The sequence below is a fragment of the Hemicordylus capensis genome, chromosome 1 (genome assembly GCF_027244095.1).
Source record: "Hemicordylus capensis ecotype Gifberg chromosome 1, rHemCap1.1.pri, whole genome shotgun sequence".
In the NCBI taxonomy this organism is placed as follows: Eukaryota; Metazoa; Chordata; class Lepidosauria; order Squamata; family Cordylidae; genus Hemicordylus; species Hemicordylus capensis.
Window position 1 is genome coordinate 420,554,647 of NC_069657.1, and position 72,089 is coordinate 420,626,735.

The following is a 72,089-nucleotide window of genomic DNA, read 5'->3' on the forward strand; positions in this document are numbered from 1 at the left end:
ATGAAAGGCCAGAACTGAGGTGGTAGCATTATTATATAGGTGTGTGAGTTTCATGCATCAGAGGGTCAAAGGGGTGGCAATCATTGCTATATTAAACAGAAGGCCCAACCATGTGATAACCCATAATAATAGACACAGTTAAGTATCATATTGCATAAGCACAGGGCAGTTCAGCATGTCTTAATGAGATTTTAACCCAATGCTAATGAAATGTCAACGTCTTGGTTTCCTTGGCTGTTTTCCAGGTTGCTGTGCTTGGCCTTTCTTGTTCCTCAGGTATTGTGCAAGATGCCAGTTTGCGTTTGATCGCATTTTCAGCTTTCCTCTTGATCAAAACCACTTCTGATCCATTTTACACCTTCCCAGCAGCCCTCAGATTTTGGCCTGGTTTAATAGCCAGCCATTATTTGTAACAACAGAGGATCTGAGAGAGAGAGGAAGAGTCTCCTGTCATACACTGGTGTATGGAAAAAGTCAAGAAAACAAGTGGAAATATCCCTTGTTGCTTGGGACGCCTACTGTTGTTGGTTTTTTTACTGTAAAACGGCAGTGGAAATAAGACCTCTAGAAATGCCTATGTGATGCCAAGTGCCATAAGCATCAGTATCCATTGAGGTAATAGAGGCTGGATCTTGAGATACTATCTGGGATACCTTTGAGCTTGTTGAGGTTGATGATGTGGACAGGATTCTCACCAACTTGGGCACAGTGACCTCTAGCCTAGACCCTTGTCCCTCTTGGCTCGTTAGGGCTGCAAGGAGGAATGTTCCGCTCTGGCTTTGGGAGACAGTTAATTCCTCTCTTCGAGAGGGGATTGTTGCATCAGCCCTTAAAGAGGTGGTAGTCTACCCTCTTCCAAATAAGCCTTCTCTTGACCCTGATAATCTGGATAACTATAGTCTGATCTCCAATCATCCTTTCCTTGGTAAGATTCTGGAGAAGGTGGTTTGTGCTCAGTTGATGAAAGTCCTGGAGGAAACTGATTTCCTGGATCCTTGCCAGTAAGGTTTTAGGTCAGAGGGGGAGCCACCATTGGGTGAATGGGTTCAAAGAACCCGGGATGCCACTAGTCAGGGGCCACGAGTGTGGCCCCAGAGACACCCCCCCCACGTCTGACGTCAGATGCGGGGGGCGTTATTTTGGTTCCAAATGGACCCAAGCAGCTCCATTTGGAGCTGAAATCGTCCCGTGCTGTGTTGGCAGTGCAGCCGGAGTGACTCTCCCTGCCTTAAAGGCTGATGATACTCAGCTTTATATCTCTACTTCTGGCCAAACAGGTGATGCCATCCATGTGCAGTGCCTAGAGGCTGTCAAGACCTGGATGAGCCAAAGCAAGCTCAGGCTCAATCCCTCCGTGTTCAAATGCTCAAATGTTCTTGTTCAGTCTGCGATCTGGCCAATTGCTGTGTGTGCATTTATCTCTTGATGGGGTTGCACTTCCCTTGAGAGAGATGGTTCGTTATCTGGAGGTCCTTCTGGACTCACAGCTCCTGCTTGAACAGCAGGTGGAGGCCGTGGCCAGGGGTGCCTTTGCCCAGCTTTGGCTGCTTCGCCAATTACGGCCTTTTCTCAACCAGCAGGCCCTGGCAACAGTAACTCATGCCTTTGTTACCTCTCATTTGGATTACTGTAATGCGCTGAACCTAGGGTTGCTTTTGAAAATGATTCGGAAGCTTCAACTAGTCCAGAACGCAGTGGCCTGCCTCCTTGTGGGTGGCTGTAGATTTGATAGTGTCACACCTCTTTTACGATCGCTGCACAGGTTGCCTGTTCACTTCCGGGTCCAATTCAAAGTGCTGGTTCTAACCTACAAAACCCTTATGGGCTTAGCCCCTGTATATCTCCGGTATCGCCTCTCTCGGCTGGTTGTATCCCGTCCCGTGAGGTCTTCTCAGCTGGCCCTCCTTAGTGTCCTGGGCCCTGGTGTAGTGCGAGGTGCCTGGGCCCATAGGAGGGCCTTTTCTGTGGCCACATCTCTTCTTTGGAACACTCTTCCTCCCCACCCCAGAACATTTAGCCCCCTCCCTGGCTGCTTTTAAGGCCCTTCTTAAGACCCACCTGTTTCGCCAGGCATTTACCCGTTAATGATGATGATGATGATATTATTATTATTATCATTATTTTATTATTATCATTATTTTAAATTAATTTTTATTGGTATTGTTGTTGTTCACCAACTAGAGTCTTTGGAGGAGGTGGTATATAAAAAAATTCAAATAAATAAATAAATAAATAAATACATACATACATACATACATACTGGGGGTACTCACCTCTGTGGATCTGGCAAGTGGATTTATAGATGCTTTCTTGCAGCTCACTGTTGACTGATGTCACCTAGAACCTGTTCCTGAGGACTGTTTTTAACTCCTACTCTTCCTGGAATTGAATCTTTCACCACAACATTCACATTTCTTTTGTTGCTAATTTTATTGTATCTTCCTTTGTGGTTGCTGTTGATCTATACAGTGCAACTGGATGGATGATTGTTCTGCACATTATTCCCTGCCAGCCACCAACACACACACACACACACACACACACACACACACACACACACACACACACACCTCCATCTGTCACTTCTCTGCATTTAAGCCAGGCCTTATACATGCTCTGGCTGGTGGAAGGGGTGTTGGTGGATGTGTGAGTAGATAGGAGGAGAGGGGGAAGACCTCATGGTACCAGAACCTCTAGTAGAATCTTAGCAGTTTCTGCTAAAGGAGATTGATTGATTGATTGATTGATTGATTGATTGATTGATATGCTTACAGCTTGTTTCCTTTCCATGGAAACCACCTAAGGAGGTTTACAATGCCGCGTACAATGACATGCAGCATTGTTGTTGTTTAATACAATCAATAGATAACAAAATAAATATCAAAAATACCAATCAATAAATTAAAAAATAAACCAAACAAATAAAGCAAAACCAGTTACACAACAGCAGAAGATAATTCCATTGTCCAAATGTCCACCCACACCACACCCACACCAAAGTCTAAGGGCTTTCCAAAAAAGCCAGGTCTGGACCACATGCTTGAATGGCAGCTGTGAGGTGGGCAGATGTGTGTCCTGGGCGCTGCCATCAAGAAAGCTGTCTCTCTTGTTGTACTTCAGACAGTGTGATCACCATCCACAGGATGTCTGTTGTTGAATGGAGTGCCTGAGAAAGCTCATGCAGGACTAAGATAACCTGGTCCCAGATCACTTAAGGCTTTAAAGAGTAGCACTTTGGCATGGGTTCAAATGCAACTGGTAACCACAGCAGCTGGTGCAACATTGAAGCGATACAATCAGAATGGCTCATGCCAGATAATGATCTGCGGATCTGAACAATTACCGTTTCCAAGTGAAACCAACACCCTTTCCACAAAGGGTGTTGGATGTAACTAGGGCAAGAATAACAATACCCAGCTGTCCTCTTCCCAGTTAAGAAAGGTATGCTGAATGTAAATGGTTTGGAGCCCCACCCATAATTTTTCCCTTTGAAAAAAGGAAACAGTTTTGATGGGGAAATAAGTCAGCAATAAAATCAGTGGTTATGAAATACTCATCATGATCCAAGCCCAGTGTGGCTGTCTCTTAGGGCCGGGTCTAGATTTTAGGGGGCCCTCAGCAATCTGCTCTCTGTGAGCCCCCTTCTGCATAGATGGGCCCCAAGGAAGTTGCTCCACCACCACCACCACCACCACATGAAGGCCATCAGTACCGAAGTGGTCTCAGAAATCAGCACTGAGCCCTCCGAAGGTTCAGTTCAGAATGGGGAGGAGAGCTGTCTTGTGGTAGCAAGCATCAATTGTCCTCCTTGCTGAGCAGTGTCCACCCTAGTTTTCTTTTGGGTGGGAGACGACATGTGTGAGCATTGTAAGATATTCCCCTTAGGGGATGGGGCTGCTCTGGGAAGAGCACTTGCATGCTTGCATGAAGAAGGTTCCAAGTTCCCTCCCTGTGGTCTCCAAGATAGGGCTGAGAGAGACTCCTGCCTGCAACCTTGGAGGTGGCCGCTGCCAGTCTGTGAAGACAAAACTGAACTAGTTGGACCAATGGCTCAGTCAGGCAGCTTCCTATGTTCCTAAGTAGGTTTCCGGCCTTTGGTAACTGTTGTGCAATGCCAACCCCTGATACTGGCCTTGTATCCTTTCATGAATTGCATGCCAAAATCCCTTCGCCAGCACCATCACTGCCAAAATCACTTATTCCCTCACCCCTAAGGCTGGGCATCCCCTACAGCATAAACATCCCTGCCACGCAGGCCTCCCTCTCTGCCAGCCATGGGCCAACGTCACCCATGCCACACCCATCTCCTGTTGTTTGTAAATACTGACAAATTGCCAGCCCCACGCTCCTTGACATCTGCTTGCTAATTTAAATGGAATGGAAGGGATCTGATACTGTAGTAGGCAGGAGCAGCCACTGGCAGGTCACTGATACTGTGCTAGGAAGTAGCAGCCTTTACCCTACTAAGGATATTGCTTCCTAGCCCTGAAGACAGCTCATTGATCTGTGTGATATATGCTAGGGGTTAGGGTATTCACAGCTGGTCCTATGGTGCATGGCTTCCTTAAGCCACATCCCCAGTAGGATTGGGAGAGGCCCAGTTGAAGCCAGGGGCGTAGCAAGGTTGGAGTGGGCCCAGAGACAAGATTTTAAAATGCCCCCCCCCAAGGTCCAGGGCCTCCGCACACCCCAGGCCCCCAAGGATTTAAGTCTGATATTCCAAAATAAGTATGCTGCCTGCAAATACATTTCACTGAATACGCACACACACGTCACAATATATAGTGATATACAATGAGTACTATACATTTGTATTACTTTTAATGCCTAGAACACACTAGAAAGATGAATTATTAAAATGGGCCCCTCGCTGCAGATTAGCAAAGGAGACTTTCAACCATGCAGGGTGAGCCTATGTTTGTTTTCTCAGAATTCTGAACAAATTCAGTCAAGTTTGATTACAGGAGGTTTTTCACAGGAGGCTTTTAAAGCCCTTTAACACACCTCTCCTCTGGAATGGAGGTGCTGCATTCACATGTTGGCCAGATTTACCCTGAAGTCCCTGCAAGTTATTGGGGAGCAGTTCACACACAAGAAAAATAAAATAAAAGCACCACACATGCTTCACAGTTCTCACTCAGACCTTCTGGGTTGCAAAACAACTTGAACATAAGTGCATTTATAAATGAACGAATGAATAAATAAAATTAATAAAATACTGTTCCAGAAGTTTTTGCAATTTTCTGCCATGAAACAAGCCACTTATAGGACTTTTTAGATAGTTTTTTTTAAGTCAGCAAATTTTCCAAGCTGTTTCAAAATAAATATTCAGAGACTTCTCGGTCCCTTCCCCCCCCCCCATATATCCAAGCCCTATGGTAAGCAGATCCCTATATATGCGGGGGGGGGGGGGCGGGAAAGGTAACCACAAAAAGGAGTTCACACTCTACCTGGCAAATGCTGGTCTGGGTTGAGCAGGGCAGCAAGGGGTCTTCTGCTGCAGAGAACACTCTGGCTGCCTCCTCCTTCCTGGCTTGCTTGGGCCCTATTCGAGTTCAGGCTTCACTGCGGCCTACACGGAGGCCTCCGTGGAAGCCCCGCCCACCCGCCGATCAGCTGAGAGGCGGGAGAAAAGCAGCTCTTGGCAGCTGGGCTGCTGCTTTGATTGCAGGCCAGCAGAACAAGCAGGAGAGACGGCGAAGAGGGCAAGTGGCTGAGAGGCTATGGGGCTGGGCAGGGGGCAATGGGGAGTCACATGAGGTGCCTCTGGGGTGCCCCTCCAGGCAGTGGGGCCCCCAGACAACTGTCTCCCCTTGCCCTATCATTGTAACAATGCGCCTGGTTGAAGCATTTGAACTGCTCTCTTTACACCTGGCAGATGTTTCCCTCCAGAAACAGTACATTACTGCACAATTCCTGAGAGGAAGGCTCGGGGGGTATGAGACCCACCTTTTAAGCGTCTGATCTGCAGTTTACAGGAGTCAAAACCTTCATCAGCTTCAACAGAATGGAGCACGTCAGTAAAGTTCTTGGATGCAAATATGTCTAATTTGCACACAGAATTCCAGTCACAGAATTCTGATTACAGGATCTGGAGACCTTTAATCCACCATTCTGAGCTTCTTGGCTGTCTATTTAACATCTCTTGAGTATATATAGTATACTCGGTTCACGCTCACAGTACAAATTTAGCTAACAAAGCCAGTCAGCTAACAGACAAAACTGCTATGTGTTTCAAACTGAGGAAACGGGCTGTTGGCAGGTCCACTTTAAGCTCATCATTGCTAGACGGCTTATAGTAACCAGAGCTGACAGTAAGTAAAGTGATGCTCTTTGGCTCGGGATGACACAGAGCTTTCAAAAAAACCAAAGCCAACACAGATATTTAAAAGAATCTTACACAGGGATTTTAAAAAAATGTGTTTTCTTCACTGATTGTTCTCTTGAGTGACAAAGACAAGCCAGAGTCAGGACTAGGTAGGCAAGGATGTACCTGGGCAGTGAGCACAGTTAATAATCTATAAGTGTAGTCAGACGGCCCTATCAATAAAGCACCTGGGAATCCACACCAAGACAGCAGAAGATAAGGAACAAAGGAACATAGGAAGCTGCCATATACTGAGTCAGACCATTGGTCTACCTAGCTCAGTATTGTCTTCACAGACTGGCAGCAGCTTCTCCAAGGTTGCAGGCAGGAATTTCTCTCAGCCCTATCTTGGAGAAGCCAGGGAGGGAACTTGAAACCTAGATGCTCTTCCCAGAATGGCTCCATCCCCTGAGGGGAATATCTTACAGTGCTCACACTTCTAGTCTCCAATGCATATGCAACTAGGGCGGACCCTGCTTAGCTAAGGGGACAAGTCATGCTTGCTACCAAAAGACCAGCTCTCCTCTCCTAAAGTAAAGTGTGCTGTCAAGTCAATTTTGACTCCTGGTGCCCACAGAGCCCTGTGGTTTTCTTTGGTAGAATACAGGAGGGGTTTACCATTGCCTCCTCCCTCACAGTATGAGATGATGCATTTCAGCATCTTCCTATATCGCTGCTGCCCAATATAATATCAGCAAGGATTTGAACTGGCAACCTTCTGCTTGTTTGTCAAGCGTTTCCCCCAGAGGCGTATCTAGGGAAAATAGTGCCTAGGACAAGCACTGAAATTGCACCCCCTGTCCAAACATCTGACACCCATCTTTCAGATAACTTTACCTTAATGTCAGCTGAAAAATACAAGTCAAGCTCGTTAACCTTTTAATATTTCAAAAACTATTCAGCAGTGGACGCAGCCAGACCAAAAAATGCTGGAAAACTACAAATTTCAGTATGCTGGGGCTCATGAAATACCCAAATACTCTGTGGAGGTGTACTTGGAAAACTAAACAGACGTGCCTGTCTAATTCTCTGCTATGCACTGTAGCATCACTATTACATACGTTTTAAAAATAAATGGAGAATTTGACTTTTCCCAGATACTCTGAAAATAATTAAAGTAAACTGTGTCACTGCTTGGAATATATTCTAGTATTTCAGAAAGACAGTTAAAATGAGAGGAAGAGAGCAAGAAACTCCCAGTGGGCCTTAATACTAAGGATTTCACATGAATTCAAAAACAAACTCACCATTAATAGCCATATTATTAAGACATCACATTTAACTCACTTATCACAAGAAGCAAAGTAAGAGCAAATGAATACAATCCTAGCTCATAAACTTCAGCTCAGTATTCACAAGCCCTGATTCTCTGTACTTAGTGCCCAACTAAATATGTGTACAGTGACATATTATATATTTTTTAAAGAAATTACCTGCAGCCCCTCCAGGGGGGCTTCCTAAAGGCCATGTGTAGGGGGTCTGCAAAGGCCCCCCTCCCCCTGCTGGCCTCTAGGGCCTTGCAGGGACCATTTGAGTATGTGCGGTGGCCTTTTTTTTTTTTTAAATTTAAATGGCCACTGAAAACAAAATGGCCACTGCGCATGCTCAAATGGCCTCTGCAAAGCCTGGCATGGCCTAGGGCCTCACAGAGCCCATTTGAGCATGCATGGTGGCCATTTTGTTTTCAGCAGCCATTTTTATTTTTATTTTATTTTTAAGAATGGCGCACCCCTTCAAGTGGCGCCCGGGGCATGTGCCCTGCCTGCCCCACCCTAGATACGCTCCTGGTCTCCCCGCTGCACCACCTAGCGTGACAGAGGAGGAAGTCAAAGGCAGGCTTTGAAGGAACACACACCAAGACCTGTCTCTGTAGCAAACTAGGTAGCCATAGCATTACTCTGGCATTACTTCCTCTTCCCTCTGCATCCTCATATGCTTAAGCATTGCTGATGATAAGCTAGAAAGGTCATAGGGTGCACACTTGGGCTAAATCCTTTGGACTAAGAGTGGTTTCCTAAGTGTTGCAGCCTAAAAGGTTTTAGAATTTTTGATTATAATCTCTTTTCAACAATGAAAAGTCTCAAAGCAGCTTACAAAGCAAAAGAAAAGAGAAGATGGTTCCTTGTCTCCAAAAGGCTCACAGTCTGGGGGGGGGAACCCCTATAGAAGACAGAAAGGGCACTCCAGCAGCAGCCATTGGGAAGATGCTGTGCTAGGCTGAATAGCGATAGTTGCTCTCCTCATACTAAATAGAAGAGAACTGCTACTTGAAAGGTGCCTCCTTGCCCAGTTAGCAGGGGTATTTAGAATAATTATATATTTTATTCTATTTTATGTTTACATTTATATCCTGGAGAGACCAGAGCAGTGTGTATATTTAACCTATGTTTATCCTCACAACAACTCTGCGAGGTAGATTAGGCCGAGAGAGAAGTGACTGGCCCAAAGTCACCCATTGCATTTCATGACTGAACGGGGAGTTGAACTTGGGTCTCCCTGGCCCTAGTCTAACACTGTCAGGAGCAGAGCTAGGCTGGCGGTGGCCACCCATGTGCGGCCACCGCCGCGGCCCCCTGGCCCTGCCTCCCGCGTCAGATGTCAGACACTAGGCCCAGCTAGCCCCGCTCCCGCATCATGTCAGACATGGGGCGTGGTCTCCCTTCCAAACGGGGCTGCGCGGCCGCATTTGGAAAGGAGATCGGCCCATGCTGCATTGGGCAGCGTGGGCAGGAGCGACTCTCCCTGCCTTAAAGTGACTCCTCCGGGCCACGCGGCCCCATTTGGGAGGGAGATCGATCAGCCTCGCTGCATTGACAGTGAGACCAGGAGCAGCTCTCCCTTCCTTTAAGGGAAGCAGCCCCGTTTGGGACCAAAATAATGCCCCTACATCTGATGTCAGACGCAGGGGTGTGTCTGGAGCTGTGCTCGCAGCCCCTGATTGGTGGCGGCCCGGGTTTTTTGAACCTGTTTGCCCAATGGTGGCTCTGCCCCTGAACACTATATAGCAATGAATAAGAAGATGGTTCTCTGCCCCAAAGCAGCTCACAAATCTAAAAACAAACAAACCATGGGGCAACACCAGTAAACAGCCATTGGGAAGGCCAGTCATGGCTGGTGTGGAGGTCAGCTTTGTTGAGCTACTGCCAGGGCCCTCTGAAGGGCCCATTGTCAATCCCCTCTGTGCACCTCTGTGCCGATAGTCTTCATGTGGTGCTGATGGAGCAGCTCCCTCAGCCAAGAGAGTTGCTCTGTTGATGCCTCCTCTCTCCCATTCTGTCAATTAAGATAAACCCCATCACGAACCATCATTGGGGAGAGGCCCAGGTAGGAAGGGGCCCATGAAAGGCAGTTTGCCATGGACCCTTGAAACTTGGAATCAACTCCAGGGACAGTTGCTCTCCCCCTGTGAACCATAAGAGATTAATTGGGTTGGGTACGGTGTTGACACAACAGGGAACAGACAGGACAGGAGCAAAGCTAGCATGACACTGAGCTGCTGAATGCCAAGTGTCCTTGTTTAAAGGAGAATCCCAAGCCTTCTGGTTAGAAGTCCTGATGCTATAATCCTGAGAAATTATATCAGAATTATTATATAAGAATTCTGATATTATTTACTATGATCAATAATAAATAAAATTTATTCTGCAGTTGTTTTAAAATGTCAGAAGTCTGGGTTTTAACTTCTTTTTCCCTTGCTCTACAGCAGGGGTGCACCACTCAAATAGCCCAGTGTGCCAGCACCAACCATAACTTGGTGTGTGGGGGCCAAGGTAAATGTTCAGCACATTAATGATTACTTTAAAATTAATTATTAAATATAAATGGAAGCAATTCTTAATTACTCATTAAAGATATTAATGGAAGCAATTATTAATTAACTACAGCATGAGGAGAGGAGGCTGCTAGCAACCGTTCCTCCTCCCTGCCCTTCAAGCACTTTCAAAGCTTAATTTTGAAAGGGGGCTGACCACCCCCCCCCACTAGGGCCATGGGGCAAGGCAGCACTTTGCACCTCACCTCAGGCACCTCAAAACTTTGGGCCCACCCCTAGGGCCAGCAAAAAAAAGTCCCCACGGGACAGATCCAGCCCCTGGGCCTTATGTTGTGCAGGCCTGATCTCTAGAATGAAGCCATGAGAGATTCTTTAAACTAGATCCGCTTCTGCATTTCCCTCGGTACTGGAATTGTATTGAAGATGCTTCTCAGCATCTCCCCATGTTCCTATGAGTTTCCTATACAAAACATCTGGATTTAATAGGCATTGCTGGAAGAAGGTGAGGAGGGGCAAGTGCCCTCCCCCAGACCAGTAGCCCTCTCACTGCCCCCATATTGCGGGACCCCTGTAGTAACTTGAAGGAAAGGCACTTTGTACATACTCAAAGTACTTTTCTTTATTATGATCGATCAACATATTTAAAAAGCACCAACATATAAAAAGAGAAATTCCCCATGGGCTCATTTCCATTCATGTTTAGTACGGCTGTATTAATGCGAAATAACATGATAAGCCTAGACACGTGATGATACTAACCCCGGTTAGTGGTGGACTAATCTGGGTTAGCTGGTTATGTAGACAGCGGGTAAGCTCCCAAACCCAAGCTAACCAAGAGTTGTTGACCTTGAAAATAAACCTGGGTTAAGACTCAGGTTAGTGCACAGCAGGGGCCCCCTGGTACCTGGGGTTGGTGGTTGTGTGTCTGCTTCCCATGCTGTTTTAACTTTTCAGGAGCCATCCGCCATGTTTCCCAGAGAGAGCTGCCGCTGCCGGGGTTGTGAGCAGGACATGTGCCACTCTGCACTGCCATCTCTATGATCATCGTCTCGTAATGGCATGAATGGGGATTGCCTCGCCTTCTGCAGGGTAATCATAGATTGGCTGTGATGTAAGGAGGTCTTTTTCTTCTCCTGGCACTGCAGCGTGGTGCATAATGGGAAGCTTCCCCCGATTCCCAGGTGAACTTTTGTGTGCCACACCAGCAGCTGCTGCGAGCGTGTGTACATGGGGCTTGCAGAGCCTGACGGAGGCTCTGTTCCTGTGATCTGCCAGCGCGTTAGCCTGGGTTATCTGCCTAGCCCCAAATGTGTGTCGAGGCTCAATATGACTTATTTTTCAGAAATCATCTTACTTTATCTTTCTTGTTAATGTTGGGCAAGGTTTTTCCACTGCCCACAGAAATGCACTTTGCCCCTTCTGTTCCCTCCCACACCTCCCCCCATATATTTTTTTCTGGTACTGCCATCTCATACTGAGAGGCAATGGTGAACCCCTCCTGTATTCTACCAAAGACAACCACAAGGCTCTGTGGTTGCCAGGAGTTGACACCGACTCAACAGAGCAACTTTACCTTTACTGCTGCTGAAGCTAATCAGTCTGATCCTACTCAAAAGTGAACTATGTTTCTGAAAAAGTATTTTTCTATTCCACAGCTACTACAATCATCGTTGGATTGCCCAAGTGACTCTTTCAGCTAGTTCAAAATAAAAGATTGCTAATCTTTTCTAACATAATCTCTCCCCCACCCTGATCCCATTCTTTTATATTAATTGCCATTTTATAACACAGCTACAATTATAACATAGCTACAATTATCATGAATTTCATAGTCAGTGGAGAGACAGCTATGTCTTAATAATATGGAATAATGTATCCCAGGTATTTGTCTAATAATAACTGTAATTTATAGTAGACGGTAGTTGAGATGAATGCAGATAAACCCAAAATAATGCTGGCCAACTCCTAATGGCCTATAAAGACTGAAATGATAATATGATACACTAACACCTACACAAGATCTAGCCATTATATCAGATTAATTCATGCATGAAACACCCTTCACCAGCAGCGTGGACCGTTCCTCATAAAAACATTTATTTGTTTCTTCTAGATATTTTTGACCACAGTCTCTCACTGCTGGAAAATTAGTTAGGGATTGAAATGTATAGCCACAATGCAATTCCTGGAATCCACATTGTTGACTAGTATACTTTCTAAATACATACTAACAATCTTTTGTCTAGCTATGGTATATTGAGGGGACATCAGCCCCTGCTACCTGGGTAACGAGACAGCTTTGATGATTGTCCTTATATTTAGCAGAGGGAGAGCAACTGACCCTATTCAGCTCCAGCACAGCATCCCTCCAATGGTTGTTGCTGGTGTCTACCGTGTGTGTGTGTGTGTGTGTGTGTGTGTGTAAGATAGTGAGCCCTTTGGGAACAGGTAACCATCTTAGGAACATAGGACGCTGCCATATACTGAGGCGCTTCACACGATCACCGTGAACTGCCGGAGGGGGTTCTGTGAGGAGGGCGGGCTTAGCCTGCTCTCTCTGCAGATGAGCAGCCACTCATAGCTGGGCGGCTGGATCAGCTGCCCACACGACTGCCAGCTCCATCATGGAGCTGACAGGGGAGGCGGGGATCGGGGGCCGCATGGCCCCTGGAAGTTCTAGGATGCTCCATGCAAGCGTGCAGGGCATCCTGGAGAGACCTCTGAACCTGGGAGGCTGCTTGCAGCCTCCTAGCGGTGGTCTCCTCATGTGCTGCCATCAGAAAACCCGGGTTAGAGGAGCGCTCGCTCTGCTAACCTGGGCTAAGGGGAGGGCTACTTCGGCGGGCTAGCCTCCAGAGAACCACCGGGCTCGCCCGCAAGCCCACTGGGTCTCACAATGGGGAAAATCAGGGTTGGGCTTCTTTAGCCTGGTTTCCCCCCATTGTGAGAATAGCTTCACTGAGTCAGACCATTGGTCTATCTAGCTCCGTATTGTCTTCACAGACTGGCAGCAGCTTCTCCAAGGTTGCAGGCAGGAATCTCTCTCAGCCCTATTTTGGAGATGCCAGGGAGGGAACTTGGAACCTTCTGATGCTCTTCCCAGAGTGGCGCCATCCCCTGAGGGGAATATCTTACAGTGCTCACACATGTAGTCTCCCATTCATATGCAACCAGGACAGACCCTGCTTAGCTAAGGGGCCAAGTCATGCTTGCTACCACAAGAGCAGCTCTCCTCTCCAGAATCTTCTTATTCCTTTTTGGACATTATGTTCAAAAGCAATATAATCTCACTCCACCCAGCAGTTTTAGCTGTCCGCAGCTCACAGGAACATGATGTTGCTTCTCACAAGGCATTTATATCTACTCTGAGAGGAAAAGGAACAGAGTAGTTCAGTGAAATTCAGTATTTTTCAAGCAGGGGCCACATTTGCAAGAGGCCTTCAATGTGAGAGCCATTTCCCACTGGCTCTGACCTCTGCACAGTAATGCACATCTCAGTGCTGGGAGGGCTGTCTAAGAGACAGAGCCCTCTCGTAAGAGCTCTGTGGGGAAAGCGCTGGGAAGGGCTATGCTTCCCAGTACTCTGTGCATGCCTTCCAAGATGGTGCAGGGGATCAAGAGGGCTCCATTTCCCTTGAAGGAGCTCCCCAGTGCTGGGCAAAATGCAGCACTGCACAGTGTAAATGGCCAGCGTAAATGGTATTCAGCTTTCGTCAAAGTTTCACACAGGCCCAAAAAACAATGAGTCACGGAGCTGCACTGAAGCTGATATTTGCTGTAGTGTTTGCAAAGAGAGACCAGCAGTCAATTTAGGAGAATATGAACAGAAGAAGCAGCGTCTGAGGGGAAGCAATCCGTTCTTTATTTAACTCCACCTCTTGACATGTTAGAGCCACCTAATGGCACAGCAGGGAAATGACTTGATTAGCAAGCCAGAGGTTGCTGGTTTGAATCTCTGCTAGTATGTTTCCCAGACTATGGAATGATGACGTGTTCACTCCTCTCCCTGGTGGCCCCTCAGAAAGAGGGAGATAAAGAAGAAAATAGAGAGGGGGGAAGTTGGGTGGCCCTCAGGACCCCGGGTTCTTTGAACCCATCCGCTCAATTATAGCTACATCCCTGCTCTGGGGAAACATCTATATTGGGCAACAGCAATATAGGAAGATGCTGAAAGGCATCATCTCATTCTGTGCGGGAGGAGGCAATGGTAAACCCGTCCTGTATTCTACCAAAGACAACCACAGGGCTCTGTGGTCACCAGGAGTCAACACCGACTGGATGGCACACTTTATCTTTAGCATAACATGTTAAAGCTTTAACCTTTTAAATGCTACAGTATATACACTATTGTAACCACATCTCCCCTTCTTCCATCTTTATAAATCTTAAACTGTTTTCAACTTAAACCCCAAAAGTACCCTTTTCATTTAAAATTATCTTTTTATGAAAGTAAATGTTCTCCAACCATTTATTGGGCATTTGTGTCTATCACATTAAGTCTCTGGGGAGGTCTGATATATCTACCTGACCGAATTTGTATTCCCATTCGGATTTCCTCATCATGCTCTCATTCTTGGACTATGGGCTGAACTGGAAGTTTTTCACACCCGGCTTTTAGTTTGTATCTCCTCCAGAATGGAAGAGGTGCATTCACATATTGGCCAAATTTACCCTGAAGTCCCTGCGAGCTATCAGGGAGCACTTCACACACAATTTGTGTTTTTCATCATGCGTTAGAATGTAGCCCGATTTATATCCAGGGTAAAAAAAAATCCACTTTTTGAACTTGATTTTTTTTTTTTTAATCGACTTTGAACTCACAGTAAAGCGTTTCAGTAAACCTGTGGTAAAGCCTACTGTCTGGGAAAGCTCCAGGGGAAAATATATTTTGTGTTTTTGTTGGGTGCATTTGTGAGATAATTTGAGATTATAATTTTATAATTGTTTATATAGATATATACGTTTTATTTCTTTATGCCCTTGAATATATTTGTTTGTTTGTTTGTTTGTTTATTCGATTTCTATACCGCCCTTCCAAAAATGGCTCAGGGCAGTTTACACAGAGAAATAACAAACAAATAAGATGTAACCCTGTCCCTAAAGGGCTCACAATCTAAAAAGAAACATAAGATAGATACCAACAACAGTCGCTGGAGGTACTGTGCTGGGGGTGGATAGGGCCAGTTACTCTCCCCCTGCTAAATAAAGAGAATCACCACATTTAAAAGGTGCCTCTTTGCCCAGTTAGCAGGGGTAACTTGCTTCAGTTATGGAAGCAGCGATATAGGAAGATGCTGAACGGCATGAGCTCATACTGCTCAGGAGATGGCAATGGTAAACCCCTCCCTGTTTTCTACCAAAGACAACCACAGGGTTCCATGGTTGCCAGGAGCTGACACCGACTCGATGGCACACTTTACTATATGGTCCCTGAAGTATGGGTCCTGGCATAAAAAACAGGGAGAAGTTATACTAGCAAAAGACACAGAAGCTCTCCACATGAGCAGTGTGGAGAGCCGGATGGGGTTATGTGGGGAGAGTGGGTCAAGCCCGCTCTCCCTGCACACGAGCGGCTAGCCCATCCTGGGCAGCCAGATCAGCCGCCCGCATGATTACTGGCTCCATCACAGAGCCGGTAGGGGTGATGGGGATCGGGGGCCACCTAGCCCCCGGAAGTTCCAGCATGCCCCACATGAGTCGGCATGCTTGGGACATGCTTGGGGGCACCCCCAACAACGGGGGTGGAGCGCTCACTCTGCTAACCTTGTTTAAGGGTGGGGGGCAGCTAAGGAGCTTTGCTGCCAGGAGCCTCACGGCTTCCGTTGCTGCACACGACCTCCCCAAAGCAATCTGGGCTCCCTCAGCCCGCTTTTGGGAGGTTGTGAGAATAGCCTCACAGTCTGAAAAAAGTGCTCTCTGCCTCCCTGTGTTACTGGTAGCCTTTTGAAAGTTGTTACTCCTAATGGCAGAATATACTATAGGCTTTCTCTACTAATTTACAGTATTAAATACTGAGCTTTTGAAACTTTTGCTTTGGCCAAGGCATGTGGACATGAAGTTTCACATTTTGGATTGTGTTCATTTGGATTACTGTGTACATCCTATGACTTTGCTGTGCTTAATGGCTGAAACAAATGCACTGAAACTGAGAGAGAGAATTACAGTTTTGTTTACTGCTGGTGACCGAATGACCTATTTTTGGACCTCTTGTCTTGTGTCTGAGAATGTAACCCACAAGAAAAAAAAGTACAGATTGTTAATTTGTCACTCACAGGGCAATTATTGCAGTTACAAGAGATGGAAAAAATTGGTGTTTTCCCCCTTCTTCCAGGAATACATCATTCCATAAATAAATAAATAATCCTTCTGCTGAATCATTATTACTTGTTTTCCAGAGAACAGATGATTATGTGGAAGATACACTTTTTTTGCATGATATCAAAAGCCCTTTTCCCTTGCCATCAATATTACTGGAATGCGTTTTTAATTTAGATGTTGAAGTTTCTGTTGTACTATATGTGGCACTTTTGAAGTGTTATTAATGTTCATCAGTGCTCTGACTGAACTTTTCCACACCAGAGTTTAAGGCAGTCCTAGTTTTATCTGCCTGTAATCAAACTCTGCAATTTTGAACAAACTGTTTTAGTTAGTTTTATCTGAAAAATAATGAATTCAAACAGAAGAATTTCGAAGGGTAGTTAAGGTAAAATGCTGAAGAATTGGAACTCTAAAAATCTGTCTGCATTTCTGACAATTGGGGAAAGGATTTATTATGCTTCTCTCATACGAAAAGTAACTGTTCCCTCTCTCTTGTGAATATTTTGACTGACATACAGAGCAAGTAAGCACCAGTGCAGGGAGAAGAGCAGGCTAAAAGCACTGCCCAACTAGCTGCACCAGTGCAGCATGAAAGGAGCAGTTTTTGACCCTCTCTCCTTCCCCAGAAAGTCCTCTAAACTAAACCATCCCAAAATATGTCTCTGAATACTGCACAGCCTTCACGGACATACTTTCAGATGGCACTGAGAGCTTTCTGGGGAAGGGGAGGGTGTCAAAATTGCCCTTTCTTTCTCCACTGCAACAGTGCCATTAGTTGGGATGTGCTGTTAGCCTGTATTCCCTGCACTGTATTGATGCTTCCTCTATGTCAGCCACTATTACGCAATGGAATATAACAAAGTCTACATACATGTACAGGCCATAATCACGCATTCTTCCCCAGCTTCCATTTCCTCTATTGTCTCATATGAATACACGGAATGGCCTTATATTGAGTCAGACCATTGCTCCATCTTAATTAGTATTGCCTACACTTAACTGGCAAAAGCTCTCCAGGTTTTCAGATGGAGTCTTTCTCAGATACACAGCAGATGTTTCTGTGCCATCTACCATCTTCTCAGTTCATTTCATCCATCTGAAGAAGTAGGCTGCTGTCTGTGGAAGCTTACAAATTATTTGTGTGATCTTGGAAGCAGATGTGTTCTGAACATCAGAACCAAGTATTACTTGTGTGCAATCAGAGATGCTCTTCCCTCTGGACTTCTGGGCCGAAGTCCAGGGCCTCCACACCTCCTGGGGCCCCCCAAATCCTCTTTAGGGTGGTGTGGTCACCATGCCACACCACCAGCCTGCACTGTGCCAGGCGGCTGAGCATCTGTGACCTGCGCTGGGAGGCCAAGTGTGACCTCTGCTTTAGACACAAAGGAGAGGAGTGCGGAAAGAAATATGTGGGATGGAAATATATTAAGTTGCATGCCCTGAGCCATTTTTGGAAGGGCAGTATAGAAATCGAATAAACTAAAACAACAACAACAATAGACAAACATCTGCCACACAATACGCCAGATATAACTGTAGTCGAGAAGAAAGGAAAACAAGTCAAAATAATCGACACAGAACTACCAGGGGATAGCAGAATAGAAGAAAAAGAAATAGAAAAAAATGGCAAAATACAAAGATCTACAAACTGAAATCGAAAGGCTGTGGCAGAAGAAGACCAAAGTAATCCCAGTGGTAATTGGCGCCCTGGGTGCAGTTCCAAAAGACCTTGAAGAGCATCTAAGCACCACAGGGGCCACAGAAATCACCATCAGCCAATTACAAAAAGCAACATTACTGGGAACAGCATATATTTTGCGACGATATCTATAATAATAACTGCAACAATATTGATAATAAAATTCAGCCATCCCATGTCCTTGGGAAAGACCTGATGTCTGGATAAAACAAACCAGTCAATAACACCTGTCTGACTGTGTAAACAACAACAATAATAATAATCAAATAAAATGTTTCTACTAATGCATATTTGCATAAATATACCTGTTTTATATCCTTACATTCTTGTGAGTTCAGTTGCTGTTTGTCCTGTTTAAAAATACTCTGTGTGTGGGGGGGGGGGATGATGCTTAACTTTCAGCGGTGGGGGGTGGGCGGGCTCCAAAGGCCTTTTGGTCCAGGCACCTTACCTAGGTGCACCTCTGTGCGCAATTGTCCTGCATGTCCCTTATGATGCTATCTCCAGTCTTCGCATGATAAAGTTGGGGTGAAGATGTATTGGTGATGTACAGAAGACAACTATTCCTGAAAGTGATAGCATTGTTGTTGCCCATCTCTTTTCTTCAAAAGGTGTTGAGGTGGCAGCAGTATGGAACATGCATCTTTCATTTCCTGGCCTCAAGGGAGCTTTGGCAATCTGAATCATCAGCAGATAGGTATGATGAACCTGTCACCCCAGCTCTAAAGCTAGAGGTAGCACAAGTGGCAAAAAGATGAGAGCATGAAGTGAGAGATCTCCCCCCAAGGTACCTGTGCTGCTGCACCTTTGCAGAGGGAAAAGCACAAGAAATAAACAAATATTTCAAACTATTGGTGGCCTGGTTGCAAACTTAGCTTCATGTCAGAAACTGCACATTTCCCACAAACTGGTTTGGTTATTATATTGATAGCATTTTGCTAGAGATAAAAGCCATTAAAGCAACTTACAGTTAAAAGCACATAAAAATAATATAGGCAGATCAAATAACCCAATCTCGTTTAACATCAGCACAGACATCATAGGAGAGAATACAGCAGCCAGATAAACAAGTCTGCTCAGAACTAATGCCTTATAAATAATAAGGCCTTAACACTTCATCAGGAAACTGACAATGTGGAGGCCAAGCAAATCTCTATTGGGAGAGATAAGATTGGAGTATGCAAGATCTGATCCGGGTTAGCTTAAGATCTGATAACTTCACGGAATGTTTTGCTTATAGTTCTTGTCTGCCGAAGGGACTTGTGGACCTGAAATAATTGCAATCTATTTTATCACTCTAATAGCAATATTTTTAAAACATTGTCCTACAGCCCTCAAAGGTGTTGGGCAGCATACTAATCTTGGTCTGTCATTTATATTGAAAAACCCTGTTAATGCTAGTTTTATCTTCATTCCAGTAGAGATTCAAGGAAGAGAGAGATACAAAGTAATTTGAAGAATGAAAGTAATTGAGGCAAGCATGTCTGCATGGTCTATATTGTGACCTGTTTTCTAATTCTGGGTTTATTTAAGAGAAAATTCTGTTTCTATTTTCAACTTGCAGTGGTTAAGAACATAAATGGAGCCCGCCTGGATCAAATCCAAGCAAAGTCCACTGAGTTTAACAACCTTTTCTCAACAGTGTTCAGCCAGGTTTCTCTGGTAAACCCAAAAGGCATTGTCAGAAGCTGCCTGGGTTGGGGCTGGTTCATATGTAACAGGAAACTGGAGGTCCCTTCACCTCCAGTTCCCAAACCTGAACTTATGAACCAGGGAATTACAGGTTTGTTTCTTTTTAGATGGACCCACGGTTTTCCTCCCCAAACCAAACTTTATCTCCTTTGGTTATCTATAAGTTCCTTCTGCTCTCTCTGCCTCTGGTTTGCCTGTGCCACCATTGCATACAAGTGCTGGCACACAGTTTCACCTCTCTAAAACCAGAATTGAAGAAGCTCCTCCTCCCTCACTCTGGCTTGTATTGGCTGTGCAGGCTGTCTTTCAGGAAAGAAGGAAGCCCGCACAGCCAGCTCTTCCACCTCTCGGCAGTCTCACTGACTGCAGAGAGACTGCTCTCTTAAACGTATGAATGTGAACGGGAGAGTGAGGGAAGGGGGCATGGAACCATGGGTCCACTGGACCCACAGTTCCACATTACATATGACCCAGGCCATATACTTTGTGCAGTTCCCCCATGTGGCAGAACTCTGAACTGCAACAGTCTTACCAGAACATAGAACTCTCAGGTCCTGGACTGGCTCCATCCATCCAGACTGACCAGCCACCACTAAGCAGCAACTGAGGGGAGGGTGTCACATCTTCACTGGAGGCATCACTTGGTGGCAGCAGAGACACGAGCAGCTTGTATAAAACATGAAGCTGCCTTCTAAGTCAAATGTTTGGTCTATCTAGGTCTGTATTGTCTTCACTAAAGGTTGGGGAAAGGGGTGGGTGGAATCCATCAAGGACTGGTTCAATAGAATTTGGGATATATTAATTATGGATAAGATTTTTTATGGATAATATGGCCCTTCTGTCGGGCCCTGATTTCTGAGAGGTTCAGGGCGCTAGGACCCATGAAAGGGCCTTTTCGGTTGCTGCCCCACCTCTCTGGAACTCCCTTCCCCTTCAGATTTGTTTAGCCCCTTCCTTACTGATTTTTAAATCTCTATTGAAGACTTTTCTTTTTCGCCAGGCTTTTGCCCTGTAGTTTACCTATTTGTTTTTTTCTTTTTGTTAGTTACTTTAGTTTTTAATTTAGAATGTAATTTTAATGCTGTCTTGCTTTGCATGTTTTTTGTACACCGCCCAGAGTCTTTGGAGTGGGTGATATATTAAATGTTTCAAATAAATAAATAAATAAATAAATAAATGTTTTTTTTTTTTAAAAAATTAAACCCTAATCTAAGGATGACCTTTTACCACATTGGATTCCATTCTTGGATACAAATAACATAGTCTGCCATTGAGCTTTGGTCCCTTCCCAGATACAAATAAAGATTGCAGCCCAAATGCCATCTTTTCCTGCTGGAATGCTATGATGTATTGTAGTGCAGATTTTATTTTATTTTTTAAATGATATTCCACCTTTCTTGCTGAAGCAACCCAAGGCAGCTGAGAATAGAAATAAAAATATAATGAAATAGACAGAATGGTTTCTCTTATCATCTTATGATTCAAGTGCAGAAGTATAGAGCATACTGCAGAAATTCAGAGGGAAAGGATGGAAATAAAAACTAAAAACTAGAAACAAACCTAAATAATCAGTGGATCATAGAGCTAAAGCTCTGTTACTGCCATTCTTGCAACACATTTTGCCACGTGTGCAATTATGAAAATCTTCTTGAATATTTCATTTTTTTCTCAGCTAGTGTCCAATTAATGTCTAATTGCTCATGGGGACTTTCCTCCTCTTGAAACATAGATCAGTTGTGGCAACATGAGGAAATTTTAATAAAACTCTATTCCAATGATACAGTATGTCAGACATTTTTTAAAATAAAGATGGGCAACTGTCTCAAGAAAATGTTAATGTTTTCATGAAAAAAATGCAGGGCTTTTGCATAGCTGTTGGTGTAAAACTATACAAAGTTTTGAAGATAATTATTAATTTATGAAGTAATTAAGGAGAGTTTGGGAGATGGACTCAAATCTATGCCATGGTTATACTATTTTAAATTATCATATAATCTTATATCTTATTTCCAAAGGAGCTGGAAATGTAGTCCTTATGGATGCATAACCAGAGCAGCTGTGGGTGAGAGGGAGGTGCTTGCTTGGTAGGCTTTCCCCACAAAAATCAGAAGAGAAAAACCAAAGGGGGCAAGCAAGCAAGCAAACAAACAAAAACCCAGACCCCAAACTGCTCCAGTGTAATTAAGTGGAGCGGGATGTTTGTAGACTGGGGCAGTTAACAGACAATTAGGTGGGTGGACCTAATGGAACTTAGTGGCAAGGAGTGGGGGGGGAGGGTTTGACAAAAAGAATGGGACATTTCTTAGCTTGCAGAATAGTCCCGCAAGACCAGTACAACCCCTTCTGCTTCTTTAATTTTTATTTGTTTTTCAAATTTGGAGACCACCCCAAATGTCTGTTTCTGGTTGGTCTACAGCAGGCATCCCCAAACTGCGGCCCTCCAGATGTTGCTGAACTACAACTTCCAGCATACCCAGCCACAAAAAATTGTGTCTAGGGATGATGGGAGTTGTAGTTCAGCAACATCTGGAGGGCCGCAGTTTGGGGATGCGTGGTCTACAGCAACATAAAACACATTAAGAATGAAAACTTTAAAACAATTAAAAACCACCGTCAAAAATTTTGGGTGGAAACATAGGTCTTTAGAGACTTTTTTAAAGTTGTCAGAAAAAGGGAAGCTCTTATCTTGTCAGGGAGTGCCCAGAGTCTCAGGGCAGCAACAGAGAAGGCCCATCCCTGTGAAGCCACCAGATAAGCGGAGGGGGAAAGGTGCCTAAAACTTCTACAATGTGGAGGCACAGGCTGAGTTAACACACAGAGGTGCTCTTAGGCCTGGACCTTGGGGTGCCAGTCCATGACTGGACGGCCTCTCTTTGGAGAGCCCCAGTGCACCTGCCTCCTTGCCCTGCAGCTGGTGCGGGCTCTGTGATGCCTCCTCTGTGCCCCGCATGCTGGAAGGCTTGCCTGCCATTGGAAGACTCCCCACATGCTGGGGCAGACTGCCTCTACAGCTCCCCCATGTGATTATCAATGGGTGGGCAGGGCTTCTGGAGGCCTCTCTGCTGGCCTTCCTGAAGCTCTCCAGTGCGGGCTGGCAGGCTGCCTGCAGGTGGCAGTGAAGAAAGAAAGCAGAGTGGCCAGCGCTGGCTCCCCGCCAGAGCACTGGGAACACCCTTTCTGCCCTTTGCCTTCATAAAAAAAAGGGTAAAACGCCCCCGCCTTTTGCTCCATCCTTTAGATCACCTGGAATGACTTGGCATAGGGCTTTGATATTTGATATAGGGCAGGGTTGGGGGGCTCTGTATATTAATTTGAAGCAGGTCAGTCAATCTACTGATTCTGAATTTTTGGATTTTAAAAAAAATCACAAAAAAGTTCTATAGTGGCTTGTTTCATGGCAGAAAATTAGAAAAACTTCCAGAACTGAAGCCTTCCGTTGGACCATCATTCCACCTCCCACGTGGAGGAATCTGCTCTTTGCCTTCATAAAAAAAGGTCAAGCACCGCACTTTTGTCCCAGCCTTAAGATCTCCTGGAATGGCTTGGCACAGGGCTTTGATACTGAGCACAGATGAAGGGCAGAGTGGGAGAGCTCTGTGTATTTAATTTGAAGTAGATCAGTCAATTATTTTATTTTTTATAATTTTTCCCTACTGCACTAAAGCTGTCAGAAAAAGTTATCTCTATCCATGGAGTACTTCACACCTAGTGGAGCTAACTGTAAACCTCCAAATCAATAAACAATATTTTTTAAGTAAATGAATGCACTATGCTCAATTCACTCTGGCCCAGACCTGTGGATTTGTGGTGAATGATCAAGAAGGTGTGTGGATCCTTCAGCTGTTCAGCAGATGGGAGAAACTGGCTCAGGCTGAGCACTCTGTGTGCTGCTGCCTCAGTCTATGTCTGCTTTCCTGCCTGCCCACACCAGTTGGAAGCTGTGTGAAACTCTGTGTGTGTGTGTGGGGGGGTGATTTTTATTTATTTATTTTGCAAAGGGGCCCCCTGTGACCCACTAGGTCCAGGCTCCAAAATTACTTAGCTGCACCTCTGGTAATACATGCACATCAGTGAGATACTGCAATTTTTTGTTGCAAGTCCATCCTTGTAATATTAAATGGCCAGTAAGAAAGTAACATAAGGTTCCCTCCTAACAAAGAGGGGATTTGTTCGCAAAAAATGTTCTATCCCAGTGAATCCTGCAATGACAGAAGAAGTTTTAACAAGTCAGCTGTTCAACCACTCTTTGTTCCTCTATTGCCCTGCTAGAGTCAGTCAGTTGCATAATTCTCACTTCATCTTTTTAAGAAATGCCACATCCACAACTTCCAGCAAAGGAAGGATTTGTAAGAGTAAGAAACATTTTGGCTAATTTATTGCCAGCTTCCATAATCAGGCAATATAGTTTCCTATTAAGTTACATTGATTATGAGATTATGAGTGGTGAGACTTGAGAAATATGGCACTGTAGTCACCAAGTACACAATTGTGTCTAAAATTTGCTTGTTACAGCATAATATGATGTAGAAGATCAGACTGGTTTGGGGGAAAAGTTTTACCATTGTAGTTATCAACCTTATTATTATAGGATTATATTTCTTTTCTAATGCTCATTAAAATATACAGTATTGTGTATAACTGCAGTATCCATGTGTTGTGAAGGTGGAGTAAACCCTATAAAATGGGTATAGAGATATTATAAGGGAAAACAACTGTGATATTGACATCTATAAATGCCTTGTCATTTCTGTTTGTTTAAAATGATGGCATTTTTACATATCTGGACAAGAGTGAAAACAATATTTCACATTGCTTAGCATCAGTATAAACATTTTAGATGCCAATTTCCAACTTTACGGTACCAACCCTGCATAGTGCTGAAGAATATGGAACTTTCCACCTATATAACTTATAGCAGACCTTTGCAAGTTTGCCAGAAGAAAATGTTTGAATAAAAAAGTCCAAGTTCTGTTCATATTTTCTTGGAAGTTCATTCCATAATCCATTGTCTTCAGTGGGGCTTACTCATAGGGCAGGATTACAATCGTATGTTTAATTATATGATAGATTTTTTTATCCCACCTTTGCACAAATATGCAGCACAAGGTGGCTAATGATAACAAAACCAATGAATACAATAACACAGCATTAAAAAGCACAGCATTAAAACCATACCAAGAAGAGCAGAAAAGATCAGCATACATTGACTGACTTCTCGAAGGGATTTCGTTCCACTGGAAAACCCCAATTTACTCCATAACAGCATGAACTTGTTATGTATCTGAGTGAAACGGAAATCAACAGAAGAAATGCAGGACACAAACCTTTAACACGATAGCCTTTGTCTTACATGCCTGTGTAAACATATAAAGTGTGAACATGGGAACATGATAAAATCATTTTGCAAAAAGATTCATTATTCAAGTAAACTAATCAAGGAACTGGAATTGGCTGTAGCTTGCCAGCCGTTGTATACTCACATTTGTTGCTGTGTATTGTGTGAAAAGGTTCTGAGCATGGGTTTCCCACAGCCAAATCCAACACTTTGGTTGCTATAGCACACTGGTGGTGAATGTTATTGATTGATTGATTTTTTACATTTCTATCCCACTGTTCCTCCAAGGAGCCCAGAGCAGTGTTAAGTTTCTCCCCACAACAACCCTGTGAAGTAGGTTAGGCTGAGAGAGAAGTGACTGGCTAAGAGTCACCCAGCAAGTATCATGGTTGGATGGGGATTTGAACTCAGGTCTCCCCGGTCCTAGGCCAGCACTCTAACCACTACACCACGCTGGCTCTTTTATACGTTAACATTCTTATTCAAAGAACAAAGAGCCAGTATGGTGCAGTGGCTAGAGTGCCGGACTAGGACCGGGGAGACCCGAGTTCAAATCCTCATTCAGCCATGAAACTAGCTGGGTGACTCTGGGCCAGTCACTCTCTCTCAGCCTAACCTACTCCACAGGGTTGTTGTTGTGAGGAGAAACCTAAGTATGTAGTACACTGCTCTGGGCTCCTTGGAGGAAGAGCGGGATATAAAATGTAAATTTAAAAAAAACAGCACAATCTAACCAGTCAGAAATAGTTATTGTATCCTTTTGTCTAATGTAGAGTAAATCAAAAAGTTATTTTATTGTTACATATGTAGCCTTGATCAAAGTTATTTTGTTGTTACATACATTGCCTTGAGAGCAAAATAAAAAATAAAAAATCCCAGAACATATTGCTTAGGATCTAACTGCCCCTGTGTAATGATAAACCCTAAAGTGGAAGTCATCATCAAACAACTTAATCCAGGATCTTTCAGTTGAAATCAATTACTACACTACTCAAGAGTAGGATGTTTTAATGGTTGTGCTTATTGTAATGGCCTTTCCCTCTCAACTGCTGCTTTTCCAAACTGTGAATGTTGAGCTTAAGGGATACTCCATTATCAAAAGAACAATTGGAATATCCAAATCAGAAGAGCAACCGTTGGGATTAGGCCACTGGGATTAGGCCACTGAGATTAAAGCCCTAAACGGTTTAGGTCCAGGGGATGTCTTCTTTGCCACAAGCCCCACTGCCCACTGAGATCATCCAAAGAGACTCGTCTGCGCAGTTGCCACCTGCTTGTCTGGTGGCCACACAGGGACAGGCCTGTTGCTGCCTGCTGAAATAAGAGCCTCCCCATATCTGACAACATTTTAAAAGTACTTAAAGATTCATCTGTTCACCCAAGCTTTTAAATTGGACTGAGGTTGTAAATTGTTTCAAGGTTTTTATTTTCTGTGTTTTAACTTGTTTTATATTGTTGTAAACTGCCCAGAGATGAATGTTTGGGGCAGTGAACAAATTAGATAGATAGATAGATAGATAGATAGATAGATAGATAGATAGATAGATAGATAGATAGATAGATAAAATTATATCTGCCACAATCTATCTGTGCATTATCATGTGAGAATATCTGAGTTATTGAGCCTGACTGATAAAAATAGCATTTGGGAAACAGGCAATTTGAAAACATTAATAAAATGAAATGAAACAAGGGGTTGAAGCACCGGTTGCTGAAATGGGAGGATCAGACTTTAATTATTTGCAGAATTTAATTATTAGTTCTGTAATCTGACAATTGTTCTCAGAACAGCCTTCTGGAGGACAAACAGCAGATCCTGTCACTTACTCATTGGGCAAATGTCTACCCCCACATATACCCACAATTGTAGCTTTCTACTCAACAGTCTTTAATCCAGAAGAACTAATCTCCTGGTTCAGTACTCACTTAATCACAAATGTGAACTATGTAACGTAATCGCAAATGTGAACTATGATATGTATCCGTATGTATTTGGAGGGTGGGGAAAGTAAACTCTTTCAAAATCTCATGAGAACAACAGAGTGGTTAAATTTTACCTTAAATTATCTTAATTTATCTAAGCCACTAGTTTATATGGCTTTAAAGGGATCTTAGACAAGTTCATGGAGGACTAGTCTACCAACAGTGGCTACTACTTTTGATGCCTATGATCCCTCTTTGTTCAGGGACAGTATGATTCTAAATACCTGTACAAAAGCAGGAGAGAGGTGTGCCTTAATTTCCCATTTGTGGGGTTCCCAGAGGCATCTTTTGGGCCACTGTGGGAAAAGGGGTGCTGGTCTAGAAAGGCCTTGGCCTGATTCAGCAGGCTCTTCTTATGTTCTTACATATTATATTGATTATATACTATAGATATTATATAATATAGAGATTGAGTCTCTAGTGGATAGGGTGGATGGTTGGTCTATAGCTATATGTCCTGCTAACCTACTTTCCAGTAGGCTAATGAGATCACCTGGCATTCTGTGTGTCTGTGTGTGCCCGCCCATCAACTTTGCAATGCCTGGACCGATATGAACCAAATCAGGTACAGTTGTTGGGACTCCTCAACGGCATAGTTTGTGATGATGTCATCCACCCCAACCCAAGATGGCGGATGTGTAAACCTTTGAGGTGCAAGTGGGATAACTTGTGAACCGCCTAACCAATTTGAACCAAATTTGCTACAGCTGTAGGGCCACATAGGGATGCCCAAATGACATGGCATGTGATGATGTCATCCACTTCAATACAAGATGGTGGCCAAATGAACATCTGAGGCACAAGCAGGCTAATTTGTGGACAGTCTAACCAATTTAAACCAAATTAGGTACAGTTGCAGTGAGTGGCACACAAGGACACCTCAATGGCATAGTTTGTGATGATGTCATCCACACCGATTCAAGATGGTGGACGCATAAGCTTTGGAGGTGCAAGTGGGCTAACTTGTGAACTGTTTAACTGATTTGAACCAAATTTTCTACAGCTGTAGGGACACCTAGGGACACCCCAACAGCATAGATTGTGATAATGTTATCCAACCCAGTTCAAGATGACAGACATGTAAACTTTTGAGGGACAAGTGTACTAACTTGTGGACAGTCTAACCGATTTGAACCAAATTTTCTACAGCTGTTTGTACACATAGGGACACCTCAATGGCATAGATTATGATTATATAATCCACCCTGATCCAAGATGGCGGACGTGTGAACCTTTGAGGTGCAAATGCACTAACTTAATTAATTAATTAATTAATTAAACATATTTTTATACCACCCAAAACACACATCTCTGGACAGTTCACAACAAAGCAAACAAAACAGGAAAAAACCCACCAGTTAAAATAAATGGCAGCAAAAATTAAAACACCAGTTATAACAAAATAAATGATACAGCAAAAGTTAAAACAACAATTCAAACCTTAAAACTACAACAATTCAAACATTAAAAACTATGTTAAAACTATTAAAACAATATTTATTTAAAAGCCTGGGTGAATAGAAGTGTCTTTAAAGACTTTTTAAAAAGTTGTCAGAGATGGGAAGGCTTTTATTTCAGCAGGGAGCATGTTCCAAAGCTTTATGGAAGGAGCGGATTGAGGATTGTCTAACCAATTTCAACCAAGTTTGATACAGTTGTAGTGAGTGACACACAGGGACACCTCAATGGTATAGTTTGTGATGATGTCAACCACCCTGGTCTAAGATGGCAGACACATGAACATTTGAAGTGCAAGAGATCTAACTTGTGGACCTCGATTTGAACCAAATTTAGTCCAGTTGTAGAGACAGTGAAAGGAAAGTAGGCTGACTAGTTCTTACTAGAGCAACTTATTTTTGCTAGGATCAGTGGCTGCATGAAAAGGTATAAGTCAAATGAATGGCTTTGATTATATCTCTCAGTGTTGTTTACTGAGAGATTCATGGTGTCATGAAGGGGAAAGGTAGACCTCCTATAAGCAGCACTTTGCTTTTGAATGAAGATGTGCAATATACACCTAGCTTCTGGCAAAGAGGTGGGTGTGGGTGGCTGCAGATTTTTATTTGTGTGGCAGAGCTGCCACACACTATGTAAGGGTAACAGATATTCAACAAACAAAATTTCATCTGAATTTCCATGCCAGAGAAAGGTGCTCTTGTTCATTTCTCCCTGTCATATAGCTGTGAAAGCACAATATAGAAAGGCTGTGAGTGACACTTTAGTTTAGCTTCTTTATCCATTGCAGTGTATGAGTTCCTCAGTACAGAAGAGGGCAATCAATCCTTGAGTGTAATGGGGTGCAAAAACAGAGATAGACAGATCTCTTGTCCCATGTATTTGCTTTCTTTAGTCTGCTGTCCCAGAGGCTCTGAGTTAGCATAAATTTAAACAACAAAGTATCTTGTTGTAGCACCAAAAGGCAAATAGATTGATTAGTGCCACAAGACCAGTGTGGTGGTAGCCAGATAAGATGTGGAATTGCTGTGGAATTTAAACTCAACAGGAAAATATTTGGAATGAGACCAGGGTTAACAGAGTTCAAGTGTGTGATCATGAAGTGCACTTGGGCCAGTCACTGTCTCTCAGTCCAACCTACCTCAACAGGGTTGGTGTGTGAGGATAAGAGGAGGTAGATGGTGGCCCTGAGGCCCTTGGAGAAGGGCAGAATCAAAGAAGTGGGGTGTGGCTTTAAGAGGAGTTTGGATAACTTCATGGAGGAGAGGTCTATCAATGGCTACTAGTCGGAGGGCTGTGGGCCACCTCCAGCCTTGGGGCAGGGTGCCTCTGGGTACCAGTTGCAGGGCAGTAACAGCAGGAGAGAGGGCATGCCCTCAACTCCTGCCTGTAGGCTTCCAGCAGCATCTGGTGGGCCATTGTGTGATACAGGATGCTGGACTGGATGGGCCTTGGGCCTGATCCAGCAGGGCTGTTCATGTGTGAGAGACAGAGACTGACTATTTTAAAAGCTGCAAACAGAACTCCATACAAGTATGTTCTGCATCCCAGAAGGATGCTGTTAATCAAAATGAACTATATAAATTGATTGTTGATTAACAGAAATATAATATGCAAGACATTTCGGCTTCCACCTTCTTCAGTTGCTCTGATGTTATATGAAGGTATTGAAGCCGAAACGCCTTGCACATTATATTTCTGTTTGTTAATCAACAGTGTGTGTGTGTGTGTGTGTGTGTGTGTGTGTATGACACACGGTGCCCTGCATATACATACAGAACGCATTGTATTTGAGCCATACTGTTGACAGTGCCCACATATATGAACACGTCCTGTCTTGCGGGGGCGGGGGGCGGGGAGGCGCTGCACAGAGTGCCGTGTGCGTGCTGCTGACAGGTCTGCACGCGCCCATGGCCCTTCGCTGCTCCCCCTCCCTCCTCGCTATCAGGGTGCGGCAGCTGGGCGCGGGAGGGGCACCTGTCAGTGTCACTGAGGCGAAAAGGGAAGCTCGGGCCGGGTGTAAAAGAGTGACTGGGAGCAAGAGAGACGCCGCTTCCACAGCTGGGCCGTGTGGAAAGCCAGGGCGAATGGGAGGAGGGGCACAGAACGTTCACTTCGTTCCATGCAACCACCTTTTGCACCAGTCCCGAAAAAACATGACAGTTTCGGGGGCGGCGCCAGATAGGATGCCGCACATCGAGACTGGCGACCTCGCCCAATCGGAACGGTCGCCACGCCTCTTAGGCCGCGCCTCCCAAGAGCCGGAGAGCACCGGGCCAATCGGGAAGCCCCCTGTGGGCGGGTCCCCTCGCTTGTCGTGAGGCTCCCCGGGGGCCAATCGCGCGGGGAGGTGTGAGCGGTCGCCGCCCGGTTGCCGGGGCTGCAGCCAATGAGGAAGCCCTCGGGGGGCGGGGCCGAGCGGAGGGTGGCTCAGGGGTTCCGTGTGGAAAGGAGTGTTGGGGGTTCGGGTGCAAAGTTTAGTTTCAAACCGTCTGCAAAGAGCGGTGGTGCCGCTGCCTTTTGGAGCGGGGAGACGGAGACGAGAAGCAGAGACGGCGCCGCGGCGGCAGCCGAAGGACCGAGCAGAGGGAGAGCCTCCCCAGGAACCGGCAGCCGGCGGACTCCGGGAGAAGAAGAGAGCCGGGAAGCCGCGCGGCCGGCTCCGCCACCCCGTTGGCCGCGCCGGGCACCCCCAGTATAGCTGTTGCTTCCTTGGCGCCTGCCGTCTCCGCCTCCTCCGCCCTTCCCGATCCGCTGCTGAGCCGAGCCGAGCAGGAGGGCTCTCGCTGCTGGGCTCGCTCTAGGAGGATGGGTGTGGAGGATCCCGGCAAGCCGCCGGCCCCGGGTCGGGGTCGGGGTCGGCGGCGGCGGCTGATGTGCATGCTGGCGCTGACCTTCCTCTTCTTCGTGCTGGAGGTGGTGGTGAGCCGCGTGACGGCCTCGCTGGCGATGCTCTCCGACTCCTTCCACATGCTCTCGGACGTGATGGCCCTGGTGGTGGCCCTGGTGGCCGTGCGCTTCGCCCAGCGCACCCGCGCCACCAAGAAGAACACCTTCGGGTGGGTGCGGGCCGAGGTGATGGGCGCCCTGGTCAACGCCGTCTTCCTGACCGCCCTGTGCTTCACCATCCTGCTGGAGGCCATCGAGCGCTTCACCGAGCCCCACGAGATCCAGCAGCCCGCCGTGGTCATCGGCGTCGGGGTGGCCGGGCTGCTGGTCAACCTCCTGGGGCTCTGCCTCTTCCACCAGCACGGCGGCGGCGGCGGCCACGGCCACTCGCACGGAGGGGGCGGGGGCCACCACCGGGGCAAGGCGGAGCGGCCTCCCGCCGGCGACCCGCAGAAGGAGGAGGAGACCAACACCCTGGTGGAGAACTACAGCAGCTCCAACGGAGTGAGCCTGGAGAAGCTAGGTGAGCTGGAGACGGGGCTGGGGGGCGACTGGGATGGCCCAGCAAGCAGCCCCCTCCCTGACCCACGGCTGGCTGGCTTCTGAAGAGGAGGTCCCGGGTTGACCTGCTGTGAGCGCTCCTCTCCAAGGCCAGACGAGGGGCGGGGGGGGGGGGCGCTTGGTGGCTGCTGGTGTTGGGGGTGTCCCCCTTGTTACTTTATTCCACACCGGCCAGGATCCGCTCAGCCCCGGGGTTACAAAGAGGTGCGGAGGTTAAAGCCTTCAGCTCAACCACGCAAATAATGGAGCTGGGGGTGGGGAGAGTAAGAGACTGTAGCTGAGCTCTCCTCTTCTTGTGCTGCTTAGTCTTGACTACTTAATGTTGAGCACGGGGCATACATTGTCTGCAAAGGTCGGTCTTTGACCTGAGATTGTGCCATACAGCCCCTGACTTTTCTGTCCTGGCTATCCTGCCACCTTGGTAACTGTTGCCTCCTCGAGTGTGGCTCCTCTGGGAGGTTACCATCCTATCCATTAAGGGCATGAGCAACACATTACGTGCTGAAATGTGTAGATCTCCTGTGACCCCAAATGCTGCTAGAGGACTTTCAAGGCTTCATTTGGGTCACAGAGGAGAGAAGGTTGCAGTGCTGCACTGTGCCCTAGGGGAGCCCTGAGCTTCCTCAAAAGACTCTCTTGATGGTGCATCAGTGGCAAGGAACTTTCTCCAAGACACTACATGTGCATTACGTCCAATTTCTCCCTATTAACACACAGCCCCCAGGAATCTTGAGTGTGTTCTAGGTTATGCTTTCACTTCACAGCCATGTCCAGTAGGCCTGGTGGTGGTTCTGTATGAGGTGCTTGTGTGTTAGAATAGGCACCTGGGTTCTTGCAGTGTGCTAGGCTTCTATACAGGTAGGGATTTCTCAGCATACACTGTAGAAAAGATTCTCTGAAGGTAGAGAGCATGAAAGCCATTGCTGTAATGCTTCTCCACAATCTGTGAGAACTTTGGCCATCAGCAAATATTGTGTTGAATCACTGATCTTCGCAAGAAAAGCTTTTATCAGTGTGTTTATCTTCAAGTAGATTTTTTCCCCTAGGATACTTCAGGTGCTGTACAAAAATAAGTAAGTTGCTCTTTTAGGGAAGTCCCTTTTTGCACATAATTCAATAAATGGGTGGTTTTCTGCAGCTTTTCTGGAAACTGTTCTCTCCTGCCTTCAACATGACATGCTTCCTGAACAGATGAACTCACTTGACGCACTTGCTCTGATGAGTTCTGTATGACATAGGTTCTAAATACTTGATGCACTTCTTCTTTTATTGTAATTCTAAATGGAACCATGTAGATTAAGTTTATAGGCAGTATTAGTCATAGGTGACAGAATTATCACAAAGTTAGCAGTTTTTGAAATGACAGTTTTTGACTTGCTTATCTCTTTCTGAATGTGTGAAGGATCTTATGCCATTTGCTAAATCTAATGTTTCTGCAGGCTCTCTGTATTGGGGAAACCATTTGTACATTATTGCAGTTAGATAATTTAAGGACCTACTTGACTCAAGACCATGTTTTGGGATCAGATCAAAAGAGTAGTGGTGTTCACATTTTGAATACTGCTGCATTGGTATCTTTACTGCAACCCTTCTGTTTCCGTATTCTTAACTCTTGTCATTTCTATCATACATTGTGTGGAAGTGGCTTTTCAATAAAAGACAGACTTCCTTGGGCAACCATTCCTTAGTTTCAGCCACTGGAATAAAACATAATTGGTCCTTCAAGGTCTAGCAATATCTTAGATGAAGAACTTGTCCTTCACGCTCTAAAAATGAATGAGATCCATGGCAGTTTGCTGTAAATATAGTTTTATGCCCATGAGCTGTTTTGTTTTGTTTACATCGAAGGGAGCTGGACTTCTAGGATAATATTTAGGCATATGACAACTAACAGAATCCTGGCCATCTAGCTTTATGGCAAAGCCAAGTCCTTTTGCCACAGTTACTAGTCCCTTCTCATAACTTGATGGGCTTGATGGCTGGCATCCTGGCCAACCATTGTTCTTAAGGAGCTGTATTTGGCCCTGGGGGGCCACCATTTGCTGATCCCTTCAGCAGAAGGATTAGTAGCTGCCAAAAGCCTATGCAGGTATATTTTCTGGTAGCTGTAAAGGTGTCTGAACTTGTCTACAGGTTTTCAAAGTGTCATGCTACTGTTTCTTCAAAGCTGCAGATCTTAAATTTGCAGGCCTGGCCAGACATGAGATCATTGTGTACACAACCTGTTGTGTAACAAGGATCTTGGCAGCTCAAATCTAGAAAGAACCCATTCTTAATCATTTCATTTCCTGATTTCTCTCTTAGCATCCCAAATCTTGGTGCAACAAATTAAATTAAAATTGCAGATGCTTGTTGGAATGTATGTGTTTCCTATTAACCTTGATTGCTTTGACCTGAATTCTACAGAGTTGCAAGTGGGGCACAGCTTGGCCTGGCAGATTGCTTATGGTGATAGTGTTTAGGCCCAGCTTGCTACTATTAGGGCAACATTGCTATGGGCTGCTCGTTGAATCTTCTTTAATTCTTAGTGCAAAAATCTTTAGTTGTTCCTGTAATGGGCCCTGAGGCCAGAAACCTTTGGATGGAAAAGTTTTGTATTGGAGCATTTGGTGCAGTCTTAAGAATATTGCTGTGATCAGCTGTGGACCCACTACTTTTTAAAAAATGTTTGCTTTTTCAAGCACCCACAAACTTAACTTTTGATCTCCACTGAAGAAATATACTTTACCACCAGGAGTCTTAAAATTCATTACATAGGTGGAGTTTAACCTAGTGAAACAAGTGTGGGAGTTATGATCATTTCAAGTTCTACCAGTTATGTTGGTGAAACCACTGGGCAAGTAGCATTTTGCTCACAATGGATAGCTGTTCATAGATCTCCCCCGAGCCTGTTTACAGAAGGAATAATCTGCCTTGATACAATGGCTGGTCCAAATTGGCAGTCCCTCCAGTACAGCATTTCAGTGCAAGAACAATTGCTCATGTCAAAGCTAGATCAGTGCTTATCAAAACTTTTAATATCACCCCAGTTGCATACTCTATCTAGATAAAAAATGGTAGCACAGCTCATATAGATTTGTAAAGTAGTGTTTGTTTAATAAAATCCAAACATAGAATAGCAACAGTTAAACTCTAATTTTAGCATAACAAAGGCTGTAGACATTGCATTTGATTTCTTATGATAGATGCCACTCATTTTAAAAGAAGCCCCACTGCCATGCCAAATATATGAACTGCTTCAGATGTCTTTGCCATGATTTTTCTATGCAATAATCAGCTTTGACTGATTATACATAGTTGTTCTATAGAGTGAAACTGTATACTGAAGTTTGGTTTTTTAAATTTCTCAGTTCCTTAGCATACAGGCTATATGCGTAGTAGCTAAGGCTCATTGTGAACCTTAAAGTCCTTGGTTCAGACCTTGCCTCTGCTGTAAACTCATTGGCTGGCCATAGGCAAACCACCCTCCCTCATCTGCAGCATGGGAATAACCACTTTACAGGGTGGTTATAAGAAATACTGTGAATGTATGTGAAGTTCTTCAAACACTCTAAAGCAGTGGTTCCCAAACTGGGAGCCTCCAGGTGTTGCTGAATTATAGCTCCAATTATCCCCAGCCACGATATTTTGTAGCTGGGTCTGATGGGAGTTGTAGTTCAGCAACATTTGGAGGCTCCCTGTTTGGGAACCAATGCTCTAAAGTACTGGCCTTCAGCTGGAAAATTGGGGCCCACTCAAGGTGGGTCATGCCAGCATCACCACTATCATTCTCCCACCCCCACCCTGCCATTGGCTTATGGTTTTTTTAAGAGCAGAAAAGAAATGATGGGTGCATATGTATTATAAAGTGATTAAGGTGGGTCTCATGTTAAGGCTGGAGTTAAAGGTAAGTCCTAAATCTGAAGAGGTTGATTCCTTCTGCTCTAAAATAAAGGCTAAATATTTTGTATGGCATAGGCTCTAGAAATCATTTATTTGAGTGCTTTAAGAAGCAATTATATATGATGCAGTATAGTTGGTGTATACCAGAGGCTCCAAAATTCTACACAGGGGATTGCTTTCCCTAATTGGCTTTGGCTTTGTCGATTTTATTCTCTCATTATTACTAGCGGACTGCCTGCCAGTCCACCTATAAGGCTGATATACAGACTTCCTACTTGTGTAATTTATTTATTTATATATTTTAATTTATATTTTACATCAATGTTCTCTTCTTTGCAGGTGATATGAAAGACAGGGAAGTGAACCTACAGCCAAATGGAAATATTAGCGATGATTCTCTAGAAATGGAGGTTGAAGTAGACTCTAGTGCCCAGCTCAACATGCGTGGAGTATTCCTTCATGTTCTTGGAGATGCCTTGGGTTCAGTTGTTGTTGTGGTGAATGCCTTGATATTCTATTCTTACTGGACTCCATGCCCCAAGGATGGGCCTTGTCATAATCCATGTATCAATGACCACTGTGAGGGAAATAGTTCTCAAAATTTTGGCAATATGAATGCAACTGAATTGGAGACAATTCCTCAAGCTGGTCCCTGCTGGGTTTTGTATCTCGATCCTGCATTGTGTCTGATAATGGTTTTCATCCTGCTCTACACAACTTATCCGCTGCTTAAAGAATCCGCCCTTATCCTTTTGCAAACTGTTCCCAAGCAAATTGATATTCGCTCTTTAAGCGAGAAACTCCGTAAACTGGAAGGAGTGGAAGCTATCCACGAATTGCATGTTTGGCAGCTGGCTGGAAGCAGGATCATTGGCTCCGCTCACATCAAGTGTCCAGACCCAGAATCGTACATGAAAGTGGCGAAGCACATTAAAGACATCTTTCACGATGAAGGGATACACGCAACAACCATTCAACCTGAATTTACTGTTATGGGTACTGATGTGAATGCTAGCAAATGTGAACTGCCCTGCAAAGTCCAGTGTGCTCTGAAGCAGTGTTGTGAGACTGTGGAAAAGGTTGCTGCAAAGAAGCCTGAAAAGGCAATTAGTATTTCTTGCTCTGAAATAGTCATTGGCTCTCCACACCACAAAGCCAGGAGGACTAAATCAGAGTGTATACCTGTTGTAAAGCTAGAGTCAGAACCTGACCCTAACAAACAATTTGAATCATCTTTGTAATTCCCAAAGTTGTGCTGAGTGGAATCCTGGATTCGATCACAGGTTGGTTGTGAGAAGAAACTAATTTTAAAGAGACAACTTGCAGAGTAATGTAACTGCTGAAGTCCCTGTTCTTGTCACATCTAATAAATCTCATCTGCCTGCTTGAAAGGATATCATTGTGCCATCCTGATACACCGTTTGTGTTCACTTTTAGTTGAATAGCACAGAAAAGTTCAGCAATGCTGCAGCAACTCTGAAAAACCTGTTCCAACATTTCTACTGAGATGAGATGACTTTTGAGTTTAAAACTAAAAATTCTTCCGACAGTCCTCTTCCCCCACCCCCAAACTTGAAACTCGGTTTTATTAAGTTTCTCTGTCCTGTCTCTCTCTTTCTCTGAAAATATTTTATAAACCATAAGGAGAGGAAACCAAAGTTGGCAGAAATGTTTTTTGCTTTTTTTTATAAACACCTTGCGGAATTTTAGTTCCTTTTTCAATGGTAGGGTGGATGCAATTCTAAGTAGGCTTACTACATAGCATTAGTAGCATCTTAAAACATATCCAGTACTTGTTGGCAAGGCCCCTCTTTGTATTGGGTCTGTAAAGTAGGAGAAAGTGGCTGCGTTGAGAATGGACTGTAAAGAATTACATTCTGTTAAGTTTATTTGTTTATCCCCTGTACTGTAAGGTTAACTTTTCAGACAGAAATTGAACATACCCTTCAGGAGTATTGTTTTTTTCCTTCTCTATTACAAAGCTTCATTAGACTATTGTGTAGGTTTTAGAATTTAATGGAAACTCAAGTGGAGTTGTGCTGGGACTAGAAATCCAGAGCTGGTCTCTGTTTTAGCAGCGTCATCTCTGGCTTGCTCTAATGGAAGGGTCTGTTACTACCAGCTGGATTACATCTAGTTTTCTGGATTTATAATTTTTTTAAGCATCTAGAACTGAATTGGTGTATATTGCTTAAACATTTTATATAATATATATAATTTCTTAAGATATTTGTCCCATTCTGAGCCAATTTGCCCATTAGGCTAAAACCGTGTGCAGTTAAAACACCATGAATAACAAAATACAGGCAGCTAAGGCAACAGTTGCAACATACTGTCAATTATTTTGCCTGCAACAATTTCATATGGTGGAGCAGAACTCTGGCCTAGTTCAGTCTTATCAAGTTTTAGGTTTGGAAGGCCTAAAGATGCAAACTGTTTGGTAAATGAAGTAGTGGGTGGAAATGCTTTCTCTTGCCAATTATTTGCTACATGAATTGGGCAAGTGGCTTGGGTGCAATCCACGAATCCTCTTCCAATAAAGTAGCTTAGTCCCACTGAAGTTGCGGGACTAACATGGTTCTGAGTACAAGGATGTTGGCTAAAGTTATTCTGGATCTGCCTCTTGTCTTCACTTTTTTTGATGAATTAAAAATAGGAAAAATTTGTACCCACAGAGATGGCATGGATGTGAACTAGTTCTAACACACTTTGAGATCTCTTGTTGGAAGGTACAGGATTTCAGGATTGCTATATTTCTGTAACATAGCTTAGTACTTTCAACAGTGGTTCTGTGTACAATCACTACCAGCTACTGCCAGAGGAACAGAGTCTGGTTGGGAGTTGCCTTAAGCATTTTAGTCTGTGTTAAGTTAAGGGTTTTTTTGCCTTTTAGTTTTAATGGCAGTGTCGTTTTGTATCCCATGCTCTGGAATACATTGGCACAGGCAGCTGTGGGCAAAGGGAGGGAGCCTGGAAACAGAGCTCCATTAGCAAAGCAGGTGGTCCTGCCTGCCTCTTCCCCCTCCCTTGCAGTTGCCCGTGCTGCCACACCCAGCATTGCCAAGGGTCTCTCAACAACAGCCCCTTGGTAATCTCGGGGGGGGGGACTGTCCCGGAAGAAGGTGGTGTCTGTGAATACTCTGCATTGTGCACAGTGCTGGTCTTTGTGAGCCACTGAACTTCACTGACTTGCCCTGCTTTTTATTAGCATGGGGTTGCCAAAAGTGGTAGACCCCATCCCCTGCACTGCACTTCCCAGTGTGGCATTCAAGCCTAACTTTTGCAGAACGCACTCTAAAAGCGTTACAAGGCTGTACTTGTAAAATGATCTGATATGCTTAGCAATGCCTCTTGTGCCCCTTTTGTTAGTGTCACCGGTTACTACCCCCAATTTGTCTCCCATTCATTATTGGAAGTATGCAATAACCACTTTGTGATTCTCATGCAACTGTATTTTAATTGAAATACAGCAATTCTGGAAGTCTCGGCAGCTTTACTCTTGCATTGACACAGCTAGACGGCATAGCTGTTTCACTGGGAATGTACAGAATAGACAATGTATTGATAGACAGGCAGAAAAAGCCACTATATTATAATAAGCCTTGAAGCTAAAGAGGTTCCCATTTCTTTTTGTGTGTGTGTGTGCTACACATATGAACTAGCCCCCCCTCTTTTTAAAGGGGTTCCATCTTGCATAGACTTGGAAGATGGCACACGACCTAGATGGTCACGTTACTTTTAATCTCATCTTTGCTTTAATGGGCCCACTTCTTGAACTGGGTTAGCTGGTATATACTTTGGAATATGGTGGTAGCTTCTTTGGAGCATTTTTAAAAACAACAAAAACTGCTGTATCTCTCTAAAGCACAAACTTTGATTCTCTCATTTTTGAGTTTGCACTGCAGTGATAAGGGAGGAAAGCAGTTAAATGTTTTGTGTACAGGTGCAATTTTATGTGTCAGGTTTTAAAAAATTTATTCAACAGCTTGCTTTTTTGGTAAAACATTTTATATCCATTTCTGCTTTTCACATGTAGGGTTTCAGAAACATCAGCTAGATAACTTTTTTTATTTGGAACAAAACTGAACACTTTAAATAACCACCTCCAGCTACAGGAGGTATCTGTTATACTTGATTGCATGTAAGAATATGGAAGCCAGTTCTGCAAACACGTAGATTTTTTTCCTAAATTCCAGAGGTGTTTCAACTAGAACAGAAATAATGAACACTGCATGTTCCATACATATGTGTCTGGCAAACCTCATAATGTCAGGTGACTGGTCTACTTAGCCGCATTTTCACAGCAAAAACAGCATCATGGCTTTCTGAGACGTGTTGCTGAAAATATAGTGAAGTAAATGTGAAGTGGCTGGACTCCTTTAAGAAGTTCCACTGCAGAAACTCACAGATGAACTTGTGTTATGTTCACGCACTGACATGTGGAGCAGCTCTGGAAGATGACTGGATTATGATTACTTAGTGTTTGCAGAACTGGCCTATAAATGAGAGAAAGAGACCTTTTACAAATGGATTGTTTGTAAGTGGCACTCATGTTTGAATGTTTCAAAACTACTTACAGTTCTGGAAGCAAGCAGTGCTCAAGAAGATTCCTTTATCATGCTGTAAGGTCTGCTTTTCCCTTCTCCCTCCCCCACCCTGTGAGCATCAGTAGCACTTGCTGTATGCAAATAGTTGCAGTTCAGCAACTCTTCACATCCATCCATCAGCAAGACCACTGTCTCCATGGAGTTAATGGGAAACTGTTTGTTTCTGAGTAGAATGCACTTTTTGGCTTCTCACTAGTGGGGGAGAAACCACCTTAACACTGCACCCCCTTGAGGTTTTTTTTACCCTCTAAGTTGCTTGTGAAAGGAGTATTAAATATTTAAAGGTATTAAATACAAGATTTAAATATGCTGCTTTAATTTCATAATAGCATCAATGTAGCCTTCTGAGACTCTGGCTTATGTTTACAGAACAATAATTGAATATTACAATAAATGTTCTATTTTGGTTCTTTCTTGCACCATCACTTCACCACATGGTGAAATGAAAGGTACTAGCGCTTCACGTGCCTGAGATGAGAACATATTTTGAAATTTCTTTTGTAAGCCAAATGCAGCCTTACTTATAACAGGAGCTTTGATTCCTCCATGTGATCTTGGGTTTGTGTCATTAAACTGCCTGTATGAAGAACACTTCTGTGTCTTACAAGTACGTGAGCCTGATTTCCAACACCCCCACTTGTGTGCTGTGTGTGTGTGTATTTAAGTGTTCTTGAGTCTCCACACCCATCTGCTTCGTGGTAGCTAGAGAGACATCATCTCTTGCATTACATGGGTTGTGTTTGAAACCAGTTTTGGAGACATAATCGGCATGTTTGTACCTGGCTACATCTTACCAGTGACAATGGGCTTCTGTTAAACCAGTAATGCTACTGTGTTTCTTTGCATAAACATAAAACTGAGAAGGAAATAAATATTGCTATATAAAACATGAAATTTGGTGGGGTACTTTTTTCCTCTTTCACCACTCCATCACTTATTGAAATGGCCCTAGAGACATCTGAAACATTGTAGATAACTGGAGGTCTATGTAAATGCAATTATTTTGCATAATTATGATACCAGGCCAGTTTGAGTAATGGGAGTTTACAAATATGAGATGTGATCAGCGAGGATTTATCGCAAGGTATATCAAGCCCCAATCCACCTAGAGACATTTATGAAATAACTCTTGTTTGCTTATTGCTAGATAGATTGTGGTGTGTTCCATCTGCCTGGAATCTAAACACAGAACCAGATAAACTAGGTGGCAGCAGAGACAGCTGATCAACACCATCTAATTAAGGCTATGTTCATGCAGTCCTTGTTCCATAAGAACAGCCCTGCTGGATCAGGCCGAAGGCCCATCTAGTCCAACATCCTGTTTTACACAGTGGCCCACCAGATGCTGCTGGAAGCCCACAGGCAGGAGTCGAGGGCATGCCCTCTCTACTGCTGTTAACCCCCCTGCAACTGGTGCCTGCATGTGTGTAGCTCTAGAAGAATCAATGTTTTGCTTAAAGTATATAGTATTGTAATGGATGCAATTGCCTGACATAGGTATGATTCAAATACACAAATACTAGCTCAAAATGTGAATGGGATGCAGGTCATTTTACCTTGCAGCACAAATTCAATGTTTCCCTGAAAGGACAAGGCAGCCCTTGTCAACAGGGTGCAAAGCCTGTTGTATCACTTGTTGCTAGTCATAGGAAAGATCAAGCTGCTCAAAGAGTTAAAAGCAAAGCTGCTGGAGCTCAGCTTTGCTCAGGCAAGAATAGGATGAAGGATGTAGAAGATCAACGGGAAATGGGCCAAAATGTTCTGTCTCAGGTCTTTGGCATGCCAAGTGTCCAAAAGAAGCAAAATGTCCCACACTTGTGTGAATGAGAGCAATCAAGACCTCTAGACAAACAGAGCTAGAAGGTGTTCTTCCCCATGAATGGTCCTTTTTGCTGAGCAGGGTCTGCCCTGGTTTGTATTTGAATGGTAGACTACATGTAAGCACTGAAAAATATTCCCCCTAAGGGATGGGGCCAGTGTTCCCTCTATGGTGTGTGTGGGCTCACATTTTTTCTGATGTCCACTCAGTTAATTTTAGATCCCGCTCAGGCTGAATCAAGAAGGCCCCATTCTGAATGCATATGTGCACACACTGCCTTGATACTGCCACCCAGAACAAAACTCATTCTGCACACAGATGAAAAAAATTAGAATACTGGATAGGTGTCTGTGGTATAAAGTACAGTGGAACACTGGATGGGGCCTCTCTGGGAAGAGCACTTGCATGCAGAGGGTTACAGGTTCCCTTCCTGGCATCTCCAGAGAGGGCTGAGAGAGACTCCTACCTGTAACTTTGGAGAAGCCGCTGCCAGTCTGTGTAGATAATACTGAGCTAGATTGGACTGCTATACTGCTGGCTAGCTTTTTCTCTTTCCTCCCCCCACCCCGCATGGCTACAGTCCTGAAAGAGAAGGCATGCAAACCTCCTCTAGCCTGATTTTGTGCAGAATGTGTCGACCACCTATATGCAGATGAACCCAGAACTTGATCCTTCCTTGAAGTGCTGTGACATGCTTCGATGCTTTCTTTATGGAGCCTTCCCTCCTATAGAATTGGCACTTGTATTTGAGCAGCTGCTGAGGCGGCATGTATTGTCCATTCCTACCTCAGAAGATGGTGCTATGATCTCTCATTTTCAGAGGAACTGCAAACCTAGGAAATGGGGGCATGAGATCTGTCATTAGATCTCCTGCTATAATTTTCTTCTAGCAGTTAACTATGACATGGGTGGACACAAGCTACCAAATGATGTGATCCCAATCTTCCCTGTGCCACAGCCCTATTGCATCCCCCAAATCTGTCATGGAAAATGCATATAGCAAGACCCCCCACTCCTCTATAGTTTGATTCTCTCAGTACTCTGGCACCAGAATTGAAATAACAGCTGCATAGACTCGATGTGCTTTATAGACTTTTATATCCTCAACATGCTTCCAAGCAAGACTTTTGGAAGGTGAACAGCTTGAAAAGACTTTTATATGTATCTATGAAATGTGTAGCCACCTAATGGCACAGTGGGGAAATGACTAGCAAGCCAGAGGTTGCCGGTTCAAATCCCCACTGGTACGTTTTCCAGACTATGGGAAACGCCTATATCTGGCAGCAGCAATATAGGAAGGTGCTGAAAGGCATCATCTCACACTGTGTGGGAGGAGGCAATGGTAAACCCCTCCTGTATTCTACCGAAGACAACCACAGGGCTCTGTGATCGCCAGGAGTTGACACACTGACTTGGTGGCACACTTTATTAAATGTGTACCCTGCCTTTTCCTATAAAGCAGGCACGAGGTGGCTTATGCTAACAAACTACCACTGAAAGTGGACATAAAAAATATCCACTGGTTCTGTTCAACACTTGTACAACCCAAACAGTATACATAGTACAAATCAGTACACAGATACAATTATGTTGAATGCAGATAGAGCCCTTCCCTTCCTATCTGTAACATGCATTTAAGGGATGTATACTCAGGTTTATTTTTAAAATTCATTCATATTATTATTATTATTATTATTAATTTTTACATTTATATCCCGCTCTTCCTCCAAGGAGCCCAGAGCGGTGTACTACATACTTAAGTTTCTCTTTCACAACAACCCTGTGAAGTAGGTTAGGCTGAGAGAGAAGTGACTGGCCCAGAGTCACCCAGCTAGTTTTATGGCTGAATGGAGATTTGAACTCAAGTCTCCCCGGTCCTAGTCCGGCACTCTAACCACTACACCATGTGAATACATACCTGTGTACAGACAGCTGAAAGCAGGTACAACATATGTGAATAGGGCTAAGGTGAAATGTAAAAGCAGCGGCCGACAGCAAATAACTTTACTAAGCGGAGTATTAGCTATCATCCCCAAACCTGCCAGAATTAAAGCCACCAAGTTTCTGTTCAACTTCAGTTGCTTCTTTCTGCTCCTTTTCTTGTGCTAAAATATTTCAAAAAGAATGGTATGACCAGAACTGTGCAAAATATTCCAAATGTGACTGCACCATAGTTCATATACAGGCATTAGCAGTTTGATTTTTCAAGCCTTTCCCTAATAATTCCCAATAGTTTGAGTCTATTCAATGTAGTAGTTCCATTGTCATTAATGGTTGCTGTACTATTTGCTTTTGGAGAACAAATATGTTTGTACTCAAGTATTTCTCTTTTGTAATATGGATTTCGGTCACTTACCAATGCACTTTGCACAACTGCTCCACTAGTATCAAACATATGCTGAAGATAAATGAGCTTGAATTGTAAACTAATTCCATCAACTAGACTGCCTTTGTAGCAAGCAGGGAGTCAGTAGATACCTCCTCCCTTCCCTGAGTGTTTTGTCTTCAGCATGTGGAATTCCGAGGTATACTGCCTCTAAACTTGGAGGGTCTAACTAGCCATCAAAGTTCATTTTTTAAAAAATTCTAGAGAGACACTTGTGAATGTAGGCATACTGTGCCCGCTTCATAAATCTGCTGATCAAAATATTTTAATGATTCTTTGCTCTGTTATCAATGAAGTGGTATGTACAGTATCTCACACTTGGATGTCCTTGCCAACAAAGTCCTGAAGCGAGAGTGAGAGCCTGTTTCCATTGCTATATGGATGGAGCCAAAACCACAGAGAAGCACTCATGCCAGAAGTGGTTGCTCTATTAATAGGAGTGTTTTATTTGTTACTACTTAACACTAGCAGTTCCAAGTCAAGCCAGTGCAATTGAACTGAAGACCACCATCTAGGTTTTATGTGTAAAACCCCACAAGCTTTATGTGTCTATGTTTAAATTAGTCTAATTCCACCATCTAAATATAATCCACCATCTATGTTTTACGTGCCGGATAGAAAATGAATGCTAGGCTGGATATAATTCAGTCCTTGGTGAGATCGTCCCCTAGAGCATGGGTGCTCAAATCTGGGTCCTCAGATGCTTTCAGACTACAACTCCCACCATCCCTAGCCACAGTGCTCAAGCATGATGGGAGTTGTGGTCCTGCAAAGATTGAGAAGCCCTCCCCTACAGAGAGGTCGCAGACACTGCAGGAGAACCCCTGGTTCTTAAAATGGTTCCAGGCTAACTTCAAAGTGTTGGTTCTTCCCTTTCTAAAACCTGAAGTGGCATGGATCCAGGATGCCTGAGGGAGTGCCTACTCCCTTAGTTAGCTCCCCGATCACTAAGATCCAGTAACACAACTCTGCTGTGGGTGCTGCCTGCCTTCCAAGGCTAGAATGCAACACTCTCTGTTGGTGCCCTGCACTTAATGGAATGCAGTATATCTTGGAATTCACCAGATCTGAGCACTTGACCCATTAAGAGAGGCTATTGAGCTTCTCATCCCCGCTTGGCTTGTAACCTCACAATATGAGGCGCGGTTTGTTTTGTGTTATTGTCTCCATTGAGACCATGCTCCTGATTTTTGTATACTTTGACTGTTTAATGCACATGTTTGTGTTTGTTCTACAGCACGTTGAGAACTCATTTGAGTTGAAAAGCAGGTTAAATCTTCAAGCTAAGGTAAACAAACAAACATGTAATATGCATGCTATGGGGAGTACAGTTGGAAAGAGAATGGTCTTGCTGTGGGAGCATCTCTTTTGTACCCTTCTGGGCGGGGGGAGAAGGGTAAAAGTGGAGAGAGGTACATACGGAACTGTTGCACATGGCGTCAGGGACTATTGGTCCATCTTGCCCAGTACTGACCGATAGCATCTCTCCAAGGTCTCTGGCAGCGTCTTTCTCAACCCTCTTACTTGAGATTCTTTTAACTAGACATGCCAGGGATTGAACATGAGATTTGTTTGCCTGCAAAATGTGTGTTCTGCCACTTAAAGAAATGTGTTTAAACATTTGTGAAACATAATGATGTTGCAAAAACCCATCATTCCCTAGTTTAGAAAATGAATTTGGTGTGCTTGTAATGGGTGCCTGTATTCTGAATTCTTTCCCCACTAGTTCTCCACCTAGCTCAGATTTTCTCCAGCCCAAGTGAGATATCCTTACTTCCACTCCTACTCTTGCTCAACCTTTGCCTGACAAGAAAATGAGAAGTCTGTCCCTGCCTCCTCATTCCTGGAAACTTGAACACAGTTACAGGAATCCCTGGTTCCTGAGCCTGTGGCCAAGATAATTTCACCTGGTATTCCTTTTAAATACATTGGGTGCCCTGGGATTACTATATTTCCCAGGTTCCCTGCTAACTAGGATTCTATCATAGCAATTTCCTAGATGCCCAGGGGTGGAAGAGAGACTTCTCTCTCTCTCTCTCTCTCTCTCTCTCCTGTCAACACCACAGTAGCAGCTGTCAGGTAAGGGGGACTGAGAACTCTTGTGTGAAGGGACTGGGGAAGGATTCAGATGTGAAAGGGGGAGAAAACACTTTCTCGAGTGAGAGTGCATCAGAAGCACAACCTCAAGGGGAACATGTCTTGTACTGCCTACAAAAAACAGGAAACACAAATGACAAAAATGATGTTCTCAAAACCTATTTGTTGCAAACCCCAGTTCTAGCAGTATCTTAATGGTCAATTAAGTGAAATGTGGGCAGCAATAACTGTAGAGCAAGAGACTTTTTTGTTTGTTTGTTTTAATGGACCAGGTGTTTTTATTTTATTTTATTTTTAAAAAATGGCAAAACTGTGTACAATTTTACTTGCTGCTGTTTGAATGAATTTTCCTTGTCTATAACAGGTCTTCAGATGCTGAATGTGCAGGTACAAGGTCTAAAGGTTAGGACGTATGCCAGTCTCAGCATTTCTGCTCCTTAGCCTGTAAAACCTTGTCAACATTGCATAGGATATTTCTGGTAACCCAACAAAGTAGCATCAGCAGCTGTGCTTGCGTTGATTGTCTAGATGTGCTAATAGGACTCATGGAGCTGTACAGAGGTTCTCAAACTTGAGTCCTCAGATGTTGGATGGATTACAGATGTTGTTGGATTACAACTTCAGCCATTATGGCTGGGGATGATGGGCATTGTAGTCCAACTACATCTGGGGACTGAAGAGAACCCCTGTTGTAAGACGAGACAAAAAAATGAAAAGGAAGATTATGGTAATGACTATGAAAAGGAATCCATTCCAGCAATAGTAAAATTCTTTTTCACTGAATATGGAGGATGGTGAGGTATTGAACAGGTGTCTGCCTAAATCTATGGTTTAGAGCGAGGGAAGTGATGGATGTATTGTCTGTTGAAACTGATATTGGATTTAGAATCCAAAGCTGGGAACTAAAGTGGTGATGTTTACTCTGTTACATGCAGATCTTAGGGCAAGCCTCCTAGTCCAGACAGGCTGCAAACTTTCTGTTGGGAGTCAAACTAGAACATATACCAATGAGGATGGGGCTGTAGTTCAGTGCTAGAGCATCTGCTTTGCATGCAGAAGGTCCCATGTTCAATCCCTGGCATCTCCAGGTAGGGCTGGGAAAGAATCCTGCCTGAAACCTGGGAGAAGTTGCTGCCAGTCTGTGTAGACAACGCTGAGCTAGATGGACCAGTGGTCTGACTCAGCTCTATAAAGCAGCTACCTATGTTTCTACCTGGCCTGTGTGCTTGATTTTTTCTATCATAAATAGCATCTGAGTGGAGGGGAATATTATTATTACCATTACTATTATTATTTATTATTATTTTAATTCGCTTTCTATACTGCCCTTCCAAAAATGGCTCAGGGCGGTCTACACAGAGAAATAATAAATAAATAAGATGGATCCCTGTCCCCAAAGGGCTCACAATCTAAAAAGAAACATAAGATAGACACCAGCAACAGTCACTGGAGGTACTGTGCTAGGGGTGGATAGGGCCAGTTACTCTCCCCCTGCTCAATAAAGAGAATCAACACATTAAAAGGTGTCTCTTGTGCCTCTTTGCCAAGTAAGCAGGGCTCTAGGCTTGCTTTCTAGGGGGCTCTAGGTTGTGCATCTTATTTGAATTAGAAAAATCAAGCATGCAAGCCCTAATTATGCACTAAATGTGTCCAAGAGTTCCCAGCCTGTGGTACTCCAGATGTTGCTGAATTATAACTCCCATAATTCCCAGCACATTTGTTTGTTTGTTTGTTGCATTTCTATCCTGCTCTTTCTCCAAGGAGCCCAGAGTGGTGTACATGGTTATGTTTATCCTCACAACAACCCTGTGAGGTAGGTTAGGCTGAGAGATACATGACTGGCCCAGAGCCACCCAATGAGTTTCATGGTTGAATGGGGATTTGAACTTGGGTCTACCCCGTCCTAGTCCAACACTCTAACCACTACGTTATCTGGTGTGTAGCTGGGGATGATGGGAGTTGTAGTTCAACAGCAGCAGGAGTACCACAGGCTGGGAACTCCTGCTTAACTCCTCTCAGGCTTAAATTGCTTGGTACTTGAATGTGTCATGTGACCCTACATTTTCCCTTTTTGTTGTAAAGAGCATACAGAGGGACACAAACTTGATTGGCGGCTTGGCTCACTAATGAGGTGAGGTCAGGCATCTGCCTCAGGTGTCCTGTGCCCCTCAGGGTGGCGAGTCTAATCATCCCACCCTCTTGCTGCCTACAGAGATCTCCTTGCCCACCTGCTGTTCCTTCTCCTTCTTGTACCTCTGAAGCTTCTGCGTGCATGGGGATGGATGGGGTTGAAAGTGGTGGGAGAAGGTGGCATGTGAAAGAGGTGAGGGTGGAGCTCTGGCCTAGCCCCTTGATGCTGATGCCAGGGGGTGTGGTCAGAATCAGGGGCATGGCCAGCGGCAACATGGCACCACATCAGGTAGCGCCAGTACTTAAGTTGGTGCTGTGCATTGGAACGGCGGCTGATCCCCTGCTAACTGAGCAAAGAGGCACCTTCTTAAAGTGGCAATTCTCTTTATTGATCATGTGGGGAGCCACTGGCCCTATCCACCCCCAGCACAGCATCCCTCCAGTGGCTGTTGCTGGTGTCTATCATGTGTTTCTTTTTAGATTGTGAGCCCTTTGGGGACACGGATCCATCTTTATTCATTTTTATTTCTCTATGTAAACCGCTTTGGGAACTTTTGTTGAAAAGTGGTATATAAATATTCCTTGTCGGAGGCTTTGATCCTCTACTCCAGCCATGGCCCTGATCCATCACATGTCCGCTGCTTGGGGTGGAAGCTTCGTCTGGGGTCAAGGGAAGCTTGTTTTGCTAAAGCAAGTAGCATGTGCTGGGGTGCACAATCTGGATCTGGGCCCCTGGTGGAGTCAAGGTGTTCACCCCCTCCTCTCTCTGCAGCCCCCTCCCACTGCAATTCTGATCTGGTTCACTCTATTAACAAGACGACGACGACAAAATCTGGATTGCAGGGAAAATGCAAGGTTGAACAATGTGTATTAAAGTTACATCTAGTTTGACCTTAAGAGAAAAGGAGGGGAACGTCTTGAGAAACTGGGTGGTTCGTATGGGGAAAGTTAATTTACTATACCTAAATGAAAGGCATAGGATGGGGTGTATTCTTAATAGGGCCAGATTACCTGCAGGCAATCAGGGACATGTCTAATTAAATGCAATTCTGCATGTTTGTGTTTGTGTGGGGGGTGGTGTTGGGTTTTTATTTTTTATTTTTGGCCAATACAAAGTTATTTGTGTAAGCATTATGACAGGGCTGGGCAGTGAATAATGTACCATGCTTTATGAAGCTCTTATCACAAACGCAAGGTGTTGGCAGCTGAGTCCACAATAATTCCCTCCACTCCCTTCACAGGCAAAAAAAGATGCTAGAAGCATAAGACTCCTGTTGTATCGCACTAAGAATCCAGCATCCTGCTTACCACAGTGGCCAACCAGAAGTTTCTGGGAAGCCAAATAAAATAGTGCCTGAAGGCAATAGCTGTCCCTTGCTGATATTCAGCAAGGGATGAATACCAACTGGTATTCAGTGGCCTACTGCCTGGAACAGTCATGTGACTAAGAGGGGAAGGAAACTGCTCAGAGTTGAGCATCCACTTTTCAAGCAGAAAGTTTCTGGTTCAATTCCTGGCATATCCAGGTAGGGTTGAGAGAAACTCCTGCCTGAAAGCTTGGAGAGTCACTGCCAATCAGTGTGGACAATACTGAGCTAAGTGGACCACACAATTAGTTCCATGTGTAGGGTTGCCATATTCAAGCTTCCCAAATCCGGGTGGTCTAATTTGCATATTAATGCAAATTATGCAACAACTATCTATCTATCTATCTATCTAGCTAGCTAGCTATTTGACAGATAGTTCTCTGCTTCCCCATGTGATCAGATCCAAAGTAAAATCTGGGCAACCTGGACAGCACATCTGAAATCCGTGTAAATCTGGGTGGAAGTTAGCAGCCGAGTGGAAGAACCAAAATCCAGGGGCTACCCTAAATTCTGGGGGACATGGCAAGGCTACCAGGGTGGTGCTGGGCTTTTGTTTTATTGAAGGGTGGTTGTGCATAGAACTTTTAAAGGGGCTTTTTAAAGCATTTTGTGAAGTGGGATGGGGATGTGATCCAGTATACCTGGACTTCCAAAAAGCTTTCAACAACCAAGTTCCTCATCAAAGACTCCTGAGGAAACTTAGCAGACATGGGATAAGGGGATAAGTACATATGTGGATTGCTAACTGGTTGAAAGACAGGAAACAAAGGGTAGGTATAAATGAAGAGTTTTCACAATGGAGGGAAGTAAAGTGGGGTCCCCCAGGGATCTGTACTGGGATGGTGCTTTTTAATTTATTCATAAATGATCTAGAAGTAGGGGTAAGCAGCGAGGTGGCCAAACTTGCAGATGATACCAAACTATTTAGGGTAGTTAAATACAAAACAGATTGTGAGGAGCTCCAAAAGGATCTCGCCAAACTGGGTGACTGGGCAACAAAATGGCGAATGCGGTTCAGTGTTGGCAAGTGTAAAGTGATGCACATTGGGACGAAAAACCCCAACTTCAAGTATACACTGATGGGATCTGAGCTGACGGTGACTGACCAGGAGAGGGATCTTGGGGTCATGGTGGACAGCTTGTTGAAAGTGTCGACTCAATGTGGGGCAGCTGTGAAAAAGGCCAATTCTATGTTAGGGATCGTTAGGGAGGGGGTTGAAAATAAAACTGCTAATATTATCATGCCCTTATACAAAACTATGGTGCGGCCACACCTGGAGTACTGCGTACAATTCTGGTCACCATATCTAAACAAAGACATTGTAGAACTGGAAATGGTGCAGAAAAGGGCAAGATGATCAGGGGCCTAGAGCACCTTTCTTATGAGGCAAGGCTACAACACCTGGGGCTATTTAGTTTAGAAAAAAGATAACTGCAGGGAGACATGATAGAGGTCTATAAAATCATGCATGGTGTGGAGAAAGTGGATAGAGAGAAATTCTTCTCCCTCTCACATAACACTAGAACCAGGAGTTATGCCATGAAAGTGATTGCCAGGAAATCTAGGACCAACTAACAGAGGTACTTTTTCACACAATGCATAATCAACTTGTGGAATTCTCTGCCACAAGATGTGGTGACAGCCAACAACCTTGAAGGCTTTAAGAGGTTTTTGGATAACTTCATGGAGCAGAGGTCTATCAACAGCTAAAAGTCAGAGGGCTGTAGGCCAGCCTCAGAGGCAAAATGCCTCTGAATACCAGATGCAGGGGAGCAACAGCAGGAGAGAGAACATGCACATACCTCTTGCCTGAGGGTTCCCCAGAGGCATCCGGTGGGCTACTGTTTGAAACATGTTGCTGGACTAGATGGACCTTGGGCCTGATCCAGCAGGGCTGTTCTTATGATGCGTTAAACAAAAACTAAGACGTCTTTTGGGGAAACTGGAAATGGCTCTAAGATCACTTCTTGTCCCTGGAGCAGAGAAGTGGGCAAACCTGGCCCTCCAGCTGTTTTTGAACTACATCATCTCCTGGGGATGATGGGAGTTGTAGTTCAACAGCAGCAGGAGGGCCAAGTTTGCCCACCCCTGCCTGCACAACTTTGGCCCTCCAGCTGTTGCTGGACTACAGCTCCCATCATCCCTGACTATTGGCCACTGTTCCTGGGGATGATGGGAGTTGTAGTCCAATAGCTGGAGAATCAAAGTTGTGTGGCTCTGCCCTAGACTGTACTTGCCTAGATCTTGTGAGCTGAACTGGGATTTAGGGCCAGTCTAAACCACACATTTTAAACTGGTTTGAAACCACATTAGCTAATGTGGCTTTCCACACAAGAATGTTTGGCAGTATAGTTTTGGTGGTGAGGGTGTTCCAGTTGCCAGAGATTCTCAATTACATCATAGAATTCCACTGCCTAGGGATTTATTGTTATTTTTTTGGCAGCTAACACATTTGAAAGTGGTTTCCATTTCTAATATAGTGATGCTCTTGAGTATTCAGTTAATTTGGTAATATAGTGAGTCACCTGACCACACTTGGGTGACTTACGGATAGTTAAATTGTCCTATATATCCTTTTCATTATTTATCCTCATCTCTTTGAAGACTGAGCAGTTGGAAGCTGCCTTTTGCTGAGTCAGACCACTGGTCCATCTAACTCAGTATTGTTTACACTGACTGGTAGCAGCTTCCTGAGGATTCATTCAGAAGTATTTCAAACCTCCGAGATCTTTTTAAATAGAGATGCAAAGAACCAAATTTGTGTGTGCTAATAAAAACTTGCACAAACATGGAATCATGCTTTTGCCATCCAGCCCTCTTGCAAGCCCGCACTCTGCCCGGGGTGCCCTTGCATTTGAATCTCACTTTTTCCTGGTGCCTTTGCTTCCTGAATGTGCCACACTTGCCATCGAACACTGCGCCCCACACTGTCCGGGTACACCCAATGAGCTCGCTTTATGCTTGAGCTCCCCGGAGAGAAGGAATTCCCCAGCTAGATTCAGGTAGCTATTGATTGGTTGATTGATTGATTACATTTCTATACCACCCCATACAAAAAGGTCCCTGGGCAGTTCACAGTCTAAAATTTATTTATTTACTTAATTTATTTTTACACTTATATCCTGCTCTTCCTCTGAGGAGCTCAGAGCGGTGTACATGGTTATTTTTATCCTCACAACAACCCTGTGAGGTAGGTTAGGGTGAGAGATACATGACTGGCCCAGAGTCACCCAGTGAGTTTCATGGTTGAATGGGGATTCGAACTTGGGTCTTCCCGGTCCTAGTCCAACACTCTAGCCACTAAACTATGCTGACTACGGCAAACACTTTCTCTTTTTCTCTTTTCTCGCCACCCTCAAGCCTCTATCCCCCTTCCCAGTACAATAACTTGGTAAATATGATGCAAGATTAACCACTTCTTTTTCATTTCCCACTCCTGTAACCCTGTTATCCCTCCACAAAACAACTCATTTTCAAAGTCATGTCTTCATTCTCTCTCTTTCCCTTCCAGTGCATCCACATCATGGCCACAATCCCACGGGACTTTGAGTATTTTTCTTGCTGTTCACAGGTCTGCATTCTGCTGCACCCATTTGAGGCTAATTCCCCCCACTTTAAGAAACGCATAGACACACACACCGTGGCAGCTGACACATGTCCAGCAGACCCTGGTAATAAGGTTAAGATTCAGGTCCTGGATAATTCTGCCTGGGGAGTGGAAGGACAGTGCGGCTGTATCTTTCACCATGCCAAACAGTCATATACAGATGGGTCCCTGGTTCTGGTCCCAGCCATTCCTGACAATGCATTATATTGTAGGGCAGAGGATAAAGGTCATTACAAAGCACATGTTTATTTATTTTTACATTTATATCCCGCTCTTCCTCTGAGGAGTCCATGGTTATTTTTATCCTCACAACAACCCTGTGAGGTAGGTTAGGCTGAGAGATACAGAGTCACCCAGTGTTTGTTTGTTTAAAGATTTAATATACAGCCCAATCCACAGACTCAGGGTGGTGTACAAAGCAAGAACAGCATCCGAGAGTTAAAAGCAAACAACCACCACCTTAAATTAAAGGGCAAATGCCTGGCGGAAAAGAAATGTCTTCAGTAAAGATTTAAAGGCTGAAAAGAAGGAGGCAGACTAAATCTAGAGGGGAAGAGAGTTCCACAGTAGGGGTGCAGAAACAGAGAAAGCCCTTCCACAGGCCCTAGTACTATGGACTTCTTTGAGACCAGGGACTGAAAGAAGGGCAACCTGAGAGGATCTTACAGGATGGGACAGGACTGGCCAGGAAAGGCAGTCCTGAAGGTAAGCAGGTGCTAAGCCCTGAAGGTTTTTAAAGGTGAGAACCAGCACTTTGAATTGGACCCAGAAGCAAATAGGTAACCAGTGCAGCACCTACAAGAGAGGTGTCACACTATCATGTCTCCTAGTGCCCATAAGCAGGTGGGCCGCCACATTCTGGACCAACTGAAGCGTCCGGGTCATCTTCAAAGTCAACCCCAGGTAGAGCGCATTACAGTGATCTGAACGAGAGGTGATGAGGGCATGGGTTACCATTGCCAGGGCCTGCCGGTCGAGATACGTGAACCAGCCAAAGCTGGGCAAAGGCACCTCTGACCACGACCTCCACCTGCTGCTCGAGCAGGAGCCGTGAGTCCAAGAGGACTCCCAAGTTGCAGACCACCTCTTTCAGGGGCAGCGCAACCCTGTCCAAGGAGAGACTCAAACTCCGCAATTGGCCAGGTCGAAAAGTAAGCAAAAGCTTACTTATGGTTGAACGGGGATTGAAACTCGGGTCTTCCTGGTCCTAGTCCAACACTCTAACCACTACGCTATGCTGGCTCCCTCAACCTCGGCTAACAGCCAGGATAGGTGGCGCGACCCCACCGGAATCAGGACCGATCCAGATGGTTCTCATGTGCAGTCTAACCCAGGCTGGACTTCCCTACGCATGAGAACAGCCTCATGGTGTCATACGCAGTTTATACATGATGTTATAAAACATTTTATATGCAGCTTTCTCCTTTCATACTCACAGCTTGATCACAACTGCACCTGTGATATATATATAATCTATAGGGCTTTCAAATCCCCTGTCAGCCACGAAACTCACTGGGTGACTCTGGGCCAGTCACTTCTCTCTCAGCCTAACCTACCTCACTGGGTGGTTGTGGGGATAAACATGACCGTGTACACTGCTCTGGGCTCTTTGCAGGAAAAGTGGGGTATCAATGTAAAAACAAACAAATAACATTTCCAGAAAGCATATAACTTTCTAACTACACAGGACCCTTAGAGCTCATTTATCTACCCAAATTATTTGGAAATGCCAATAACAACCATAAATAATATTTCTATAAGGCTTTTCAACAACAAAGAAGTTCTCAAAGTGATTTACATAGGAAAATGCACAAAACAATCTTGTGGTAGCGAGCATGAATTGCCTCCTTTGCTAAGCAGGGTCTGCCTGGTATGCATTTGAATGGGAGATGTGTGAGCACTGTAAGATATTCCTGTCAGGGGATGGGGCCGCTCTGGGAAGAGCATCTCCATGCTTGCATGCAGAAAGTTCCACGTTCCCTTCCTGGAATCTCCAATATAGGGCTGAGAGAGACTCCTGCCTGCAACCTTGGAGAAGCCACTGCCAAACTGGGTAGACAATACTGAGCTAGATGAACCAATGGTCTGATTCCATATAAGGCAGCTTCCTATGTTCCCCTGTTCCAAGAGGACTTACTGTCTAAAGAGAAACACAAGGGAGCCATCAGGAACAGCCTGTGGAAAGGCACCGTGCTGGGACTGGCAGGGACAGTATCTCTCTCTGTGTGTTAAGTATAAGCAAGACAGAATTTTAAAGATGCCCCTTTTACCCAGTTAGCAGGGATTATGATATACGGATACAAAAACACAGAGATGTGACTGAAGTAAAGGTAAAGTGTGCTGTTGAGTTGGTGTCAACTCCTGGCGACCACAGAGCCCTGTGGTTGTCTTTGGTAGAATACAGGAGGGGTTTACCATTGCCATCTCCCATGCAGTATGAGATGATGCCTTTCAGAACCTTCCTATATCGCTGATGCCCGATATAGGTGTTAAAAATTAACGTACCAGCGGGGATTCAAACCGGCAACCTCTGGCTTGCTAGTCAAGTCATTTCCCTGCTGTGCCATTAGATGGCTTTCACTAAAGCAGGAAACCTCTTTTTCATCTCCGTTACCACAGTTTAGCAGAGCCTAGAGTGCCTAATTCTACTTTGGAATCCTAAATCTCCACATCCTACATCTTAAGCCCCCCACCTCACCCCCACCCCACTGCCAAGATAATGTAGACAATGTAGCAAACAAACCTGATTATTCATTAACAAAAAATATGGCATTGCTCATTGACTGAAATAAATATCTAAATGGCAACAACAGTAGCACAATACCTTTACTATGACTAACTGAAATGTCACAAAGTTGTGAGTAAGTGTTCCGGTTCTCCAGGCTGGCTTGCTGTTAAGCTGTTTTAAAAAAGAAACAGAAACCACACCCAGTGTGGGGGCAGGGAGGAGGATGTTCTTGAGAACTGTAGTAGTCTTCAAATGGAATGGTGGGGGTTGTGGGGAAACCTTGCAGATCTGCCTTGCAGTCATAAGCATGTTTGCTGGAAAGAAGTCCCCTTGAGTTCCATTATTTCCATGAAACATACTCCATTGGAGGTGTGCATTCAGTTAGGCTGTGCCTGCTGCAAAAGGTCTGGGGTAAAGGAGTCATGTGGCTGCTGTGCCTTTCTGTATAACCATATTTATTTTAAAAATCAGTGATTCAGGTCATGAACACTAATTAAAAAACATGGGTCCTTCGGAAGGTAGAGAGCAGAAGTTTTTTTTAAAATGTGATTTGTTCAGGGAGAAGGACTAAACAGGGTCCACCTTGGCTTGCATGTGGATAGGAGACTACATGTGAGCACTGTCAGATATTCCCCTTAGAACAGGGGTGGACAACCTTGGCTCTCCAGCTGTTATTGAATTACAGCTCCCATCATCCTCAGTCACAATTTATTGGGGCTGGAGATCATGTGAGTTGCAGTTCAACTAAGGAGAGCCTCCTTGTTGACCTGCAACTCCCATTATCCCCAGTGATATTATTGTGCCCTCCAGCTGTTCTTGGACTACATCCGACATCCCCAGACAGATTGGCCAAAAGTCAGGGATGATGGGAGTTGTAGTCCAACATCTTCAGGAGGGCTGAAGTGGGGCAGCCCTGGGGTAGACAATTTTCTGAGCTAGATGGACCAATGGTCTGATTCGGTATAAAGCAGCTTCCTCTGTTCTCATATTAGCAAAGCTGGAAATTAGTTTTAGGAGGTGCAGTAGGTGAAGAGTCAATAGAAGCTAATTAAGTCTAACCTAATTAGTCTGCAAAGTATCTCTTCCATCTTAAAACTGTTATGATCTGCAGACGGAGGCTTTTCTTTCTACCACCTCCTCCTCGGCGGGGGGGGGGGTAGCTGTGATTGAGAAGATAGGTTCAAAGAACCTGGGGGCCCCAGCTCCTGAGGCCTCCCCCCAGCTCCCCCCTCCCTATTTTCTTCATCATCTCCTTCACTCCGAGAAGCCGCCAGAGAGATGGGCAAACACGGGCCCCCTCTCCCCTAGCTATGCACCCCCCTCCGCTCCTCCTGTTTGCTTTTCACTTAAATACCCAGCCTGAAGAACACTACTGGACCAGCACAACTACCTGCAATGTTGGGAAACAGAATATGTTTCCTTTTGACAATGTGCTATACATCTCGGATTGTCCTAGTAGTTAGTTGCTGCCTGTTATAGCCTATAATTACTGCTAGAGGCACCACATGAAAATGATGAAACCTTGGCTGACCTCATTGTTCTCATGAATTAAAGATCGCTCAGCTGTAAGATTGCTCAATGTGAATATAGTTTATGAAGCAAACAGAAAACAAAAACACCTAGTTATCTCAGGCACCTTAGGAAGCATCTTCTCCCACATGCCCCCCCCATACTTAGATTAATTTAGGGTGTATACACACATACATAATGTTTGTGGTAAACCCATTGTGGAAGTGTGCTCACCACATTACGGACAGACATACAACCTTCTGTCCATGATCAAGTTCACAAGAAACTGAGCCTGTTTGGAGCAAAAGAGTTGCGCATAGAGGCTGCCGTACAGAGCAAGGATGCAGTGGTGCACTGAGAGAGCAGGCGGACAGAGCTCCCAACTCACTGCCTTTGTGCAGCAGGGAATTGGCAACTTTTGACAGCCTCCCCTTCCCCAGGCAGGATTGATCTGTGGGATACAAAAATATGTCCTCGAAGGTTGTACAGTCCTCAGGGCATATTTCTGAATGGCACAGAGGACTTCCTGGGGAAGGGGAGGGCGTTAAAAATTTCCGCTTCCCCACTGCACTGGTGCAGTTAGTTGGGAAGTTCTGTTGGGCTACACTCTCGCTGCACTGGTGCATCCTTGCTCTATATGTCAGGAAGTATTGGTTTACTGACCTTAATGTCAATCTGGAAGTTAAACTTGAAAAATTTCCTCAGGACAGTTTTTTAAAGTTTAAACAAAAACAGATTGGGCTAAAATAATAATCACCATCAGCCAATTACAAAAAGTAACTTTACTGGGAACAGCCTATATTCTGCAACAATATCTATAATAATAACAGCAACAACACTGACAATAAAATTCAGCCATCCCAGGTCCTTGGGAAGGACTCGATGTCTGGATAAAACAAACCAGTCAATAACACCTGCCTGACTGTGTAAACAAAAATAATAAATAAATAATAATTATATAATAAGGCACCAAACAAATGTCTGAATAAGATAAACTGCAAGATGTGTGTGAAGGAAAAACTGGTTTTTCTTGCTTTCTGTAGCCCAGAGACGTATGATAAAATGGGACATAGATCAAGGCCTCTATTAAAGATCTGAGCAGATAGATAAGAAGTGGTCCTTTAAGATGCTGCAGTGGCTGACATGGTGAGGAAAATTAAAATAGCCCCATTGAAATTAAGACGACACCCTTTTAATTTCAATGGGACTACTCTGAGTAATTTTCCTCATCGTATCAGCCAGTTCACACAATACAGTTTACTTATTTTTCAGTGTTTGTTTTGTGAGTTTTACCTTGTGAGCCTGATGTAGAATATTGGGCAGGATATACATTCAAATATATGGAAAAATAAAATAAAATGATTCCAAAGATGCTTGAATAGTGTAATCCATAGCTGAAGGGTGGGGATCTTCTTCCCCAGTGAAATATATTAAGCCAATCATATGCACCATAAAGCAAAGGCCTGCAGGTAAGTTACACGTCATTAACAGTAGATAAAGGTAAAGTGTGCCTTCGAGTCAGTGTCGACTCCTGGTGACCACAGAGCCCTGTGGGGTTTTTTGGTAGAATACAGGAGGGTTTTACCATTGCCTCCTCCTGGACAGTATGAGATGATGCCTTTCAGCATCTTCCTATATCGCTGCTGCCCATTATAGTTTCCCCCCCAAGACTATGGGAAACATACCAGCAGGGATTCGAACCGACAGCCTCAGGCTTGATAATCAAGTCATTTCCCCGCTGCGCCATTAGGTGGCTCAGTAGGTACCTCATTTTAATGAATTTAGCACATGTTGACCTATGCTGTAAAAGGGTTTTGTTTTTCATACAATAAAGAATAATCTAATGTTGCAGCTCTTAAATGAAAACCATGTGAAGGAGAAAAAACACTTGGCTGACATCCAGGCTATCTGTATACTGATCTTTTGTCGATCCTTATCAGCATTCTGCAATCTCAGCTCCATCTATGGCTCTGCAACCCTGTTGACTATAAACAACACTTAAAAAAAAAAATCAGTGAGGGACTGAATTCTACCAAGTGTGCATGGGCAAGGCTATACAGAGAAAGACACTCATTAATGGAACTGAAAAGGAAGGAGATATACTGGGATGGGGGAAAGGCTGTGCCTTCCACCCCCTCCCATGGGAAGCAAGTAGAAATGGACTTGCTCTGAATCTGTAGGTTAAAAACTCAGCAGGATTCATGTATTCATTTATTTTTCGATCACATTTATATACCGCCCTATATAAAATCTCAAAACCTAAAATAATCATATAAACAGATTTAAAAATTTTTGTAATCTAAATATTAAATTAATATTTTCATCTAAATAAAACTTTAAATGTCATAAACTAAAAGCCTGAGAAAACAGGTATGTTTTCAAACGTCATTTAAAAAACAACCAGAGATGGAGAGATTCTGACTTCATTTGGGAGTGTGTTCCAGAGCTTTGAGGCAACCCTTACCCTAGAGAAGGCCCGATTATGAGTCGCCACTAAATGAACCAGTGGCAACCATAGCCAGATAAGTGCTAAATATGCTTATGCTATAATAGTCATTTTAGTTCTCATGGACAAGACATGAATGGTCCCATGAGCATAGCATTTGTCTCCAGATTAAGAGTGATGGTTGACCTTTGAAGGAAAAAGCTCACTGCAAAGCATGATTAGACTCCTGCTGCCCAAATGCCATTGTTGACTGAGAGCAGTTGCTACCTGCACTGCATTTCTCAAATGTGGCTGTGCACGGACTGAATTAACGGCCCGATGCTCATGACGATCCAGGCCATTCTTCCATTGTGCACATGATGCCAAGGGATGGTCCGGATCACATCAAGTCAACTATATCAGCTCAATGTATCGGAGTGGTGTGGGGGGTTTACCTTTTAATTAAGAGCCAGCTTCCCTAAATAAATAGGCTGCTTTGGGGGCCACACCCTGTCATGATAGGGCACAGCCATTCCTCCCCACCCCACCCCAGTAATGCACCAGGAAAACAATGCACTGGCATGATGCTTCTTCCTTCCCAGGAGGCTTTACACACAGGGCTTCTGCCCAAAATCTCCTTCAGAAGAGAGTGTGTGTGTTCACACACCAGCCAAACTTACCTTTGAGATTTTTGGACCCACTCCACACACAAACCGGGCTTTGTGATGCAAATTCTAGCTTATCTCGGCATATGTCTGGGTTTTTAAAATGCTGGTTTTAAGATGACTTGGAATCATTAGCATGATCAGAGGCATGCTCTCTTCAGAAATGCAGATCTATCTCTGCGGGGAACTTCTTTCTTCCCACCCCCGCCTGCCACTGGCTAGAAGGAAAACACAGAGCATACCATGTGGACTTGTTTCAAAAGAAAACTGAGAGCAGAGGGGAGGGGGCTTTACCCTGAAGCCTGAAGGCAAGTATAAATAACTCCCTGGTGCCTTGTAGGGTAATACCAGGAAAGGGAAGGCAAGGCAAGGCAAGGCAGGGATCTGAATAAAATGCTGCTGCTGCAACTGCCCAGAAGGCCTCCTGTTTCTTCAGAGAAGCAGCTGTTCATTAAAAGGTCAGCCCAGCCCAGCTGTTAATATTCAGTACAATAACCACATGATTCAATATCGTATTGAATTGTTTTCCAATATGGGAGACATTTTTCATCAGAATAGTTTCCAAGGAAAACTGCCCGGAGGGTATCACCTTGGACTGCATTATCGAGCTGATGTGGTGCACAGCCCTGTGGCTTCTTAATTCTTGTGTTGACTTCTGCGCCTATTTTCCTTTGGGGGAAAACCTGCAACGGATCAGCAGTGGTTGCCTCATGCTAATTTGCTTAGGACAAGAGGACAATACCACCACCACCATATACTGCTTTTCACCAAAAGTCCCCAAAGCAGTTTAAAGGTAAAGTGTGCCATCGAGTCAGCGTCAACTCCTGGCAACCACAGAGCCCTGTGGTTGTCTTTGGTGGATTACAGGAGGGGTTTACCATTGCCATCTCCCACCAAAGCAGTTTACATAGATATAAATAAATAAAATTAAATGGCTCCCCTGTCCCCCAGAGGGCTCACAATCTACAAAAGAAACGTAAGATAGATGCCAGCAACAACCACTGGAGGATATAGTGCTGGGGACGGATAGGGCCAGTTGTTCTCCCCCTACTAAATAAAGAGAAGCACTACTTTCAAAAGGTGTCTCTTTGCTCAGTTAGCAAGTGTCAATAGATTTGACACATTAAAAATAACAACAACTGGCAAATCGAGGGATGTTGCGCAATACGTGGGCCACCGTGTTAATATGATTTCTCTAAAACTAAAAGTCTTGTTTGTTTCTCGAAAACAAACAAATCAAACAATCATAACAGAAGCAGCAGAAAGGGGATTGGGTCAGGGGGCAGCTTCCCGCCGAATGCAGTGAGCATGTTTGGAGAGGACTCTGAGGCAGTTAATTGACACTGATGGTAAACCTAGAAGAAATCACCAGCCTGATAGCAACTGGGTGGCTAATGTTCAATCAGTTGGTTTGAGGGCACTGCCAGAAAGCAGATGTGTACCTAAATATCCCAGGCAGTTGTACAACAAAATGATCAAGGCCAGTCCTTGATCTTCATCACTTTAACTGGGGAGCCACAGTTCAGCTGCTGAGCACATGTTTTGTAGGCTCAAGGATCCAGATTCAATCCACAACATCTCTAGTATCGAAGAGATCTTGGGTGGCGGTGCTAGTAATCTCCTTGGCTTGAGCTTTTGAGGAGCTGCTGCTAATCAGCTTCCGCAATCCTGGGCTAGATGGACCCAGCCTGACTCAGCATAAGGTCACCTCATATGCATGTCAGGCAACTCTGTTTGCAGTTTTTAAGTGGTCAAACCTGTCACCTCACCTGTCTGAAAGGTCCGAATAATGTGTGCTGTTAAAGCATTTCACTGGGTGTGTTAATTCTTGGCTATCCCCTTCATAGCACTTTTAATTGCTGTATGTGTTGCTTTAGGAACAGCCTTTGGCATTTCCTGTTCTTTGGATGGAATATTTGTCTTTGTGCCTCCTGCTTTCTTCTTCTTGACATTAAGGCAAATATCTTGGCCCTTTATTGTGTACCAACTACTAAGAGGAGCATTGTTTAGATCAGATGTTACATTATTGTGATTTTCCTTTCAGCCTCCCTTCCTGCCAGCGTTCAAGATGCATATGTAGACACACACACACACACCTCTGTTCTTCTGACTTTAATGAAAGAACTTCTAAATGAATGAAAGGGCCACAGTCTAGATTGCCTGGCTGGTACACAGGGGCAAGTACAGAATTCTGACCATGACAACAGGAGAACAGGCTGGCCAACAGAGAGAGCCTTTCCACTTCAGTTCATTATCCTCTATATACCTAAGTGGCTAATGTATCAAAAGGAAAGTCTGTGGCTGCAAATATTTCGAAATCCTCATAACTTGTGGTCATGTGGTTTTTTTAGCTGCACTTCCTGGTTGGCTTTGGCCAGCTGTGTTTGTTTTAAGAAATAGAGCCTGGATTGTGCAAGCAGTTGGCAGGAAAATTATTTTTTTAAAGGACCAAAAACATCATATATGCCCTACCATGCTCTGTGGGTCTCCAGCTCTCCAGGAATGCCCCCTCCCCCCACAAATCCCAATTGCCCCATTTCCCCACAAAAAAAAAATCACAGGGGGAAAAAGTTTTTTTCTTTAAAATCAAGCCACCAAATGGCTCCTTCTCTCAAAATAGTGGCCGGAAATGACCGGAGGTAATTTCCAGTCACCCCAACACCATAGATATGTGGAATTAATGTAGTTTCCTCCGCTGTTTGTTGGTTGGTTTGGTTTTGCATATGCAGACACACCAATTATCTGGCCACAGATACACAAAAGTAAAACCACGGTTGTCAGATTCACAGATAGCGAGGTTTCCCTGCACTTGAAGCAGGCAAAACTATTAAATCCGTGTCTTTCGAACATCTGATAGTTGAGTTAGACTTTTTTCTGAGTCAACTTCGAAGGATATTTCACTTGTATCTGAAAAGTGCCCTCAGAGAAGCCTACCTTCTATGAGTGAATCACGCATCTGAGTGTGCCCCTGATTGAAAGGAGACATTAGGGCTATTCTCACGATCTGCAAAAATCAGGCTAGGAGAGCCTAGCCCGATTTTTGCAGATCGTAAGAACCACCGGGCTCAGCTGTGAGCCCAGTGGTTCTAGAGCGGGTAACCCACTCAAGAACCCCTGCCCTAAAACCAGGTTTGTGGAGCGAGCGCTCCGCAAACCTGGTTTTCTAGATCAGGAGTAGCCGTGGCACGGCTTCGCAGTGCACCTACTCACAAGGAGACCCCCGGAGGGGAGGCGGAAAGCCGCCTCCTGGCTCCGGGGGTCTCGCCAGCATGCCCTGTGTGCTCGCGCAGGGCATGCTGGAGCTTGCAGGGGCCAATTGGCCTCCGCTCCCCCCAGCCCCCGCTGGCTCCGTCACGGAGCCGGCAATCGTGTGGGCGGCCGATCCGGCCACCCAGGGCTCCCGGCAGGATCGTCTGCGTGGAGAGCGGGCTTAGGCCGCTCTCCCCGCTCTGCTTCCAAAACCAGGTCTCACTGATCGTGAGACCCGGCTCAGTGACTCACACAAAGATGTACTGGGCAGCCTCCACTAGAGCAGGCATTTCTGCTTCATCCTTGCCAGGGGTGACTGAAAGATGCAATAACACTTAAATCAGTTATGTGGCAGAAACATCTGACTCGTAGCAAAGGTAGATGAGAAAGAGGCAAGGCCAAAGCAGTGTATCATACAGAGACATAGTGGACAACCTCCTTTATGGCTGAAAACTTTGGGTTGGTTTGTTTTTATGTCTGAATACGGCACTTCATCCTAAAAGGGTGTGCAAAATTTAAAACACTCAGTTGAACATACATAGTTAAAATCAGAACAGTACAAGACTAAATACATACACACACACACACACACACATATAAATCAGCCAATAAAAAGCAAATCAGTGTTCCCTGATAAACAGGCAAAGAGGCACCTTTCAAAGGGGTGAATCCAGGGGTGTAGCTATAATTTAGAGGATGGATTCAAAGAATCCGGGCACCACAGCTCCACCCCTCCCTATTTTCTTCATTATCTCCTTTACTCCAAGGGGCCGCCAGGCAGAGGGGTGAACAGGGGCCGCCTCTCCCCAGCTATGCCCCTGGGTGCATCTCTTATATTTAGCAGGGGGAGAGCAATTGGCCGCATTCAGCTCCAGCCCAGCAGCCCCCCCCCCCCAGTGGCTGTTGCTGGTGTCTCGCTTGTGATTCTTAGACTGTGAGCCCTTTGGGGACAGGGAACCATCTAGTTATTAGGGATGTGCATGAACTGGTTCAGCGGTCCAGAGTTTGGGCCAGTTGAGCGGCAGCGGGGTTATGTTTAAAGAGCAGGGAGGGTGCTCATCCCCCCTGTGTTTCCTCTGCTGGTGCTATCTGCAAAATCACTGGTGCAGGGTGGCAGCAGACCTCCTTGCCACCCCAGTAAGCATCAGAATGGAAGTGGCCGGGGCGCATGCACACATCATGCATGCACATGCACACATCATGCATGCACATGCACATGCGCACCAGCCACTTCTGGTCTGATGCTGACCAGGGAGGCCAAGAGGTACGCTGCCACCCTGCGTCAGTGTTTTTGCAGACAGCGAGGCTGGGGGAACTGCAGCAACGGGGGCAGATGAGAACCCTAACCCTCCCTGCTCCTTAAAGGTAGCCCCCCCCCAAACCGGTTGAGCACCACTTCATGCAAATCCCTACTGTTATTCCATATAAACTGCTTTGAGTAATTTTGTTGGAAAGCAGAATATGAACAGTAGTAATAGTAGTAGTAGCAGCAGCAGCAGCAGCAGCAACAGCAGCAACAACGAGAGAACAGGGCCATGGCCAGTAAAGATTTACAATATATGGCCAGAGGCCCAAATGAAAGAGCAGTTTTTATACAGCTGAGAAAAACCGGGTCCCCAGGCGATCCAGTACAGGTCTGGAGACCCAGTACAGGCGGAAATACAGTACAGTACAGGCAGCGCAGGGACCCTTCAATCTACAGGGACCCTGAAGGGACCCTCCGGGGACCCTCTGTACTGACTACAGGGACCCTCTGGGCTGATTCCACGCTGACTACAGGGACCCTCCAGGGACCCTCTGGTCTACAGGGACCCTCTGGTCTACAGACCCTCCAGTCTACCGGTGGGGCGGGGCGGGGACCCAGTACAGGCAACCTATTACAGGTCTCCAGGGGGCATAAATTGACTAGGTCCAGTCCTGCATTCATGATAAACAAGCTTCCATGAGTGTCTTTAATTAACCAATTGATTTCTTGCAGCACACTCACCATTCCCTCATGGCACACTACCAGAGGTGCAGCTGGGTAATTTTGGAGCCTGGACCCAAAGGGCTTTGGAGGCCCCCGCTCCCCTGCAAATTAAGCATCATCATGCTCGGTCAGGTGACCACACCACCCAGGACAGACTAAAGAGGATTTGGGGGGCCCCCAGGGGCTATGGAGGCCCTGAACTTCAGCCCCGAAGTCCAGGGGTAAGAGCGCCTCTGCACACTACTGCCCTGTTCACTCTGGTGATCAGTTTGGAACTGAAGGACGTATGTGCTGAGTCAGTCCACAGGTCCATCTAGTTCACAGTACGGTCTGTGCTGGATGGCAGCAGCATAGGCAAAGGTCTTTCTCACCCCACGTGAAGCTGCCAGGGACCTTTTGCATGCAAAGCTCTGCCACTGAGCTATAGTCCCCTCTCCGCAACAACGACAACATCATTCCAGAACCTGCTAGAGCACTGCTTAACATTTGTTGCTAACAGGCTGCTGGGCTTTGCAGCAAGCGTGGTTTGATTCTGGATCAAAATGAGTCACAGTTGAGAGGTGGGATGTTGCCTGATGTGAGGGCTGGCTGGAGGAACAGGATCGACCAAGAGTCAGGGATGAGCACAAATGAATGCCCAGTATCATCAAAACGATTTGCAAGCTGACGTATTATGTTTTAGAAGAAACTAGTCTTACTGTTCCCAGGAACAACAGGCAGGGGCGTAGCAAGGTTGGAGTGGGCCTAGAGACAAGATTTTAAAATACCGCCCCCCACCGAAGCTCAGCTCATGAAGCAAAGAAATCTTAAATGAGGCTGAATAGTGGTAACAAAAAGCATAGTAAAATCTCTCTCTCTCTCTCCCCCTCCCTCCCTCCCTCCCCGCTATGTGCCACAATAGAACATCATCCTAATTTATTTATTTTTTAAGGTTTTGTAAATTGTGGACGATGCAAGTCATTTAATGGTACTAGAGAAAGGCATGCTGTTCTGGTAGCTCCAGGTCTTAACACTCACATAAATTTCGGAGGATGAATACGACTGAAGGAAGCCCAGGCGGGTGCGTGGCTGGGGGAGTCAGTCATGTGACTTGCCTCTGGGGCCCCCCCAAGGCAGTGGGCCCCCAGACAGCTGTCTCCCCTTGCCCTATTATAGTTACGCCCCTGACAACAGGCACACCTAAAGACTGAGGTCTGTTTCTCACAAACAGTGCAGAGGATGGTGATTCTGGACTGGACCACCACAGGGAGGGCTCCCATGACTGAATGCTCTTCCACAGAAAAGAATTCCCTGCACAGAGAAAATTATAATGTCTGCTCACTTGATCTTAGCCAAAAGGCTGAGGAGTGATGCGAAAACTAGAATGTTGAAGAGACAAAGTTCTCTCTAATGTGTGTGACAGCTTTCTTCGTGTAGGGAGGCTTTTGTTTTTAAAATAGGAACATTCAATTGAAGAATGTAAGGGCTCTCTTACTTACTTTAGAGAGGAGAGCTGGTCTTGTGGTAGCAAGCATGACTTGTCCCCTTAGCTAAGCAGGGTCTGCCCTGGTTGCATATGAAAGAGAGACTAGAAGTGTGAGCACTGCAAGATATTCCCCTCAGGGGATGGAACTGCTCTGAGAAGAGCATCTAGGTTCCAAGTTCCCTCCCTGGCTTCTCCAAGATAGGTCTGAGAGAGATTCCTGCCTGCAACCTTGGAGAAGGCACTGCCAGTCTGTGAAGACAATACTGAGCTAGATGGACCAATGGTCTGACTCAGTATATGGCAGCTTCCTATGTTCCTATGTACTTGATTGCTACTGTGCTAGCAATTGTTCCCTCCTGGTTTTTATGTATACCACTGCAAGCATCGACAACCAGGCATTGTTTGTGCATGTAGTGACAGAATTTTCTGTGGTTTTAAATATACTTTATTCAGTTGCATTAGGGCCATTTTAATTTGTTGAATGTTATGATTGGTATATTTGGGATGAGAGGGACAGTCCCTCTCCTCCCTTCACCAGGGAGTTATTCGCACATGGCTTCATGTTCATGCTGAGGGGTAAATGTTGAGCGAAGCTACTTCGAATCACTCTCAGGGAAGCAGCCCCTCCTCTCTGCTCTCAGGTTTTGTTTTGATGCAAGTTCACATGGCATGCCTCCATGTTTTCCTTATAGCCGATCGGGGAGGGGGAAAATTACTAAACAGCTACATTTGCATTTCTTAAGAGAGTACCCTTCTTATCATGCTAATGATTCTACATCAGTGTCTCTCCCTATTTGCTTTGGAGTTTAAAGAAAAAGTTGCTTAAAACCAGCATTTTAAAAACCCAGAAATACATTGAGATAAGCTAGAATTCACAAGACAAAGCCCAATTTGTGTGTAGAGTGGGTCCAAGGATCTGGAATGGACTTTGGGGTATTTTGGCTGGTTTGTGAACACACACACTGTTCTGAAGGAGATTCAGGGTAGGAGCCCTGTCTGTAAAGCCTCCAGGAAGTTTTTCACATGGGGCTTTTAAAGCCCTTTAACTCGCATCTCCTCTGGAATGGAGGAGCTGCATTCACATATCAGTCAGATTTACTCCGAAGTCCCAGCAAGTTATCAGGGAGCAGTTCACACACAATTCGGATTTTTCACAGTGCTTTAGAGTGTAGCCCAATTTATATCTAGGGTAAAAAAAATCCACTGTGTTGGTTTGGGAGGACAACTCTGAGTTCGCAGTAAAGCTTCCCAGTAAATTTGCAGTAAAGCCTGCTGTGTGTAAAAGTCCTGGGGCTACTTATAATCTGCATATCCTGAGGGGAAGGAAGCTGAGAGCCCGGACCAAGAGAGATCAGATTGCTGGATCCTTTAGGGATCAGAACTTGCCTAAGAGAACTCCTGGGGACATCCCTTTCCCACCTTCCTGGGGGCTAATTAAAATATGTAGGTCAGTTTGGACGATAGTTTCCCTGAGCAGCCTGTCCCATGGGATAAAGACGTGAATATACTGTGAGTGCACGGGTCTCCTACAAGGGGCAATTTCTTAAACATGTGGGGACACAGCTCATCCAATCATCCCTTTCATGTGGTTCAGATTCTATTTTAAAGCAGAATTTAAAACTAATACTGAATTAGTATTTACTATTTTAAAGTAGTATTTGGAGTGCGTGTCTAGGGGCAGCTGGGGTGAACCACTCCCATGCAACTGAGGAATGGTGCATGCGGGTGGGGTGGATGAGATGTGCGCTCACATCTTTATCACATGAGGCGGGCCAGTCGGGCCAAGTATTGCCTGAACTAACCTGGTGTGCCCTGAAGGGATGGAAGAGGAAGAGTGCCTAAGCCAGGGAGCTGATTGTCATGGACCCAAACCCGTTGCCATTCCCATAAGGGTCGGACCTGGAGAGCTTCGGGGACAAAGTGCCACTATGGACCCCAGGTCCCCAGGAAAGTGCTGTACAACCTGGCTCTGAGGCTCTGTCCAAGAACTTGATCGTATCACCAGCAGAGTCTGGACCAAGAGACAAGAGCTCTGGAGATGAAGAACCCAAAGAGACACATGATCCAGAAGAACCACCAGCCGCACCTTGCCCAGAGGATACTCATTTGCCTGTGTCCTCAAATTCAGAGGATGCCCTGGTTGTTGCAGAACTGCCTTATGTATGTATGTATTTTTCATTCATTCGATTTATATACCGCCCTTCCAAAAATGGCTCAGGGTGGTGGACACACAGAAATAACAAATAAATAAGATGGATCCCTGTCCCCAAAGGGCTCACAATCTAAAAAGAAACATAAGATAAACACCAGCAACAGTCATTGGAAGTACTGTGCTGGGGGTGGATAGGGCCAGTTACTCTCCCCCTGCTAAATAAAAGAGAATCACCATGTTCAAAGGTGCCTCTTTGCCAAGTTAGCAGGGCCTTGTCCGATGCTCCTAGATTGTCCTGGTTTCTGATCTTGGCTTTGTCTGACTATGCTCTTTGCTTACCCCTGTGTGACCTTGTACTGACTCCTGGCTTTTGACCCATGGCTTTGTTGGCTATGCTCTTTGCTTGCTCCTGTGTGACCCTCATAGTGACTCCTGGCTCCAGACCCTTGGCTCTGTTTGATTATGCCTATGCCTACCCCTGTGAGACTATGCTTAGCACCAGATCACCACCTGTGGACCCAAACATGATACTGATCCTGGCTCCAGTACCGGTGGCCTGAGACAACTCTCTTATCTTTTGAAACTTTGTTGTTGGTTTGATATTTTTGAATTGTAAACCACTTTGAAGACCTTGGCAGAAAAGTGGTGTATAAATGTCAACAAACATAACCCCATGGTCCCCATACTATACTGTAGCTAAGCTTAAGCACGTGTGTGAGAAATAGTGGCTTATTATTTCCCAGCTGCCCCCCCCCCCAATTCTAGTTTGCCCCTCTTTGTCTGCTATGTCTCATGTGTCTATTCTCACAGTTAATAAAGCACTCTGTGCACGGATGGCATTATAGAGAGAATTATTCAGCGGTTAATTATTCAGAATTATTCAGTGGTTAAGTTTGTGAAGCACTATTAGAGGGTGATTTGGAAGGAACCCCTTGAAGCAGCCACTTGGCTGGGGAGAGATGCAGGAGGCCTGTTAGTTCAGAAGTAACTATTGAAGTGGGAGGCACAGACAGAGGACAAGTGAAAGGGAAAGATAGAAGAAAAGGAAAGGAACGGAAAAGGAACATTAATAAGTTGAAACAGTAACAGTGAGGATGATAGAATTACTTAGTTACCCAAATTGTTACAGTTAATCTGGACAGCTGAATAGTGTGAGAAGAGCAGCGTTAAGTGTTTTATCTGTTTCAGTTCCAAGTCTCATGTTGCCAACTTGCCAAGAGATTTTTTTTTGTTAAAGGATCTTGGATATTTTGTAGGTTTTCTTTTCTGTTTTAAGAATGAATTGTATCTTTTTAAAGAATCCCTCATAGAGACTCTCATACTTCTCATGCCTAACCCCGGCTAACTTGGCAAAGAGGCACCTTTTAACGCGGTGATTCTCTTTTATTTAGCAGGGGGAGAGTAACTGGCCCTCTCCACCCCCAGCACAGGACCTCCAATGACTGTTGCTGGTGTCTGTCTTATGTTTCTTTTTAAAGTGTGAGCCCTTTGGGAACAGGGAGCCGTCTTATGTATTTATTATTTCTCTGTGTAGACCGCCCTGAGCCATTTTTGGAAGGAATAAATAATAAATAAACAATATATAAAAACAAATAAATACTTTCCATCTACCCAAAGGAGACCGAGGTTTAATGATATTCCTCCCTCCTGTTTCTCCCCATTATTATTATTTTTTCTCCATACTGGCTTGGTAGTTTTAGAATAGGGATCCAGTGAAGTGCCTTAGCTGGACAACTACCCTGGCAAAATGGGCAATGAGAAAGTGGGACGCTGCTGTCCCATTTCTCCACACACGCACCACGTGAGTTTTGGTGGAGGAAAGAAGGTGAATGAGAGACAGTTTAAAATCCTGTCAGCCATAGGGCATGGTCTGCTAACCCAACCCCTGCTAACTGGGCAAAGAGGCACCTTTTACCATGGTGATTCTCTTTATTTAGCAGGGGTTAGAGTAACTGGCCCT

General features: G+C 44.8%; 1 protein-coding gene across 1 annotated transcript; it reads left to right on the forward strand.

Annotated features, from left to right (window-relative positions):
• The first annotated feature begins 31,045 nt into the window (after positions 1 to 31,045).
• SLC30A1 (solute carrier family 30 member 1) lies at positions 31,046 to 41,454 on the forward strand. The gene is made up of 2 exons (XM_053310209.1): positions 31,046 to 32,033; positions 36,293 to 41,454. The coding sequence occupies exons 1-2, from the start codon at positions 31,430 to 31,432 to the stop codon at positions 37,192 to 37,194; spliced, it is 1,506 nt and encodes a 501-aa protein (XP_053166184.1). The 5' UTR covers positions 31,046 to 31,429; the 3' UTR covers positions 37,195 to 41,454.
• The last annotated feature ends 30,635 nt before the right edge of the window (positions 41,455 to 72,089 follow it).

Coding starts and splice junctions, on each gene's coding strand:
- SLC30A1 (XM_053310209.1), top strand. CDS start 31,430: ATGGGTGTGGAGGATCCCGGCAAGCCGCCGGCCCCGGGTCGGGGTCGG. Junction 32,034..36,292: donor AGTGAGCCTGGAGAAGCTAG/GTGAGCTGGAGA, acceptor TCTTCTTTGCAG/GTGATATGAAAGACAGGGAA.